The following is a 72,089-nucleotide window of genomic DNA, read 5'->3' as shown; positions in this document are numbered from 1 at the left end:
TCCTTTAAGCCAACCACATGAGCAGTTCCTCCTTTCTTTGTGGAGGTGTCAGGAGATGAGCTGTGAATTCTGCTGCTTCTCCTGTAGTGGGTGGTGAATTTGTGAACCGTAACAGATGATGAACAGATATTTGGCACGTCGTACTGGATACATATGTAAGAAATTTTGATTATATGCCTAAGACTTCATTTTTAGTTGCAATGGGTGTGAAAGTAACCACGAGTGAAGGTGACTAGAAATAGAAATATATTCACATCACATTAGTACTACAGGTAATTTCTTTATAAAAGAAATTCTCCATTATGACTCAGGATACAAAGTGAAAAATACAGAGATTTCTGAGGAAAGACAAATTTATCATAATCAAGTGGGGTGGGGTTTGTTGTAGTTTGGGGTGTGTGTGTGGGGGGGTTGTTGGGTTTTTATTCCCCCCAATTTGTGAGGAAAACACCTACCATTGTTTCCTTCTGTTCTTGTAGGCAGCTGAAAAATCTTTTCCTTTCTGGATAGTCAGGGAGCTATTGTTATGATTTTCCCCACGAAAATTAAAGTTACTAGTTTCTATAGAAAAAGAACATCAATTTTGCTAAAGAGCTTCCTTTGTAAGCATAATTTCTGAGCAGAATGTCCCTACTGGTTTTTAAGCATGATTAACGTCACTGCAAAATTGGAAGCCAATATGCAATAAACAAAAGATGAGGCAAAGCACAGTGACACCCTCACAGGTTAAATCGGACTTAACACAAAAGGAGTCATCAAGAAACAGGAAGGAGAAACTTCTCTCTTGTGCAGAGTAGCTTTATTTAGGTGTTACCAGCTTTGCTTATTAGCCTGTCAGAATCCAAATTGTCTTCAGTAAGGCAATAATAACAATTAGGATGACAAAGGGAGAGCAATATATGGATTCTGTCACTGGAATTTAGTGCAATTCCACACAAGGGGCATGAAAAGGAGTGACAAGGGATGGAGAAAAAATATGGAAAGCTATAAAGTAAGAGGTCACAGAATGCTAATTTCTTTGTAGGAAGATTGGGAAAAAAATTCTGGTTCCCTATGCTTCATTTGAAAATTAACATTTTAGTATAAAACTGTTTATGCTCCAGGTCTTAGCTGGCTGCTATGCACTGTTTGAAATCAAGCTGCTTCTATAATTAGTATGCTCTTATCTAGCTTATGTGGCAGTTTGGTGTCTAGTTTAGGTGTTTTGTTCAATTTATGAACTAAAACTTAGGGTAGAGAACCACAGGCAGGCCCATGCCAAAAACCACACTTCAGACCAAATTTAAATTTAAAGAAAAGTTTTCTGACTGTCTCGACTTAGCATTTTGAGCTACTTTCAGCCAAACCAGAACTATATGATCAAGCACTACAGTCTTTTATAATATATGGTGGGCTTCAGACTATGTATCCACACTAGAATTTTGCAGCTTGGTCATTTTTTGAAGCCAAGTTATGATTTTGCTTTCCATTCCAAATAGTATCACAGTCCAAAAGCGGTCCATTGACTCTTGCAGATGCCACAACCCATTCATGGTGAGTGAGGACATGGGAATCTGTGCCTGACATAGCAGCAGCATCTTTGCAGGTATCTGCCAGATATTACCTTAATGAAGTAAACTTTTTTCATCAAGCTGATAAGTACTGCACTTCTGAACTTTAAGGAGCAAGAGTGAATATTAAAAGTGAAAAACCCACAAGAGGATATAATTGATATCCTTATAGCTCAACTGATCCAAAACATATTTTTGCAAATACATATTCCAAGAACCACCCACACAGACACTGATCTGAGCAGACTAAGCAGCATTAAATGGTAATGCTTTTTCCTGTAGTATTTTTGATGGTTAGCAGAGTTGCCAATCTATTAAAGAACAGTTCTTTTATATCCACTTCAGAATTGCCAAATATTTCTATAAATTGATGAGTGGATGATATTTTTTCTCTAAGGAAACTTTGAAAATCTTTCTAGATAGCTGTTGGTGTAGTTTTCCCTTATTCCAGTCCTATTTGATAGCTATTTGCCTAAATGTTTGTTGGTTTTGGTCACAAGAGGAATACATATCTAAAGTACTCTGGGTGTGTTACCAAGATATGCAGGATCTGTTCTTTATTTGCATCTAAAAAACAATGCTGCTATTAGGAAGGAAACCAGTAATATAAATACCAAAAAATTTAGAAGTGCTTTACGGGCTGTATATATGTACTTCTCAGGCAGGCTAAGTTTGTAGACGATGTACCTGAGGCATAGATTTTAAGTGGCTTGACCTAGATGAAACACAAACCTGTGGTTGAGTCAATACTCTTTGAAATGATGACTGCTCTAACTATAATTGAGCTCGAGCTCTTCCAGCTAAGATGTGTTTAACATAATCTGGAGTGGTCTGTGTGGCAGACTTTTTATTGCTATAGAGCAGTATATCTGGTGTAGAATTCCATGAGGAATTTGAACAGCCTCTGGCATACTGATTTTTCAATAATATTTCTGTTAGGTTGAGAAGGTGGGCCCCATCTTGGCAGATGTAGAGAAAGAGGATGGACAAACTCTAGTGCGGGTTCTTTGTTTTGCTTTGTTGCTTTTCAATTAAAAAAATAATCAGACATGATTGCGTAGACATTTTCATGAAGATGAATGCATTGAATCGTTTGAAACTTCTCAAATTTCTAATTGTCTGGCAATAGTGGGAATGATAGTGGAATACGGCGGCACCATATCCTCCAACAAAACTCTTAATTTTCTTATTAAAGATAATTAGAATATCTCTCACCATTCACAAGGGTAAGCAAATAGAAAATTCATAATTTTATCTCAACAGCATGGTATTTTAGATTGGGAGTTTACAGTGACTGCAATGGATTAGGGTTACATTCTTAATGAAAGTCTGAGTGTACTTTGCACAGCCTGTTTCTTCTTGAATAATGGCTTGTTCCGTGAGTATTCAGGTCAACAGACTCATGTCAAGTTCAGTGGGCTGTGGCTGGAGCTGCAAATTTCTCTCCAGCTACATTTCCAAATAGCGATGAATTCAAAGTTGAGTATAAAATGTGCTGTTGATATTTTCCTGCTCTTTGTATTCTTTACCAGTCATAAAATGTATATTGTACTATTTACTGGGCTACATAGTACTTAAAAGAAGAAAACTTCTGGATCCGATACAACCTCAATCTTTCCTCCATTAGCCTTACTCAGTAAATTCACTCAAATGCACTCAATTTATGTTGTTTTATAACACCACCACCCGCCCACCCACCCCCACGCCCCCGGCTCAATTCCTTCAGCCTCTCCTCACAGGGCAACTGCTCCAGCCCCATCCATCGTGGTGGTCTCCACTGAGCTTGCTCCAGTTTATCAGCATCTTTCTTGCATGGGGGGGCCCACAACTGGGCACAGTGATGTGATGTCATATAACGACACTCAACGTTTGCTCACTCCTCCCTTTGATCATCTGCCAGAGCAATTTCAACCATTGTCCCATGTGTCCCAGTCCCAGCTACCACAGTGGCATTGACCAGAACCAGGATGCTATGGTCATACGTACAGATCCAAACACAATCTATTTTTATGATAGGTAAAAACTGATGACTCTGATTTTCCACAAGAAGCCTTGTGTTTGGAGTGGTACAGTGGTACAAATTCCATGAGTTCTTTGATGTGAATGGGGTCTGTCCAAACATTCCAGCAAAACCGTTTTCAGGGGGTTTACTATACTAGATATTAAAAAACTTTTGTCGATTCTGCTTATTTTGCAGAAGAGAATTTTTTCCTATGAACTTTCTCGTTAAAAGTGTTTTCCCTTAAAAATAAAGAGGTAGAAGAGGATTAAAATACTCACTTCAAGCAGACCTCTGATACTTTGTGACCTCTAACCATAATATACAGGAAAAATGTTAGTTTTAAGTAAAAATGCTTAGAATATTATCGTAAAAAAGTACACTAAGTCCGTCAGGTATTTTAAAACTACGGCAAAATAGCCGAGGTCGTAATAAAAATTAGTTGCTACCATATGTGAAATAATTCTATAACAATCTTAATATGTGTGTCTGTGCATTACCATTGTTTCAGTCTCACTGGATGGAAACATCTACTTTGGATTCTAATTACGGGTGTTTACACACGCATGCTGAAACAGAATAGGCCCCCTTTGGTGCTGTGAGACAGGGTGTCTTGACAGCTTCAAGATCAGCCTGGTATGCGAGCAAAATTATTGAAAATTCCTGTGGTCTAGAGGCCGTACAAGTAGTCCAAAGGCCATGCTGAAACTGGAATTACAGCAGAGGAAAATTTCAATGAAGATGCAATTTAAACGAAATTGAGTTGAGTTCTATCAGTAGTAAAAATAAAAGAGCTGAAAGGGTGGAGGGATCTTGAAGAATGAGTCATTAATTCTGAGCTGGATGTTGCATAATAAAGACTTAGTTTTACAAATAAACTAGAGCTGGTTGCTAAAGACAATATAGATTATAAGAGAAGTAGAGGTAATTATTCCTAATAATAGTCAGTGGTAATGTTAATCCCAGGTAATCAGTGAATGTATCAGTCTCCCCAGATCCTGGAACTGAATTCAGACCTATAGGGGTTTCTAAAAAAACCCAAACAAAACCCCATCCCCACTCCCAAACCCCTCAAAACAGGGAGGGGGGAAAAGTGGTTTCTTTTCATTTCACTGCTTTTTGAGACTTTGGAAGACAGTGTTACCTTTTTATCCGGGAGCATAGGGCCTTTCTCCCTTGTGAAATTCCCATCTAGTCTCCTAATTACATTTAGGTAAAATGAAAAAATATTTGAGATACATTAAAAAAAAATTAAATCAAGAATTAACAGCAACAACAGAGCACCAGTTTTCTGTTACTTTTCAAGCTACTATTGATTTAGGGTAAGCATTCTGCAAAATTTTATGACCTACATCTTTGAAAACAAGTGGGTTTTGGTGTCATATTGTAGTGAGGCTTGGAACTTCACAGAGTTGTAAGTACTGCTGTCCTTCTGTTGTCATCTCTTTGTGCTAGCTATTTTATGTCAAGGGGCTACATCTTTCTGGTTTGTGTTTTAAATTGGTAGTATTCTGAAGATAATTTCATTATTTGTTGGGATTACATCACAGATATTATGTTGGTAAACATTTTTTCTTGTTTTGGTAAACTATTTTTTCTCATTTAGGGAGCAATAAGCAAAATTCTGCATAAAGGAAAAAGCAAAGGCAGAGGCAAAACTACAAATATATTTTTTAATGGTAGATATATATTCCATATTTTGTATGGCATGTGAGGCAAACCATTTAGGAAAAAACTCTCCTTGGGCAGTCTTTGGATACGTTTTGAGTATTGAAGTATTCATTTATTGTCTACATTTTTATTGGCACACCCGTTTTATTGTTCATATTCAATAGTAATAAACTGTTTTCAATTCAATAGTAATATTTGCATATGCTATACAGTAATATGCTTACTCATTTTCAATAACATTTCTATAGTTTTATGGCCTATGTTAAGTAAATTAAAATCTCTCACACTTCTGTGTAATGAATACGAGGATATACTGTGTGTTGTTGGGATTTAATTAAGACGTCAGGCTTCCTGAAAATGAAACATCCCAGACAATGAAATAGTTCCCAAGAGAATAATCTCATATTTTATCCTTTGTATGAAAAAAAAGCCCAAATACCCAAGCAGCAGCAAAAAGTTGAAAATCATAACGAAAAAAAGTTTACTAGATTTGAAAATGATTCAACATTGGCAGCTTTGGCAGGATTTTCAGCGGGACAATGAAAAGCTTCCCATGCGACCATAAAATAATCCCGGGAAACTCTTTTCAATTTCAGAAGTCTCTGCTATCCCAGCACATACTTTGTAGCTCCCTTCAAGGCTTCGCTGGGCACCCTCGGATGAAATCATTGCAAAGACTCTGCTGCAGGCTGGCCTCAGAAAGGCTTTTCTAAGGCGACGTGCCAGATGCGAAGGACAGCGTAAAAGCACAGTTCCTTCCCCCCGTTACTGTGATGGCAGGCCAATCAGTCACTCAAACGTCCCCACGACGAGCCCTGCGTGCCAGGCAGAGCTTTTCAAACCTACGGTCTAATTGCTCTCTACTTAAGTCTTCCACTGAAAATGAACCCGTGTCTCTGGATGCCATTTACAGCCCAGTGCAGCGGACACAAGGCTTGTATTAGTGGTTCAAAGCCTTTGGAAAATATATCACAAAATACATAGGAAGTTGTTATTTTCTAGAGTTACTACATATTCTTGCATTATCCTCTTGTTCCATGGACTTTTCCAAGTAAAAAAAAGTCAGTTTTGTAGCTGAGTAGAAAGTCTTTAATTTGGAAGGTCTGAAAGTTACTCTTGTATTTCTTAAAGGAAAAAAAAATTATTCAGACACACCAAAAAAATCTCTGAGGATGAGCTGTATTGATTCAAAATAGCTTTAAGTGTGTGAAGCTCAGAATCGTCCCCAGCCCCATTTTTACTGTATGTATATACATTAGATAGTAGTAACTTTGTAAAATTTTATATACCTGCAAAGCCAGATTACTTTCTTCCATTGCTTTACTAAATAAGGTCTGTGGTGCAAAGCCTGGAGGAGGATCGGTTTTCTGTGGTTACCTTTTTGTGAACCTTGGGGAGCCTGCAACTCTGCTAAGAGATCCCCATTGACAGAAACTCTTTACGGAGGATAAAGCTTGCCTTCATTTGCTGGTGAATAAGCAGAAATGACAGTATAGGTCAGACCCTGCCGAATTTTGATATGTAACAGCTTGGCATTTTAGTCAGATGCAGTTAAATTTTAAGTTTGCAGATAAAATGCAGTTGCTGCTGAGTAATGTAAGAGCAAAAGAAGAGTCCTAAACATCCTAAGTTTCCCTCATTTCACCCCCTCTCCTTCCCCACCCCCTCCAATTAATCTTTCTTTCTTTGCTCGAAGGACTCCGTGCTGGAGTCAAGAGAGTTTGCCCGCTTACCCAGGAGCCCAGCATTACGCATAGTTTTTCAGGCTCTCTGGGTGGGGCTTTAAACTTCTGTTATTTAAATTATGTAGGGGGAAAAAAATCTCTGATTAATCAGACATGACCTGTTTTATTGCTCTGTACAGCTGTAAAGGAATTGTACCAGAAAGCTAAAATAATTGAAAAGACCTGCTTTTTACTAATTCAGTGCAATAAAACAAATTTCACAGGCAAGGGTAGAGTGGGAGTATCTCTAAAACTGACAGATGACAAACTGATGGGTCAGATCCTATGTTCGTTATTGGGCAAAACCTGCCAATAAAATCAAAATTGGTTTTCTCGGAGTAGTTGATGTTCAGGATGCTACCTGGTATTTTAACCATTGTAAATCTGCACTGCATGCACGTTTCATATTTTTTTAATAAATACTGCCCAAAACTAACATGTTTGTATTTAGGATTTGGATTGAAGTCAAATTTGGAATATGTCAGAATATAAGTTTTTACATTGGCCCATCGTTTATTTTTACAGTTCCCAAGGTACAGTTCAGATTTTTCAGAGGCTGGAGAGGGAGAAAAAAGAAAATCACTATTAAGGATGATTAATAGCAAATGTTTATAATGTTAGAACAGTTACAGAGTTAGAATATTGCCACTTGTAAAAACATTTTAAAGTGGAAAACATTTTACATCATTAGAAAAATATGTTAAATACAGCTTTGAAGTGTCTTGCTTTAAAATAATTTCAGTAGAAGTCACCAATATGACTGATGGGGTTTAGAAAGAAAGGATTCAAGTTCACCAATGCCTGAAAGATCTTTGAAATGGACGTTACACACTGATTCTCAAAGAACATGACACTGATGCTTATCATTTAACTTATGATGTAATGAATAATATTGAAACACGTTATAATTATATAGATAGCTAGGATTCCACAAAAACTAGTAAGCAAAAATGTATATTTATAAATGCTAATTTCTCCAAGAGAAGTTAGAGCAGGGATCTTTTGGATTTAGTTTAAGGGTCTCGAGTTTATCGTATGCTTCAAATCAAAACAAAATCAGGAGCCAAGTTCAAGTAGCCACGTGGTGCTTTTTTTTTGTCTTGAGTATAAATCGTGTTTGTGAAATTAAGTTGTTAGGTGGAAAAGACACTGTGGCTGCAGGAAAATCCTTGTAGCCTTCAATACAACAAATAATTTCTAAGAGAAAATACTTTTGCAATGTTGTCAAATACCATCCAAATGTAAAGATTTTGTTATACAAAGTATATTACTCTTTATCTGCAATCTTATGCTTGTGGTTTAAAAGGAGCATGGCAAAGTAAGAAAAAGGATAATATCACTGAGAGTTTGAAATCTGTGAAATAAGATGAAATAAAAATAAAACGTTAGGCTTAAATATTTCAACGGTATATTCTTATAGAATCATTTAGGCTGGACGAGAGCCTTAAGATCCTTGAGTCCAGCTGGTGGTTGGTTAATCGGGTAGCACCTCACACAGACTAAGCTGCCTGAAATAGCCATTGAGGTACTATTAGTAGTACCTGCAGCTTTAGTGGCTGTGAAAGAGAAGGCCACCTCTGTTTTTTTCACTGAATAGGGAGGAATTAATACAGGAAATTAACAGAAATGGGAAAGGCTTTTAGAACCAGGGGTTTTTTTGGTTTGGGGTTTTTTTACCCCCTGCCCAATATCTGCCTTCAGGCACTAGCTAATATTTCAAATGTAAAAAAAACCCAAACACCCACAGTTCATTGCGACATTTGTCTGGAAGTTGACTAAGTTTGTTAAAGCGTGGGAGAAAAAATAGACTTGCTGTGGGGGTTATTTTTCCTCATCAGTCCCTTGCCAAGATTAAACTGCACGGCCGAGTTTAAATGGTGCCGAGTTTGCTGCCTGGTTTCTGGTCAGCACGCTGCAGCAGTATAGCGTGGTGCAAATAGCTGCTGCGTAGAGACGGAGCTGTGTCCCGCGAAGTGTCGTGGACCGGGCGGCATCCGGCTGGATCAGTCAAGGTGGCATTTTAAGTAAAGCGAAAGGTCGTGCAGGCTGCAATGGGGAAGGCTTTCAGCAGAGCATGGCTGCTGGAGGGAGGGATGAAGTAATCCTTTAAAGCAAACAGAGTTGGTTAAATAATGCCGCGAAACTTCCAGTTCTCAACAATGGTCAGAGATCAAGCTGTGTTTGTATATACGGGGTTGAAGGTTAACCAGTAACTAAAGTCTTCCCTGATTGCCACAGGTTTACTTTTTCTCTGTCACTGATGTTTGCCAAGTGGGATTTTGTGAGATTAGAAAGAATACAGCTGGGCAAAGGGGTATATTATAGGGCTTACCCAAACAGAGTTGGAGGGGAGGACCGCACTGATACGATGCACATGGTGAGTTCAGACCACTCTGAGCGGCCTGATGGATCGTGTGACAAGCAAGGGCTGGATGCGGAAAACTTTAAGGGGAATTCTGTAGTTGAAAGACCACGCTTCCCTCTCATTTCATATTTCAAAGAAGTTGCAGCAGTACATAAGAGGACTGCAACTGAAAGAAGATACAAAGGGATTATTTTTTTTTTCTCTTTTCCCCAGTGCATTCTCTGTGCTGTTTGACAGCCTTTTTCAGAAAGCTGGTTTTGCTCTTTGCAGGCCTTAGTATTTACACCACTTGCTGAAAAGATCCCGATGGTCAAAAAGCAGTGTGAATAACTTCTCTCAGGAAACAGTAGTAATGACAATAGTAATAAGCAGCACATGATATGTAATTCCAATGGTTTTGTCTAGTAATTTTCAAAGAACTGATAGTGGAGTGAAAGATTATTTCCTTTATGGAAATTCTTTCCTTTGGCACTTTGTTCTTTCTTTCAGCCAAGCAGAAGTGGCTAATTTATCTCCAGTCTTTATGCTTCTGCTATTTCTGCAAGCTCTGATGAAAGCTTAACAAATGCTTATTGATCAGATATGTGATCTTGTTGCCATCTCATTTGGCTGTTGAACTTCTTTGCTTGTTGTTGTTTACAAGAAGAATTATTTATATTAGTCTAAATATTGCTGAGGTAGAAATTATTTCGGATACTAATAAATGGTCAGGCGGCAAAACCAAAAAAGACTACTGCGATATATAAGTCTGTTTCCTATTCCAGCATGTCTGTGCATCCAGCACCCAGTACGAGGTGACGCCAGCTGACCATTGTGCTGCAGGGATTCTCTTGTACTACAGTTGATAAGTAACAGTGAGGATTCCTGCAAAGGGGTGAACATTGGTAGTCATTTCTTGCTCAGAAGCTTCATGCTCAGCAGACACCGAAAGTAAAAACGATCTCTCGTGTCTAGCAGCAGGAATTACTACAGGTTGCCTCAGTGTGCTTAGCACGTGGCAGGATAGGCTTTAAGACAGGCTTCTGCTAAGGGGGATTACTTTGCACGGATAATACTTTTCTCAAGAATATTCCACACACATACTGACTCTCCTATTTTCACAATACAAAGTTTTGCCTTGATCTATTATATATGTTACTGGAAAATTATATATTTACTTTTTAAAGCATATCTTATAACCCTGAATAAATTAAGTCGTCTAAGCATGTCTGCATTGTAAATGTGTTAAAGGCTGAGAAATAAAACAGAAGGCAACAACAGAAGTTCGAAATCTAAACTGAATTCCTGAAGAATGATTATTTCTTTCAAATGTTGTATAACATTTCTAAGAATCATACTTGTCCATCTATAAACTTGCTGAATAGTACTTTACTTTGGAGTCTGAGACTAACACTTGATGTAAGTACGAGTAGCATGCAATATCTCTCAAAAGTGGCTTTAATTAAAATTCTTTTCATGGCTGGTTGATTCCTAGAATTATGAGAATCTGCTAAACAGACAGGCATTATGAATTTGATTCCTCAACCCAAACTAAACTCCCCTTACTTTTGCACCTCTTAGCTTCTGCAGATATAAAAGCTTGAATGGGACTATTTGGATAGTACAGCAAAGGATCATAACAGAGCCAGGATCTGGTACAGGGGGCTTCAGTTCTGCACTGGTAACTGAAGCGTATAACAATATCACATACTGAGTTTCATGCAAATGCTGCAAGAGTAATTTCTCCATTATAGGCTCCATTTCTGCACCACAGCTTCTAAGATGAGAATTTTTACCTTTGCATTTTACCTGAATCTGACTCTCAAGAATTTTGATGCTTTTCCTTAAATTAAAAATATTTTATTTACTCTTAAACATTTGCATTTCTGTTCACAATTAATGTAATGTAGAAAGATGTGCAATCAGCTGCTTAAATCTCTCTTTTCCCTTGTGCTTCTGTAGAAATGGAGTGAATCAGGACCTTGCAAGACTGGTATGAAAATTTCTGTCAGTTTTGGGTTTTGTATACTGCTTCCAAAGGGCAAAAGACTTGGGCACATATATCTTCTGTTTCACATGGTAAAGTCCTTAAAAAGCTGGAACTATAAGTTTTCACTTCATTCCACTTGATTACAAACCAGGAAAAAATTCAAGAGCTTCAGAACTATAAGGTCAAAGTCCACGTATTGTAACGTTTTATTTACTGACCCTCGCACAATAGAAAGAGATAAGTGATTAAGGCTTTTTTAAATTAATGGGATTAAAATGCTAATTAAATCTTTCACCCTAACAGTCTAATATATAGTCAGCAAAACAAAAGACCTATGAAAGCATTTAGTAAGTAAATATTTGTGCATGAAGGACTAAACAAAGGTAATATTAAGGCTTAGTTACAATTAGCTGTTGCTTACTGATGAAAGGTAGTAGGCTGGATTCAAAAACAGCTTTCAGAACACTCCAAAATTAGTCAGCATTGTTGAGAAGTAAATAGCTTTTCTTTAGATACTCTTGTCTTAGCAGCAAAGGAGTATTAAGGTTTCAGTGCTAACATAGTTGGGCATCTTCTCTTATTCATTAGGTAAACTTTTCTAAGGAACAGTTAAATGGTTGAGATCTTGCGACCATTAAGAAGGCTGTCACGCTTTTCTGTAGTGCATGTTTTTAAATACTTGAGCAAATGTAGCTGCAATTCTGTTGAGTGACATCTTCATAGAGCTGCCATCAAGTTAATCAGTTTATCACTCCATGTTTGTGTACTGTTGAATAAATTCTTGACTATGGGATTTTTTTATGAGCTGCTCTCCCATAGGATCTCTTCCATGGGAATAAGTCAACTCAGATCATTAATATGGGCCAAAGCTTCCAGATAAGTATTGGCTAAATACTGAGCACATTGACTAAATTACCGAAATAAAAATATACTGTCTGTGTCAGCAGATTTCACTATTAAGTTATGTTATTGTAATAATGACTTCAGTATTAGAATTATATACATGAAATTTTTGATTTTATGATTTTAGTGTTAACACTCATGGAGAAAAAAGGTCATACTTAAGCTACTGATTAACAGCACTTTGTTCAAGTTGCTTCTTTGGGTGGTCAGGGAAGTTCTGTGTAAACATAGAGTTTACCCCTAGGCTCTTACAATGGTCCCTTTATATTTTATAAAACTACTCAAGAAGACTTAAGTCTCCTCATTGTAATCTAATTTACAAAATGATCCTGTAATCCCTTAGAATGTGAACCATTTCTTTTAATGTGAACCATCTTATGAGGTAATAGAAACCTGACTGCGCTACATAAAGAGAAAGGTGGCTGGTTTCACGGTTGGTTGGGTTTTTTTAATCCTGAAGCAAGTTTAAAATGGAGTTTACAGACTCTGGCTGATTAGTAAATGGTAATAAGCACATCAGAAAAGAATTCATAGATTGTTTTGAGGGACAGTGTGTAAAATCACTGATAGGTGCTAGAAAATATTCACATAAATAATCCCATTGCTGTTAATAAAATATTTGTAGGAGTAAGGCTGCTCACTTAATGCTTTGCAGAAGTAGGTCCATGTGCCCAAGCTAGTACGGATTTCACTGACGGAACAGGCAAAGCAGGGCATCACACAAGGATCAGAGTGTGTGCAAGAGCTGCAGCAGTCCAGTGGCACAGAAAACTCTTGAATCTCTCTCCCCCGCTTTCTCATTTCTCTTGAAAATTTGGTCTGCACCAATTCAGCTACTTTCAAGTTAATCTGTTTTCATTTTTTTAATGTGTAGCAGAGAGGTGGGTCAAAATTTTGCCTATTCTTTCCCGATCTGTGGTTAGTAAAACAGTGGGTCCAGTTTTATGGAATGAGGCTCAATGCTCGAGAAACCCACAGGGCAGGTTTTGTTGATCCCACTCGCTTTCCCTGCGTGGTATAAAATGGAGTCTCACCCTTGTGAATTAACAGTGTGTTGCAATACATCTGTCCGTACAGCCCCTCAGTTGATTTTGTGCAGATGTAATTAGCAGCAGGAGCATTGTGCCGTTTACTCTGTGGAAAAATGCTGTGTGTTTGAGGTAACAAGCTGCGCTTGCATCAGGAGTGGTTCCTAGCTTTTAGATTGAAAAAGAAAACCACCTGTAGAAGAGTAAGCCTAAGTCTGAGAAACGATTTCAAATTCCTGTGTTGCTTTTGTATTTTGTGTAAAGATGTAAGTGCCCGGCGGTGTTCATGAAACGCGCTTTACAGACAGCAAAAGGCAGCTGAAGCTTTTGAGACCTCTCGGTTCACTTGGAGGTTTACTGTACCTGTAGATAGTCCCAAGGCACGTTTAAATCCCCTGTAGAGCAACCTGGTTGACAAGGTACTGTTTAACATTTTTCTAATGTGCATTTGAGGCAGTGAGGGGTTTGGGGGTTTTTTTTTATTCCCCTTGGAAATGTTAGCAAATGAGTTAACATTGGGATACCCACTTAAGGTACCCTGCTGACATAGGAGGTGGATGTTAACCTCCCATAAAACACTTAAGTTCACCTTTGGAGAAATCATGTTGCAGGAGTTGAGATTGGTTTAGGTTTATCACAGTACTGACTTCACATGAAATATCCATCTGAATCTTCTAATCCAACGGCTAGCATTCTCTCCTCTTTAGCAGCAGTTAAGTTTTATGTAGCGAAAGGTCACCCTTGAAACCTTTCTGAGATCTCAGTACGAGCAGCCAGGTTGTTTTTGGTGGCCCACTGTTCATTAATGGAGATAGTATCATTCATCACCAGTGGAGGATAACACTCCCAGTTAAAGCAGAAAGAACAAATGCTTTTGAAAGATGTTTAGCCAAGGCTGAAGTATACAAGATGCTTGTCAATAAAAAGGAGTTTATTCTGCTCAAATAAAGAGTAGTTTCCATGAAGTTTCAAGTCAAAGTAGTTAACTGACAGTAAATCTTTGATCAGCTCCTAGAGTGTATGAGCGTTTATGATAAAATTCTCTACTTGGATGCGTATGCTTTAGGAAAGAATTTGACCCGAGTTTTATCCTGATGTAGCTGTTCATTTTTTGGCAGTGATATAAGGGCAACTTATTTCATTTACCTTCTCAAAGATAAGGAAATCTCCCATAAAGGCACTTTGTTTTCTTTGCCTGGCTTTGATATGTTTGATTTGTTATTGGTGGTGTACTTTTGTGATCTATTTCCTAATGCTGCTTACGTGTATTTTTGTTTTTCACTGCTAGCTCAGAACAGACTGACCCTAATAAGATTAGTCGGAAAATGTAATTCAGTAGAACAATATGTTGATATTTTGAAGGTTATCTCTCTTATCAGTCTCTCTGATTTCAACAGGATTGTCCTATGTTTGAAAATTCTGCCATACTGTTGAATTACAACTTCCTAGAAAAACCCCCTCCACCAGGTATGCAGCTGGTGCTAAGCAGCAGCCTGTGTTGGTGGGACATGGTCTTGATTTCCTAAACATGAGAGACTTCATTCTCTGCATTTTCTTGGTCGGAAGACACTAGAGATTAATGAAAGTAGTGTGATCTCTGTGACTCTGAATGTAGGTAATTAGTCCTTTGTGTAATTTCAGGCAGTCTGCAGAGTACATTAAAAAGAACAGCACAAAGTGGATGGGTCCCCTGGATGCTAGTGGAGCCTTACTCAGTTTTACATTAAAATCTGATGGGGGCCTTGATAGACATACTTCTTCTGCTTGCCACTACTTTTCTGCCTTGTAAATTTTCTTCTTCTTCAAAATGTACAAGATATGTCAAATATATATAAATATATAATAAACTGGGAAGAAGTTAAAACCCTAATACAAAATAAAATTCAGGCGTCAAGGTATAGCTATCCATTACAGTACTGACAACTCTTCCACAAGACCTTGTTAATCAATCAGCTCCTTATGCTTCAAAATACAGAAATAAGGATTTTGTGAGAACATGGTTTTATAAAATGCATAAATGGCACTGTGATAAATTATTTTCTCTGCATTATTATTCCTATTCTTTTGTAGTTATATGCTTTTGTAATCCATTTGTGCACTTTGCCTTTGTTTAACCAAGACATACAATGAAAAGTTAGGTTATAGAAATTATAGAAATAATCCACTCAAGTAGTGACTCTGGCAGTCTAATTAGCCGCACTGTCATCACGTACCATTGTGTGTTTTAGTCTTTACAATTATTTTTGCTTATTTGTGTTAATAAGGTAATGATACCTCAGCAACCTCTACTGGAGCTGTGATGAAAAATAATGAGACATTCAGTGCTAATTTCTGGCTAGTAGTTATGGAGAGGGACATTTTCTTAGGAGGGAAATAAAGTTTCCTAATTTATGATCGTCATGTTGGAATGTTTAAAAACAAATAAACAGCCTTGTTGAAATATAAAATCAATTTGAAGACACAAAATAATAATTTTATTTCTGTGAAAAACATGTTTTGGTAGGTTATGCAGCAGATGCAAAAGCCGGGGATCAGTTTCAATAAATAAATAAAAATAAGCTTTTGCTACAAAGTGAATGTAATACTTTTTAAATAATTCCTGTCTTTCATGCTTATATCTTAGGTAGTGAGCAAAATATATATCAGTGAGGTAAAGGAAAGCAGGATATGGCAACACCTGACACTTAGGAGTTAAGCACAACTTTGTGCAATTAAATTGCTTTAGATGTGTTACAACAGAAGGAAGATCTTAATGTATTTCTTTTACAAAAGATCTTAATGCTGCTTTCATCTCTGTATCATTCGCACTGCTTTCTGGACAGATGTTAAATGTTGTGTCTGTGATGTGTATTTTCCTCTTTCTCTCGTCTTGTCCCTGAGCTGAAAATTGACCGGATAGTGCAGTGTTTGGTTTTGGTAGAATTTATTTTTAAAAGCAATAAATCAATTTTAAAAATGAGTAAGTTAGAGAAGGTCAGGACAAGAAAGATGTTATGCATTTGGAGAGAGAGATGGAAATGCTTGTGATGACTCATAGTTCCTGATGGAGGTCATTCCTCAATTTGGGACTGGCCTCCAAAAAACATTCATTTGCAGCACAAACAAACTGTACCTTTGCATTAGAAGGTGTAATGGTAGAAACTTCCTGAGTATTTGCAGTCAATCAGCATCTTCTCCCATTCTGTAAGTGGTCTTTCATATTATCTTTGTCACAGGTCACCGAGTGTTTTGAAGGTAAAGACCTTCACTTGATTTCAAGGAGGAAGCCAATGTAGGGCGAACGCCCGCAGCCAGTGCTGCTTAGCATGGGCTCTAACACTTCAATGTGATGAAACCCATCCAAGACAAAAGCTGGTTTGTTGCCAGGTATCTGAAGTGTCGGCAGAATGGTTCTCTTGCTAAATCTAATTGTATAGACATTAACAGCATCAAGAAAAAAAAAATATTCAAATGACTCTCTTGCTTCCAGTACTGGTGTCTGCAGATGGACTAAAGTCGTTGCTTTCTCCTCTTCTTTCTGCAGATTAATTTGGAGTATTTGTCTCAGCCCAGTGGTTAGCAATAAGAGAAACAAATATGTCCTGACAACATAACGACAGACACAAAATCTTTTGCTAAACTTTCCTGTACACCTCAAAGACATGTAAGGATTATGTGGTGTACTGATCCCATAACCACCTGCAAGTGTTTTAGTCGGGCAATCTAAGTGCTAAGTTACATTTTGGTTTTACATTCCTTACAATATTTGCAATACATTTTTTAAATAATAATAATAAACTTGTTTTCATCCTTTAAAACCAAATGTCTCCCTTCAGGAAGTTTGTTTGCTATTTTCAATACTCATCATTATATTTGGTTCTCTTTCCAGAGTACACACAACATGTCTGCAGAATGTTCCCTAACCAAGTGGAAATAGATTATTTTAACACATGAGGCCTTGCTCACTAAAAATGACAGCTCATATCCCATGTAAAATAAACATAGACAGGCAAATTCTCCACCCCAGCTAGGTGAGCACAGCAGTATGATGGAAGCCGGGACAGAACCTTCCTTGTCTCCCTCGGACCTACAATGACAAAGCTGCTACCAGCTCCCCCATACATCCCCTTCCCCAACTGCTGCTGCTTTCTTCTTCTTTTTTTTTTTTTTTAATTTTTTTTTATTTAAAAATTTTTTTTTTTTTTTTTTAAATCTTGTCTGCTAACAGGAACTGTAGACAATTCATTCCATTACTCACTGCTTGGTAAGGAAAATCCTAGTGAGACACATATGGATTGCTTTTTTGTACTTTGCACCATGAATCCCATGAAAGGCGAAGAATGTTGTAGTTGTATCACTGCAGTGGTTTAATTTCTGTATATGAGTCTGTGTGTATGAGGAAAAGAGCATGCCTTTGAGTATGCATACTCAGTAAAGGCATGTGTTAGACTGGCTCTGTGGAATTCAGACTCCTTTGTCACCGTGAACAAAGTCACGTTTAACGTTGAAATAGAAGTGTGTTTATACATCGATATCAGCTTTTCTAAGGCATATAGTGTTATTGCTTAATGATAGTTATAGAGTTTATCCATAAAACAAGTCAGGGTACAATTCAAAGCAATGTCTTAATCTTGTTCTTTCTCTGTGATTTTACTGGAAAGCTGACAGAGTCATGAACCTGAGCGTACATGGCTGGCTCTAGCTGCGTGGCAGGGATTGCGTCTGGTTTCTCACTCTTATGAGATGGTTGAATTCTTGGGAAGGTATTGTGAATACCTGAGCAGGCTGGGTTCTTTGTACCAAAGTTTTTACAAGCTTTGGAAGGAAACTAAATTGGCTTATTCCTTGGCTGCCTTTGTAGTGTAGTTCACAGCTTCAAGACTAAAGCTGAGGAATGGCTTTCAGCAAACACTACTTTGGGAGGGGTTTGTGGTGCGAAGAAGATAATCAGACAAGCATTCTTCGAGGCATTTCACTTTCAGTACACATAGGGAAGTGATTAGTGTCATAGTCAAGGAAGAGAAACTACAGGAATGGATTTGAAGGGCCTGCATAAATTATCTGGTGAAATATTATGAGCAGAAAGTCAATCTTGTGTTTTCTTACTGTAATATTAGGAGAATATCAACATACTAATGATTTCTAAATCTCCCTGTATATTGTCTGTAAATGCCTATTCCCACTTCTTTCTGTTCTGTGCGTCCTATCATGAAAGCCGCTTTTAATGCAGTGGAAGAGTAATAACTAGTGTAACAGCATTAGCCATTAAGAAAAATGAGAATGTAATCTGCTAATACACATACGCTACATACAATAGCGCATACGCTATTCAGAGCCCTAGTAAGATCAGGTTCCACAATGAAATGTATTGCTAATAAACAATTAGATGAGGAGGGAAATGCAATATGATTGTGGGTATGTGATGATGGTTCTTTTGATACTTCTATATCAGCAAGTGATTTAAGTATGTGTGCATCTATGACAAATTCAGGTGCTTGAAAATGTTTGCTGAGGGGACCATTGGTATTTAGACCACTGAAAAAGGATTTACATAGGTGTGCAAACAAGAGCGTGTATTTTTTCCAAACCTATTTGTGACACATTCCTTTGATCCAGTTAAAACAATATGCAGCTTTACTCATGGTGTGGCTGTTTGCCATGTCTTTGTAGTTTTCTGAAAAGGAACAGGCAAACAGGATTTATAATGCCCAAAATATTCAGATTCTGAAAATGTTAACCAGCTCCTATTTGCAAACAAATCTACCACGTACTCCACAGCTGAATATAGCTGACAGCTCAGCAATTGGGATATGACAGGACTGAAATGGCATACAAAGAACAGAAAGGGGTCATATTAAGCCTAAGAACTATGTTTTGCTTGGTTGGTTGCTGATATCTTACTGATCGACATTTGTTGCATTATTTGAATCAGATAGTGGAAAATATTTCCTACGGGAAATAATTCAGGTACATTTGTTTCATATCCAGGGTCAGAAGGAAACTCAAACATGCTTTCCACACTGTAAGTTTAGCGATAGTTGTCTCACAATTTGAGTTTGACAGGGACAGCTGATGTATTCAAAGAACAGGAACTGAAGCAAGAGCATAAACTAGGCAGGGGACGAGAGGAAAACATGAACGTGCCCATAAGGGAGTCGGTGCTGCAGAAGGATACTGGACGATGAAGGATGTCAAGGCAGGGGCCATTGTGTGGAGGCGGAGTTAGTACTAGAGTCAGAAAATTTGAATTTCCCAAAATAATGCTTTTAAACAGAGCTAATTTTTGTCTAGTGCAGGGGAAAGGAATGGAAGTACATCCTCTTGTATGTTTGTAGACTTTGAATATTGAACCATGAAAATTTATTTTTAAACACAAAATCTCCACATTCACAGCATTCCAAAACTTCGTGTTCACATCAACACTGAATTTGCAGTGAATTTCCAATGTTACCCAGTTATGGTGTTACAAAAACACAGGAATGAGTTCTACCAAGTAAGGCTGTACTGTGGGTCAGTGTAGCAGAAAGGACTGAACAACTGCTTTCCATCAAAGATTAAACTGCCTATCGATATGGTTCAGTAATAGCAATGCAAAGGACAGTTACTGCTCATTTGCCAGGGCTGCGTTTGTTCACGCAACATTACTTTTTGTAATGGAGCACTAAAGAAATGTAAAACATCAAGGGAGGTAGGGGGGAGCATGATCTCTTTTCAAGCCCTTCTCCCCGGGGACCGAAAGAAATCAGCACCCGTTCTCTTATTGATTGCAAAGAATTTAGCGTCTCTGATGTGGTGCTGATCAGGTACATCCTATTTCTATTTCCTTCTTGGAGAAGTGCCTGTAATCCTGCAGATTCCATGCAAAATGGTAAAGGACAATAACGAAACTTAAGAAAACCGGCTTGTTTTACCCTTCACAACAAGACCCCATGTTGTATTGCAGTTCTGAAGATTCGGGGAAGGATTTTGCAGCTGGTACTTCAGGGGAGGAGAATTAAGGCAGCATTTCGCACTATCAGTCATAATGGCACATTTTCTCAGAATTATGGGATTCAGGTTTGTTTCTTCTACATGTTTTCAAATAATAAACATACTTTGTCTCATTTAAAGAAAAAAAGAAATTTGACTAAGTAAAAAGGAGTTCAGCTATATGCACCACAGGGTCTCATTTCAGTTACGGACGGAAAGGGATTAGAGTAGTGTCATCCCATAACATCTGAGCTGAAGGGAAGGTGTCTGTGTTATGGGAATTGAATTTCACAATTCCCGTGAGTTTTGGTATTTTGTTTCTGTTTTGTCTTCAAACTGAGGTGTGCTTTTGTGTTGTATTTCTTCCTTTTTGACTGACATCTGAATACTTAAAATGCTTTTATGCCATTTCCACTGTAAGATTCTTGACATGTACTTATGTATGTACGAATTTAAACAAAAGAATGCATATTTTTAACCCATAGTAAGTGTACTTTCTTAAGACACCTTTTTTCTGTTGGTTCAGTACTCTATCAAGAAGTCTTTTGGGTTTTTTTTTGTTTTAGTAATAACATGAAAAAATACCGAATTATATTTGAGGTTTTAAACATTTCTTTTCACATAGTTTCATCGTGATCAGTATTGGTATTGTCATAGAGCCAACAGCTCTCAAAACTAAACACAAAATTCATTCACGTATGTACAAAGGAGGAGACAGCAATCATAAACAACAAACTCTTCTTGCTAAAATTATTAGCTGTGATACTATTTGTTTGGTTACCCTTTTGTCCATTGTTAGCTCCTTAATTTTCTTTCCTGCATTGCAAGTTGAGTTTAGCTTTTTCTAACATTTTTAAATATCATTCATAAGTAAAAATATACTGTAAGGTGGATAAAGACTTTCAAGACTTATTTGATCATTTCTCTCTCCAGATTGTTTTTCCCCACCTTTTATGCGGTACGTGAATGTGATTCTACAGTGATTAAACACTCACATTTGTATTAGCTCACAAAAATATTAAATACATCCATGCTCGCTCTGTTCTTCTCTCTCTCTGGAAGTGAAATCAAGAGGCTGCAGTGAATCAGGTTTAGATGGTAACAGTTCTCGAATACCTGTGTGAACTTCATCAGTCCACAGGACTGAGTGTTTACACGTTGAGTGTGAAACCTGAAGTGCTCTGGATTGGTTCTCTGTAGCCTTTCCTGAAACTGAGTTGAAGTAAAGTTGGAGATCTCACTGTATCATGAATAGAAGCTATGGGGGCATCACCATGGCTTTATGCTTCAGATTTATTCTGTCTCTGTGTCCAAGGAGAACTTTAGGCACTGTAAGGCAACTGCAGACACAGCTTTCAGGTATGTCAGCAATTCCCATGATAGAGAAATGTATTCTACGTTGACTCACACGAAGTTAAATAGCTTCCATCTGCTAAGCTTTTCTGCATTGTTTTATCGTTCAATGGTTTGGGCTGTGTGCACGGGTGTAAGTGGAAACATGGGTGTCCAGAGTTGGGTCTTTGACCCCTGTGAATGGTATGCCATCAGTAGGGTTTGAGGGCTGACATCTTTAATTATTTTGGTTGCCAAAAGAGTTGTTCCAGACAATGATGAAATAAGCTTGTACTGAAAACATCTACAGAGCCCCTTTTGCCCATCCAGTTCTCTCTATAGCTGTTCGCTTCTCTTTACTAATTGAGTGCAATCTACATCGGGGGAAATCTTATCTCACACAATGGGAAGAATATATAAAGAGAAAAGTAATACAACACAAAAATATACTGAACTTCAGCTAAGAGTGTTGGGATCTGATTCTTTAAATAAAAAATCTTTCAGGTCTGAAGAGGAAAATACAGTGTTTGTATTATGCTTTCATGTTCTTGAGGAAAAGAAGCCAGGTCTTTGCTTATTAATCAGGCTGAACTGAGGAAGACTGTGCAGTGTTTGCACAGAAGTTACTAAGGGCAAGCAGTTAACTTGGTTACACTGGCAGCTGGCTGTACCTTGTGTACATATGAGCCACTCCAAAAATTTATCAAGAAATCTTCCAATTAATTCATAGAAGTTAAATATTAATGCAAGAGTAAACAGTCTGTTGACTGGCTGTGTGGCTCATTAGGAGCATAGCAGCAGTGGTGAAATACTGATAGTTTGAAGAAATGTATGCTAAACCCAGCTCTCTCTTCACAAAACAGCTGTTTTTCTGAAAGGGATCATAGTAAATTCCACAGTAATTTGCAAAGGGAAAGTCCAGGCAAGATTCATGTTGTTCTCTGATCAGCCCAGGCATTTTTAGCTTTGCAATGTGTTCTGTAGCATGGAGTGTGGTTGTGTTCATTCAGTAGTTATATGATGCACCATCTGTTTCTAAATCAGTAGTGTTGCTGCTGTTTCTCCACAGAATCACAGCATAGCTGAGGCTGGAAGGCACCTCTGGACATCGCCTAATCCCTAACCCCTCTGCTCAAGGCTGGGTCAAATAAAGCGGGTTTTTCAGGGTCATGTGCCTAAGCAGGTTTTGAGTATCTCCATGGATGGAGACTCCACAGTCTCTCTGGGTGACCTGTTCCAGTGTTTGACTACTCTCGGAGTAAAAAAAAAAAATTAAAAAAAAAAAAAAATTCCTTATGTTTAAGTGGAATTTCCTGTATTTCAATTTGTACCTATTGAATCTTGTCACTGGGCACCACTGAATCTTGTCCTTTCATTGACACTTGCTCTTTACTCACCACCATCATCAGGACTCCTGGCTGAAAGAACAGACAGGAGGAAAATTTCCATTCGTACCTGGCCAAACTGCTGGTGGCAGGACACTGACTGGGAGCTGGGGTAGAGACGTGCTGTAGAAGAAGGGGCAGGGGAGGTAGGTGATGTGCAGCAGACACAGCTTTTTGCAGGGTGTAGGCCATAGGGGCAAGATATGGCCCTTTGGATCCAGTGCTGTGCACCAGAAGGAGCAAATGCCTACAAGAAAGGACGTGCCATCACAAGGGGGGCAAGGCTTTTTTTGAAGAAGCAGCCAAAGACCATTTGTGCTTGATGGAAGCAGGGATCTTTCTAGGTGTCATCTTAGGTGACAAGACAGTGACTCTTCTTTTAAGTTTCCCTGAACTCTATGTAGGTTGATCTAGGTTCAGAAACATAACTGTGCATTGCAGTTGCCGTAAGTGCATTTCCAAAGGTTCTGTCTATTTAGATACAACAGGCAGAGGGAACATTTTAATGTTGGGGAAAATCAGAGAATTTTAGCACATAATTTTTCTCCGTTTATGTGTTTAGGGTTTTCTTTCTTTAGTTTCCAATTTTATTGCTTTAGGGACCAAGATGAGGCAATATCTATAAATGAGCCTGTATATAAAATTCTCTCTCTTCCAAATTGTGACAAAGAACCTGACAATTTAGATGAAAATGAAATCCTACTGAGTCATTTCAGATCTTTAAATCAGTATGTGTTCTTCAATATATTCTTCTTTTTTTTTTTTTTTTTTTTTTATTACAGCTTTTACTAATGCCACTTCAAGGAAGTTGATAACTTGATTTTATTTGGATTTGTTATTTGTTGTCTGATATGACTTTATCTAGATGCTTATATTCCATCACTTTACACTTCTCTGATTCTCCATTGTCTGGCTTTAGTGTAACTCAGGAAGGACAACAAGCACATGTCGGCAGGACTTCAGATCTTCATTTGATATTTTCACTAGGGGTTTACACCTTATTAAATTACCAGAGTAGAGTACCACATATTTATTGAGTCATTTCATTTTCAGGGATATGTCCTCTTTGATAGCATATTTTATGTAAAGCTTCTTTATGGATCTGTATTATAGTAACTGATCAGACACTTGAATTAATAGGAATTGGAATTAGAAAGTGGTGAAATTAAGAAATTGGCTTCATCAGTTGTTGATCAGTGAGGCAATTTTCTAGCCTTGTTGAAGTTATACTATCTTCTGAATAACCAGCTCCAAAACTGTCTTTACCAAACTGTGGATTGTTTTCATGTGTTGAAGATCTCTGGGAGTTTCCAAATCCCTTCATGGATCGAAAGATGAGTTGAATTTTTTTTTAAAACTGCCTCTCATCTTCCTTAAAATAGATGACCTAAAAGACAGCAAAAGTCTCCCAGGCTCTGGAACTAATTTTTTTTAGAGCAAAACTTATTCAGACTGAGGCATTTATTTTAATAAAGCAAGTTTTGGCCTCCTGAGCAAGAAATACATGCTCTAAAGGTCTGAGAAGAAATCTCTCCCCCACACCCATGCCCTTGCAAGAAGGGCCCTGCAGAGTGGCCTTGCTTCCTGGCCTCTCAGCTTCACAAATCTTTTTAAATCAGATATGGTCAATGCAGCCTCCTTGGGCTCCTGAATCGCTCCCCACCTCAGCAAAAGCCACGGCTTTCCGGGAAGCTGTCTTGCCCTGCCACTGGCATGTGCCGAAACAACGTAAGCAAAAGCCTTCATTTTGGCTTGGGTCAGGCTGTTGTAGCAGAGCATCGTGTGCAGTAAACTGAGAACAAACAGGTGAGGCAGGTCTGCTGTCCATCGAAACGTTCTCGTGTTCGTTATGTCATGTCGTGTCGTGCTTTCTTGTTCTTCCCCGTGATCTACCTGGGCAAGCTCTGCCTTTGACTGCGCTTAGCTCCAGTAGTGCAAGAGCAGGGCTTCAGAGATGTGGGAGCTGCTGGCCGTTTGCTTGGCTAAAGAGGTTAGCTATGGTTTGAGAGGTCATCCTACAGAACTCGGTAGTCTGTTACACTGAATTTTGGGAAAGGTGATGTCCGGGGGGAATTTATTTTGTCAGGGCAAACCTGATAGTAAAGCTCAGAGATTAAAAACTTGCACAGCTTAAGAAATAGTTCTCAAGTCTTTTGTACTGAACCCATAATGGCGATTATAGATTTAATTCCAGTAATTTGTATTACATACATTTTTCCTGCAAGGAAATGCAGGAAATTGCGTGTATTGTTTTAAAAATTGCTTTCTTAAATACTGTAGTTGTCTTTCCTGGTGACCAAAGGAGATAGATTTAATCCGCATCCAGACATCAGTATGCTTTGCTGTAACAAATCAACAGGGCTAAATAAAGCACCATATTATGAAGTTGTACTGGTCATTTCATATATAGTCTAATGAAAATATTCTCCTGGATTTTTTTTAAAAATTACTTTTACTTTAAGTTCATTAAAAATACTTACCTTGACTTGAAAATAAAACTTAAAATCAACTTTTAAGTATGAATGTTGTATGTTCACCTTATATTTAATATTTGCAAAGATTTAGTCCCAAGGGAAGAAATAGTGCTGACATCATTTTAATTTACCTGAGCAGCTCATGCTGGGACAGGAAAAATTCTCTTTCCCCATATCTTGTTAATGTGTATTGCTAGATAAGCCAGAGGTGTGTTTTTAAAAAGCCTTTTTCTTTGTAATGTGCCAAAATGGCTTTTGTAATGTTCCATGATGGCTATTGTTTGCTTGTTGTTACTGATTCTGAAATTTCAGTTTAAAAAGTGACAATCGCGTTTTCCATTTTGCACATCAGTAACAAGGATCCTGGAGGTCGGTTGTGCCTTTAATAATATCCATGCAATTCTACTGCCATCATGTTCTGCGCTTGGCATCATCTGTGTGGATTCACTGCCTCCTAAAGATGCCTCAGACTGCAGTTAATCTTGAATTTGGTCAATGGTTTTGCTGGCGAGGTTTTAGATCTGATCAGACCCTTATCTGGGGTGCTCTCGGATTATTAACAACCACAGAAAGGTAAGGTTGGGCTGAATATATGGTTTAGGTGCCCCGAAGTTACATGCTCTCTGGTCTCTGTAGTGGAAATCCTGAATCCTGCACAGGGCAGGGACTCAAAGCTGAATCCAAACAAGATGCTGGCTAATTAGGGAGTGTAATACAGGTAGGGGAAAAAAAAACAACAAACCCAAACAAAAAACCACAACCCACAAACAAAAAACCCAACACCCCCCCCCCCCCCCCCCCCAAAAAAAAACCCCACAAACAAAAAACAACAAAGGTTTGGGGGCAACAGTATATCTGAAAACCCCAACTCACATAGAGTTTAGATTGTGCGGTACAGTGTGTCTAATTTAGACATACTTTTATCAAGGTAAATATGTTGCTGTAGAAGTTGATGTGGCTGTAAATAACTCCTTGCAATGCATGAGCTAACTTGTTTAAAGGTAGATTAAGGATCTCTGAACTGCATCACAATTTGCAGAACAGACATTTCGGGCCTCAGCAGACGTCATCTTCATAAAAGAAGCCTTTCTGCCAGAGGAAAGCAGCACTCATGCTTGTTTGTTTTGAAGCAGAGCTGGAGGAGAAGGCAGGGTCTTGAAATGGCTTATTAGTTAGGACTGTCTCCTTGGAGGTTTGAATTCTGTTTGATGTGAATGCGTGAATGCCCATGACTCCCACATGAACCAGGGTGGTAGAACATTGTGCTGTCCCTTGGTTACTCTCGCTGGCCCATTTGATGGTGGATTCCTTTTTCTAGAATGGCTTAGCATCGATCGTATTGGAGCGTGAACCGTGTGTAAGGGGTTGGTGGCTAGGGTGCTCTTCCTGGGAAGCTTAGGCTTTGGAACATCTGTAGGCTTAGGAAGCTATTGAATCCAGCCCTCTCACTTGCTGAGTCCTGCAAGCATTAAGGTGTTGTGTGAAAGGTGGAGATTCCCACCCATCCTTTTAAAAGACAGTGAGCAAGTCTGCATTTTCTGAGGATCCTCATCTTGTCAGTGTGTTCTTGGTATTATTCAGTAGTGATTAATGTTTTGGATGCCTTAGGGGACCTACGCATTCCTTTGCCAAATTTCTAGATCCTATCTTGGGAGGGATGTGAGAAATAGGTGCTGAGCTATTTAGGCTGGGGCAACTCCAAGCATGTACAAAGCAAACACGTAGGAAACTTTCAGGTCAAGCGGGGAGGAGAGTGGTAAGTTTAAGCACCCTCTGGATTAAGAAAATGTTACTAAGAAGTATTTTGGATTTCATTTTGAACATCCAGGCCTCAAATCTGAGTCAGTCCTGTTTTAGAAACTTGTGTCCTTTGCTGAATGTGGCTAACGGTCACCGATACACACAGGAAGCAAAAATGTTAGCAAGTATGAAGATACCCTTTTTTATTCCTAATTTGAGATGTACTTACATTTTGGCTAATTTACTGCAGATGATGTCTACATGTGAGTAGTTATTGCTTTTTGATGGACTCTTTAATTTCCTGATACTTGATTTATAGACTCCCTTTTCTACTTAATAGTGCTGCCTTCTACTCAGAAACAAAACATTCTGGACATGCAAACTTCAGCTGGCTCAGATATTAGCTGAAAAATACTGAGGAGTTTAAGAGTATAAGCCGTCAGGTGTTCTTAAAAAGCTAAAACATTTGGCATTCTCACATCCATGTTAGTAAATTAATCAGAAGATGCACAGTATCTGTTCTTGCTTGACTCTTCTTAGTGTTTTCATAACGATTGCTTTGCAATGAGAGGTTTTACACAACTTTACATATCACAGAAAAAGCAATATTAATATTTTAGGATAGGTAAGGGGAAGATTTCTGCACCAGAAGATGACTTCTTTTTTAGATCAGCGCTTACACGCTGGATACTGGCAGTGTGATTTTTAAATTTAATCTGGCTGTCTACTTCAGAAGGTATTTCCATGAATTCACACCCATTCACACGATCTCACTGCGTGAAAGCTCTCACCTTTGAAAAGCAAAGTTCAAAGTTGAGTACGCTTTCCTGACTGGAACTATTTGCAGCTCAGTTTCCCTCAGTTGGGAGATATAATATCACATTCTTGTCTGGTTCCCACTGTTCTAAAGGTATCTAAAGAGCTTTGTTTTTAGACGGGTTTTTTTCTCTTGTCACCTTAACAATCCTGTCTTTGGTCAGTGGAAATCAGGTGCTATTTATTCATTTTTTGCAACACCCACTTCGTGGGAATCTGTGTACCAGTAGCTCTGCCCATGGCTTTAGAAAAATAAATCTATTCTGCTTTCGGACGCCAAATACGACTAGCTCAGGTCAGACATAAAGGAAGCAGGAAGAGAACAACAGTGAACAAGGAAAGATTAGTATGAAAACAATTTTATGTTTATGAATCATAGAGCCTTTGGTGAAATTAATTAAACAGTGTGTCCTGAACACATTCAGAGAAAAAGTTGGAAGACAAAATATCTCTATAAAGGTGAAATAAGTTCATCATATTATTTGAAGTGTTTTCAAGAATGTTTGTTCTATACACAAGGAAAATGGGAAAAATTGAAAGTAAGTTGGGGTTTGCGGGCAGACATAACATATTTTATTTTACTGTTACACTAGAGGAAACCAGTAACACTTTTAAGCACATAAGCCTGTCATCAGGTGATAGAGAGGGAAACTCTTGGGCCTCATGGATAGGAAGAATGGACTGATACCAAAAACTTTTTCCGCTTTTCCCACTATACCAGAGGTAGTAAAAAGTTTTTGCTACAACCTCTTGCTTGTACCCTGAGAGCATGATCGCGACAGCAATGTTCTAGCAAACGTGAAAAGACTTTCCATCGTTTTCAGTCACAGCTATATTTTTCCTTCCATGCTGAGAATTTTGAAAAAAGCAGGTATTATCCAACAGAAATACACCCCTGAATAGGCTGAAATGTAGCCTCAACTTCATAATTTAAAGGAAAAAATTCTAAAATAAATGCATGCAATTGTGTACAACTGTGTATAATTTTGACAATATTTATACATTTTTCTACAAAAAGAATGCAATTATGCTTTCTGAGTGTAGTCATGTAGGCTATTGCTATGGTAGAATTTAACTTTTTTCTCTTCTTGTAATGTTCTGACTGTTTTCCTGTTTTCTACAGTTTTCTAGTGGTTGCACTGTAAAATAAACCTGAGATTTTCTCGATATCTAATCTTTTTTCCTTTTCTTTTTTCTTTTTTTTCTGGGTGGTTTGTTGGTGTCCCGTCCGTCCGTTCCCCCCCCCCGCCCCCCCCCCGGCCCCAGTATATGAGTCTCCTTTAAGCTAGAACTATACTTTTCTAAAATTTATCTCTGTGTGTTGTTGCCAATTTTTAATGAGTACATTAAGGCTTACTATTAAAGTGAAGAACAAACAAAATCATATTCTAAAACATCCTGTTCTGGCCTGTGCTGGTTTGCATATAACTTTTAGGCAGGATTCTTTCTGCTCAGTCTTTACATTAGTTGCTCTAGCTAATGGGGGGTGTTGTTCGTTTTCATTCAGTAAAAGAACGACATAGAACGACAGTCCCCTATTTCAACATTTTCAGTGGAGAGAAAAATCAGTATTTGAACAAGGATGGCATGAATGATTCTTACAGAGGCTTACATTTCATTGCTGTGTGATGGGCAGGGAAGAGGGGAAGAAGATGGGAGTTAGATGGTGGGACAAAACCCAAGAAAAACATGTAGCTGAGTGGCAGAAGAGCATGCTACACCAAATTGTCTAGTGCTGTAACAAACTGGGATGATGATTTCTACTCCATATCAAGCACTGACATGCGGCAGATATTATTAAATGGTTTTGATAAAACTGTTTCAATAATACACTATAAAATAGTATTTGTACTTTGTCAGAGTTTGATTGTTAGTTGAAGAAAATTCATTTTAACTGTTCCTCTAGCAGAAAAGAGCATTAAAATAAACCCCAGCATATTACAGTAGGTTAGAAACTTTCCGGTGCCATTAAAGCTAAATGCTAATTTCTTAAACCCTAAACACTTTATTTGAAACACTTGGATTTGGCGAATTTCTATCCAAGGCATAGTCCTAAAGGAATGCTTCCTGGACTTTTTCTTGATTTTTTCCTGAAGTCAGTGACACTGAACGTCTTGGGATACCTATTTTCTGGGGCAGATACATCTGGTAAGTGTCTCCCAGGGCCAGAGACTGCCGGAGCCTCTTGCAGCTGTTAGTGAAATGGATGTTCTGCTTGTCTTAGTGCAGAAGTTGATAAGGGATGAGTAATAGAGCATTTCATTAAACTGCATCAGTGGATGAACACTGGTCAATTAGTTAAGATGAGATTAAAGCCCACATTTTTTGGACTTGGACTTCACTTGCAGTTTATTGATTGTTTTGCAGACATGAGAAAAACTTATCTATTTTCTTCTAACTGTGGAAGTAGCTCTAAGGAAAGCTATCTCTTTAGAAACTTTGCCTCCGTGAGAAGAACATGGTTTTCATTGAGCAGTTGAAAATCAAGTGTCAGAATTCCCTGCAGACTTGGATGCACTCTGGGTCTTGACTGTGCGTAATTTTCTTGAATATTTTGGTTTTGTGCCAGCTGAGCATGAAAGGGGCCTCTATCTATAGGAGAATAACATCCATGAAGGTTTTATTGTTGCATTTGACAAAATGCAAATCGCACAAACTTGAATACCTGAATTAATTTTAATTTGCAAAACCCTCACTAGATGGTTGTTACAAAATACTGCCAGGCTTCTTGCCACTGGAAGAATTTTTCCCAATTTTTTACTTATAGACTTTTGTATTGCAGAGCAGTGTAGAAGCAGCAAATTTATTTTTCTTTTGATTTTACGTTTAGATGTTTTCAGTTTTGGGGCTATGTTTGAACCTGGACTATCGTATAAACATTTCAAATTTTGACATTAACACTCGAATCCAAACTTTCTTAAAGTTTTTGGATGGTGGTGGAGAGTGTTGTATTCTAAACCAGTCGCATCTGTAAGTTACTACAAGGAAATTAAAATTGTGAGGAATTATTTTCAGGAAGTTTTTTTGTAGCAATTACTTGCTTCTCTTCCCCCCACCCCCAACCAGTCTGTAAGATCAAAATCTATTCCGTTTATATTGTTTTCAGAAACTCATGTGATGCGTTTGGGGGAACCTGGGGGTCAGGGTGGGCTTCACAGCGTACCGATCATAGGACAAAGATACATGAAATATTTTTTCCTTTTGAAGGCAGTATGTTTGAAAGCTGGATCATCCAATGTCAGCAAGTGGGACAAAACTAGGACAAGTGATGGCATCAAAGCCTTCCATCTGTAGCACAACCTTAAAAATAAATAAACCTGGAAGAGTGCCAGCCTGCCTGTACTTACTTGCAGGAGACTGTTTGCAGCCCCCTTGTTCCCATTCCTTGTGCTGACAACTTCCAGCTGTGTGGAATATTTAGGATGGGATAATACGAGCCTACTGCTAAACTGAGCGCTCTGCAGTGAGCCCAGTGCTATCGGTTACATCTTTAAGGAGACCTGAGTAAAGACAGGGGTAAAATACAGTTTTCTAAAAATTTCAGTCATGTTTAGAAAGTTAAGAGGGTTTTCAAGTTTCGAAAGCTGTTTGGTAAAAAGCCTCTAAATCGTCTGCTCAGCACCTTCCTGTGCTTTCTCCTAAAGATGTTCTATAGCTATTTGTCTTATCAGCTAACTTATCAGCGCTTAAGAGTTTCTCTTTAAAGATCTATCAGTTATTTCTTGTACTAGAAATGGCCCTTGAAGTTTTAGGCTGCTCCTCTAGAAATCTGTATTTGCAGCCAAAGCCTTTTCAGAAGCCTAAGCATGTCTCGAGGTTCTAATGTAAACTCTGAGATAGATACTAGGTTCCCCTCTGAATTCCTTTAAAAGCTTTAAATTCCCTTTATTTCCTTTCATCCTTCCAAGAAAGGCATTATATTGATTCAGGGTTTTTTTGTTGTTTTTTTTGAGATAGAATGCAATTGACCTGGTAGTTTATTATTGTTGCACCTGAGTGCAAGAATAAATTTTAGAGATTATGTTTGATTGCCAACCTTAGTCTCAAATAGCCCATTAGATTTCAAAAATGATTCTCGTGGGCATACATGTGTACTCTTATATATATTTATTTCTCCGTTTAGTTTGCATTTGCATACGCCTGTTCATATATCTCTATACTTATATAGAGAGATATATTCCCATGTCTGTGTGTACAGCTAGATGTATAAAAAAGGTTTTAGAATTTGTATTAAGTTTCAAATTGGCACAGAAGTGTACAATTTCAGTGAGACAGCAATCTCAAAAAGTGTTTTACTTTTGAGCAATCCAAACATTTCATTTTCATTGGACATAATATTTTTGTGTCTTAAATTTCAAATTGAAAAATCATTTCAAACATACAAATGGGGATTTTTTTTGTTTTGAAACTGTCAAAACGGATCACTTCAGCAACTTTAGGAACTTTGTTCCTGAAGAAGACATTAATTAAAACTGTCTTTTTCCTCCTTTAATTTCAACCAGCTGATGTTTTCTAGCAAAATAAATGAATTAAAAAAAATAAATCATGAACGGGTATGCTTTTCAGAGAGAATTCTGCAGTGTTTTGTTAACTAATGGGCAACATAGTATATAAAAATGCTGGGCCCAGGCTCAGCAACGTGTTAGGGACACCTTTTGTGAGTGGCCGTCTGATGTTTACTCTTTCTGTAAGAGTAAGAGCATAACATAACTAGGTCTCTCAAATATATACAATTTTTACTCTAAGTAGTTTTCAGAGACTATTTTTTTTTGCATTTCAATCAGCACATGCAAAAATTTTGCAGTTAGTTATTTTTTGTTGGCGATGTTTCCGTTTTTATTTATTGAAGTCCCTTTAATCGAACCACTTTACTGCTTTCCATTTTATGCCCAAGCAGCTCTTCCAGCAAGTCCTGTACTTTTTCCTGTTAGGAGGAAAAATTGATGAGTTTAGTGTCTTTAATGCAACCCTGTTTATTTACAAAGACTGTCCAAAGGCTGTTTTCTCTAGGCAATGGAAGAATCACGAATGAAAAAAAGAAAAAAGGTGATTTCATTGTTCCCAGCATCAAGACCCTTTGAGCCTCCAAGCCTATTCCAAGTATTCCACAGCTCCAAAATATACTCTCCAGACTTCTCTTAAGAAAATATACAGCAATTTCTCTGAAAAATGAGTTGGAATATTTCTGGGTTTGTGTTAGTCCTGTGACTTTTTGGAACAGATGCTTGGGTAAGTTATGTCAGGCAGCAAAGTAGGATCTTGAGGCCAACGCCAAGCTTGATCTCCTCTTCCCTGCAAAGCAGACAGTGACATTGTCCCAGCAGGAGAGTGTGAGGATAGTGACCTCCCCAAGCTGGATTTGCTGTGGAAGGGCAGGGCAATGCGGTGATTTGGAGGGAGCAGGCGTGTTAGCTTAGAGCCATGTGGGAGGACTGAACGCTGCTGAATGCTTCCTGCCTTTAGCAGTCTGTTTTCGGCTGTTTCCAGCCAGCTCATCATGCTAATTTAAGATGAATTTTTCCATAGATTGTTCCTTCATCACATTAGGATTTTTATTGGGTTTTGTTGTTGTTTTTTTTTTTTTTTTTTTTAAAGTTTCAGAAAAAATAGGTCATTCATTTCTAAGAAAAAGGTTGGTGAAGAACAGGTGGTTTTGCCAGTGCTCTTTTTTCATCTGTTTTTTTGAACAGCTGTGTATCCTCTGTGGTTTGCAGATATATACTGAAATTTGGCAGTGAAGTGCCTTTCTCATGAAATTCACCCTGTTTTAGTCAAGTTGCAAACTAGAGGAAAAAAAGTGCCATTTTCATAAATTCAGCAACACTTTACATCTTTTATTTGTTTGTTTTGCTGATGGTATTACTAATTTTCAGAAGAATTTGTCTTACTAAACAAACAAAAAAACTTTTCCACAGAAAAATATTGATAATTTGATAACAACTTCATTCTAAACTACAACATACCAGCTGAAATAGGGGCATAAAATTAATTTAGAAATATCAAAATATTTCTTTTTACCCAGTTCAGCTCTGTGTTCACCAGAAATACAGTGATGGTGCGTGAAAAGATAAGTACCATGATGAACCACCAAAGTGCAAAAGGACAGAAGATGTGGTGCATCGTGGTAAACAAAATTTGTTTCAAGAAATACTCTTCTGTGGAAAACTTTTATTTTGATTTCTACCAGAAACCTCTCTGTAAGAGAGAGATTTTCTCTGTTCAGTTCAGCAGAGTCTTTTACAAGGAAGGATGACTATCATTTGTCAAAACTGAGCTTGAAATGGATATTGAAAAAATTAATTCTGTAACAGTTTTTAAGTCACCTTGAAAATAGTAAGAGTAATGTTGTTGTTAATAATGAAGAATGTGATGTATTGCTCCAAGAATGGAATTCAGAGAGAATGAAACTCAGAGGTCTGAGAGTTGCTCAAAAAAAGTCAAAGAAAAAATGAAAATCCATCTAAAATTAATTCCTACATTTTTTAGGCCTCCTTGCTATTTCCCAACCTTTTAATGGAGCAGATGAACCAAGAACCAGCCTTGCTAAGAAATTTCAGACATCAGTTTCAACTTAAAATGCCTCCGTTGTTTCCTACTTTCATCAAGTTTCTTAGAGAAAAGAACTTCTCTCAGCCAGATCTCCCCTGTGTTGTGATCTACAAGAAATAATCAATAGCAGTGTGCGATAATCTGCAGTGTGATATACTGACAAATACAAACTTGACTAAGCACAATATGGATCTCTTGTTTCTATAAATATTTTACGCTTTCTCAAAGGACTTAAATTTATGAAGGCCTTAGAGACATATGTCTGCAAATATAACACTTTGTTTTACACAGTTCCAATTACATTTGAAAATGCAGAAATTTCTCTGGCATATGAGCTCTCAAATGCTTTGTGAAGTACATTGTCCATGAATTCATGGTTTGGTTTTTTTTTTTTTTTTTGTAGGGGTTTTTCTTCTCAGTTTTGCTTTTAAGTCCTTAGAAGAAGCTACAGCTAATCTAATGTTAATCAGTAGCAGAAATGGTTTTCATAGAGTTGCCACTAAGGTATTTATGTCATTGTAAATATTAGGGAGAAGGTCTGTGCAGGATTGAGAGCGCAGCTTGGCTAAGAGGTAGTCAGTCTGAATGAAGAAATATAAGCAGGTTTTACTATCTTTTTTTTTTTTTTTTTCCTCCTAAATAAGGCTCCAAGTTTAGGCTCAATTTTATATCAATGCCATGTAGACACAGTGTTCTAAAAGGGCCATTAGCCTGATTCGGTGTGACAATTCTCATGTTACTTCTTCACCATAGTAAATCCTTTAACCACTGAAATACTTTATACGTAGTGTAAAAACAAACGAAGAAAGTAATCTTTTGGATTTCTTTTTTCAAATTTATTTCAGTAGGAGCTGTAGCCCTATAACTACATGATCACTTTGATCCATGCTCATGCTGAAAGGGTTTGCCCTGTCCTCTCCTTCCACAGCCATTTCTCAATTTCTCCCATTTTTCACCATTACTCTGTGTGCAGCTTTGCATTGAGCTAAGTCACTGGAGCACAAGCTTTTTTGGGGGGTGCCGGGGATGGGGACAAGCTGTAAAACAATGCTTTTTTATATAATGGCTGTAAGCAACGTGCTGGATATATGCAGCTTTGATACTTCATTTGGGAACTACTTCATGATGTAGTATGCAAAAAGTTAATTCCACTTTATTCAGATAAAAATATAGGCAGGATGAAGCCTAGGTAAAAGAATAAATGATGAGAATGAGAAATGAAACTGTGTTAAATATGTATTTAGAATGGCAAGTGAAATCCTACCATAGTGGTAGTAAATGCTAGTGTCAGGACCTGTTACACTTGTTATCTTTGTCACTGTCTTGGAAAGAGGATTTAGCCACTCAGTAAATTAACAGCCCCAAAATTGCTATGAGTCTGAAGCTCAGTCATGACAATGACTTAAAAAAAGATGTCAAGGTAGAAAGGAAAGCTGGGAAAGAATTAGCAATGCAAGGCTATTCTTTTATAAAACAAACAAACAAAACTTGAGAATGAAGAAACTATCCTGAAACATTTTGTTCTCTACAGGAAAATGATTCTGGGGAAAACACAATACTAAGAGACATCAGGTTATGTGAGTGTACGCCAAATGGACATGAATTTGTGAAACAGTCTGGATATTAAAAGACTTCATGCAGTTTTGGGCTGCTTATTAAAAGTCATCTCGTGGCAAAAGCAAAGATCACTAAGATGAGCCAGTACTGGGATTCTGGACACCACCCTACAATAAAGATACTGCCGCACTGGAAGGGGTTTAGCTAGCATTATTAGGGCTCTAAGCATTGATTTCTGAAGTTTAAAAAGCTAAATGTATGCAATTTAGCATGACTTTAAATTAGTAAAAAATTTAGGGCTTAAACACGTGGAGAAGATCTTTCTATCATTTGTTGTAGCTCCATTGACTTAGTTTAGTTGCAATTTTCTGGGCCAAGTCAAATTATTTAGCTGGAAATGTGGACAAAAGCAATGAGGTAGAGTAAAACACAGAGTAAATGTACGTTGAAGATACACATACACACACATGAGATCCTTACAGTGTGATAAAATTGGCTGTGGAATGGTCTACTTAGGGAAAAGTATAAATCATATTGTTTGGAGCTTTTAAAGTGATTCTGAGCAAAGCCCAGCATAGCGTGCTGAAGTGGAGTGATTACTGGCTGGAAAACGGGCTGTATTCCATAGTCTTTCCAAATGCTGTTATTCTTTACAAGAAGCCACATAGGAGAAGGATTAGGTTTAAGTATTTATGTATGAAATAAGCCATAGAGATTCAAAATTACTTTAAAATCAAAACCAGATTTATGCATCTGTTGTTGCATTGTCTTCATTGAAGACAGCACCTTTGTAGACTATTTGTGCCCATAATTGAAGTTTTGATACCCAGATGTTGGTCTGTAAGCTTGGTAAGACCTCTGACAGCAAATTAAGGAATCAGCTTTTCGACTCTATAGAAAGATCAGATTTGAAGTCTTTTTCTTTAAAGAGATTAAAATAATGTACTAGCTCAACACATCTACAAATCATCCTGATCGAAACAAAGGACCAACAAACATTGAAGATACATTTCTAAATTTGAGTCCTGTTCAGCTAAATTCTGAATTTCCCTCACACCTATTGCTCTTTTTTCAGCTTATCATCTAAATAGCTTCTATCCAATGGCATCAGTAGTTATGCCCAAGAGTTATTTGGAGTTTCAGAAATATGTAAGCTCAGATTTTGAGGTTTCTTTAGATACAGGAAAAGAGATACAGTCGCTGCAACAAAATGTTCTGCACACCACACGTGGTAGCCAAAACTAAACTAGCAGGATGAAAACACGCCTCTTGGCAGAGATACAAGGTAACATGCATAAGCAAAAGCTATGCCCACAGCCACCATAAAAACTTAATCTTCATTTTGAGACCCGTGTGTTTCAATTCATTCAATATAGAAGCTAAAAGGCAAACATAGTTAACAACATATCCAGCGTCACTGGATAGTAAGGAAAGATGGGGGAAAATGCACAGAAATGTTCTTGTGGCTCTGTTGTGTTGGTCATATTTGGCTTTGAGAAAGAAGCTTTGCTTTCTTGATTTGCAGAGGATTTCTAGACTGCTAAATTGCACAATGCTGCCCTAATGCTAAGCTTTAAACTGGCAACACTGATAGAGGTCACTCAGTCGCTGTGTTTTGGTAGTGTTAGTGTTACTCTGTGTTGAATCAGTCAGCATATGTTGTCCTTGGGTATAAAATAGAGTCTTCTTTAGTCAGATATTTGGATGCAGCAGATACTATCTTTGAAATTTAATTTTCCACTTTTCCGCTCCAGCAATAGTCATAAACAGATGTCAAGGCTTGAAAAACGATTTCTGATGATACCATGGCTTCTCACATTTCATCATACCATACTTAAAAAGAAAAGGGAGAGGAGACAGGCTGCTGATAACCACTCGAAAACAAACTAAGATGTATGGTCAGATGGAGAATTACAATGAAATATGTTGATATTAATGCCTGTTTTTCACTACAGGATAAGCAAGAGGTTTCTCAAGAGTATTCTGTTTCTACGCCCATGAAATGTACGTACGATGGGACAAGTTAAGGGCTTGTATTGAGAATAGTGCTGCGCAGTGAAGACAAAATGTAGAGGGCCAGAACAAACTTATCAATTTACTCAGTTCCCCATAGACATTAAATCAAGCGTCTCTTGCTTCAGGAAAGTAGAATTTACTTGCAGATCTACAATAAGGCTGCACATAGGGCAAGTACCTGTTAATTTCCAATTATCTCCTGCAATTGTACACAAGTTTTCCTAGTAGCCCGGAAGAGGAAGTTAGTGAGAGGATGGACAGCGTTTTTATGTTTATGTGGTATTAGAAGGTGTCCAAACACAGCTTGTGTCTCTGGGAGATTGTTCCCCTCCACCCCAAGAAGTACTTGCCGGCTTCAGGAGAAGCGTATAAAAACATATGGCAGAGAGCAGAGCTATGCACATAGTTTTATTTTAAAGATGAAAGCATTTCAGTGTTGTGTTGTTTCATCAAATTGCCAGGAACTTGTTCTAAAGTTCACTGCATTTTATTTTGTGTGCCTGTGATCACGTGGCAGTGCTTAAACCACATCCCACGGGTTTGTCGTGTGCAATCTTACCTCTTGATGGCTGTCCTGACAGAGAGTGATACCTTAAAAGCAGTGACATCTAGATAGCCAGTCACTTGCTGGAGGCAACCCAGTTGTTATAACATGAAAGTGTAACTTTGGTAGCTTGTTCTCTTGCTTCCCAGCATGATGAACTTAGAGCCAAAGCCTCAGGCCTTGCAGAAAGCTGTAAAAAGGCCCTTGAGCATTTCTTCAGGAGGAACTCTGATGTCCCTGGAGGGAGCCAGCCAGGTCTCCTATTTTCAGCAGAAGAAAGCAATTTGCTCTCCTTCAACTTACTGTTTTTATTGTGATTCAGATTAAAGCAACAGTTGTTTTCCAGGGACCTAGATGTGCGTTTTGCCTGGCTCGTTGAACGAGGTGTTCAGCAAGCTCTGGTCCCTTCCACCCCAAACCGTTCTATGATTTGTGTGTTTGTCCTCTGTAAATGATCTAGCTAGGTCACAGGATGAATTCTTTCTGGAGGTCAGATTTCCCTGTCTTCTGTGAGCAAGTGTAGGACTTCCTGAGATGTCTGCCTGCAAGTGAGGCGGGCAGTGGCATTTTCAAGGTTACGGCTCAATGCCCAAGTCAGAAAAGGGGACCAGTACTCCAAACAGCATAATGATTCCGGTTCTTGATCATTTAATTTCTTCTAGCAACACGTATTTGAAAGCTCACATGTGCCTGTTGTTGCTCATGCTTAACTGAAAATAAGCTACAAAAGCTCCCAAACAATTCTGAGCACTGGCCCACCTGCCCAAATCCCATTATCGACTGGTACATCAAGCTACAAAATAACGCTGCAATTGCTGAAGGAGCCCGTGCTATTTTTCCATAAAAATCATCTCATTTCTTTTAGCTTACACAGCTGTCTTTTGCTGTCTTGACATAACTGCTTCTCGATTAAAATTCTTGGCACAGAACAGCCTTGACTTATGTGTACATCATCATTTTGATTATTTCTGTTCCTCAGGGGAACTGAAAGCATGTAATCTCTGACTTGTAAAGCAGTCTTGTTACAGGTATCTTATTTTGTAGGGTTTAAAATAGGGATGTATTTGGTACGTTCCTCTGATTTAAAAGAATATTCTGGTAAAATACGCTTTCTAACAAGGTGGTTGTGAGCTGGTTGTAGCCACAGACCTAACCAAACACATGTCCATTGATTGCACGGTAACTTGGCGGCTTCTCCCCACGCCCAGTTCGGTTTGTTTTTCCTTTTCAAGGCAGTCTTGTCTTGATGAAGTCAGATGAAGTCCGTCCCGAGTCACTGCTTAATGTACCTTGATTCTAGACTGGAAGTCACTGATTTCTTTCGAAATGTGCCTCTTGCCCACAACAAAGAGTTTCAACCTTTCTTTGCTCTGCCAGCTGAACACTGGTAGCGAGCGGCGGGTTAGCATACCAGCCAGCCAAGCTGCTCTATTAGGGTGCTTAATTTCAGGAGCTTAACTTTAAACACCAAGCTCTAAGACAGCTCTCATTAGTGTTACACAGCTAACTCGTAAAGTCTCTCAGGTTCAAAAGACTGTGAATCGATAAACACTTTCCTTTTATTTAAACCGGAGCTTTAGAGTTATCTATGAATCAAATTATCACCTCACTGAAACCAAAATTATGTGTGTTAAAATATTAGTGTTTTTTTTACATGGCTGTGTTAGTCTACTTAAAAGTTGGTTAAATGGTATGCAGTAACTTTCATAAAATATGTGGAGGAAGTTACCTTATGTATCAAATTTATTTAGGCAAAGTCATAAAAGAGAACATTGAACAGAAAAAAAAAATAGCATGGAACTATATGTAAATTGAAGTTCGTCCAAAAATGTTGTTTTGTTGAAACAGAAGTGTTTCATAGAAAGATCTTGACTTAGGGAGTGATTAATAAACCCAAACAAAAATAACAGCAACATATTTAAACATTCTGGTTTTTTCTGCTCTAAATCAGGTCTTGGTAAGGGCTAAAATAGAATTTAATGTTTATGTGTCATCAAAATAAAAAAGTTTGCACAACACTAAAAATTTTTTCCAGTTTAATTTCAAGAGAAGCGTAGAGAATTTCTTACTTTCTGTTGCAGAACAGGAAAATATTCAGAACTCTGAAATTTATAAAGGAACAGAAATCTGATTCTTGCATAACTGTAACAGTTATATACCTGTATACTTTCTCATTATATTGTTTTGTAGTAAATTAATTCAGTCTTCTTTATAGGTGACTTTATATTTCTGTGCTGTAAAAATCATGGCTGGTGTTTTCTAGTTAAAATGCTTCAGTATTGTAAACTCAGTTATACATAAAAATCTTACCTTGCGTTTTCTGCAATGAAACCAACAGTTCTTGTATGAGAAAGTTAACTCCAGTTTTTGCTTATGAAACTAATAGGCTAGATGTTATAGGCATTGTGAAATAAATCATTTTGTAGAGCCACTTAATTTACAAGTTCTGTCAGTCATTAGAATAGAGAATTCCAGCATTTAGTTATTACACGCAAATGTTCATAGTGAGAAAATATTCAGTATTATCATTGAATTAAAATAAAATGTAAAGTATCTGCTGGTGTGCTTATGGCAAACAGTCAGACAGACACATGTGTATCCAATATCAGTACCTACAAAGGCAGGAGTCTGGAGGAGAAGTTGGAACATCTACTGCTAGGAAATGATCTCAGGGTGATTTTCCTTATCAAATTATCAATAAGCTGGCCTCTTGATGGCATTTTCTATGGAAATATTGTGATTAATATTTTTGAAACATTTTTATTAAAATTCTACACAACAAAACTTGTTACATAGAAATAATAGAAACTGGATTATGCCTGGTACAAATTCATTATTGTAATTAATTAGCTAAATTCAGTTTTGTATGCAGCCAGGCTCTTTTGAGTTCCTAGTTACCTTGCGTATATGTAATCTGTTTGCCGTTGTAAGCATACCCTGTTTCTTTAACCAGTCGTATTTCTTTTGTCTCTTCTGAAGCATCCATATTTGGAGTTATTAGTATCTCTGGGGGAAAAAAAAAAGTGAGGGGAAGAAAGATGACATGAAGTCCATGAGCAAACAGAAAATACAAAAGAAATAATATTCAGGACCACATCTTGATAAAGCGTTGAAATTTTCCAGTGTACTTTGTTCTGGTCTGTGCATGTGCAAATTGATTTTTTTTTTTTTTTTGTACATGTAACAAATATATGGTTGCAGCCATATATTTTAAGCGTACCTAGATATTAAAAAACATGATTCATGAAACACAATCTACATTGCCTACACTGTCAATGTAATCTATACAGTTATTACCATCGAGATTTTAACAAGAAAGTCTGGTTTCTTATAAAGTTAAACCTACATTTCTTGAAATTCCCCTCCTTCTACATTACCATTGAGTCTTCTGTAGAAAACACGTGCAAAATCATTCCCCTGATCAACTTTGCATTTAACTGCATTTGGTGTTACAGTGGTTTAAACAGTTGGAAAATACTGTAAATGTTTCAGATCCCTTACCTGCAGAACATTCATTTTTTGGAAAAACTAAAGCTCAGAATGATAATTTTGTAAAATATTTATTTTGCAAAACATAGTCAAACAGATAACATTAATGGCTATATCATATAATTAGCTAAATTCTTTCTGTGGTTCTGTAAACTTCAGCCAGGCTTTTCTCACTTGCTTTTTCTGCCTTGGACAGAGACCTTCCGTTGTGTAAAGCTCCACTATTGTTTTATTGAATGGCGGAACATGGAAAGAACAAGCAGCGGGCATCTTTAACCTCACTTCACCCCACACTGGTTTTAAAATACAGCTGATGTTCTTCAGTAGAAAAATGAATGATACTATCAAACAGCCTGGAAAGTGAAATAAGTGACTGCATCTACCAGTTATTCAAAGTAATCCATTACATTTTACAGTAATGTACTATAAATCAAGGTATTTCGTGGCCAGTTTCATTTATATCACCTTGACGGCCAAAGAGAGACAAATATTTCACGTATTTCTTTATATCCTGCTGGAAACACTGAAAAGGTCCTGCCTCAGTGTGAATCATGGTCAAGTCTTATAGGTATTTTCTGTTATCTCTTGGAGCCTCATCTTACTGCTGTTGAGGTCAGTAAGAGTTTAGTGATTGAAAACATGTTTGCAGTGATAACATCCCTCTACTCACTTAATAATCAATTCAAACAGCTAATAGCTCTAAAGGAGGGTTATAAGGAACCCTCTTATGTCTGTCTCGCTTCCTCAGTTGTTAAACATTTTACTTAAAGAAGTGCTAGCTTCTCAGCATTCTTATTAATTGATATTCTTGATCTCAAGGTGGGCTATAAATAGTACCCTTCTGCTGTCTGTGATATGCAGTACTTCAGTTCTCTCTTTGCATGTCTGCTCTTCTTAAAAACCACATTTTTCCCCGTATCTTTTATATGCAATACATGAACGACTGGATTCATTGATTCCAGTATATGGTGGCATTTGGAATTTACTGAGCAGATTTAAGTTTCAAGCAAGAATCTTCAGCTGTTAAACTGAAAGCCTGCAGCGATTTTTGTATTAGGAGGTACTACAGCGGACACAAAGGCAACTGCGGTCCGATGCAGACGTGTCTGGGTCAGCTCACTTTGGATGGCACGAGGCAGAACCAGGTCAGCGGGGCATCAGGGAACTCCAAGAAGCAGAGAAAATGCTTTGTGACTGAAACCGAGTAAATAGCCTGTGATGCGCTGTACTGCTGTGAATGATCTACAGGGATCAAAGTTTGCTAGTTTAAGACTAACTTGAGTACCTTTTTGTGACACTGAAGTAATTTGCGCGGGTGCAGTAAATGTCACTTACCTTCCTCTAATACGTGTATCTAGCTTGCCAGTTTTCAAAGAGCAGTTCTCCATTTTGACAGGTATTTGCTGCTTTTGCTTTCCATTCTAAAAGGAGCAAACCTCCTTCTGCCTTCTTACTAATGCAGTGGCTCAAAATCCAGTGAAGTTTGAAGTCAGAACTTAACTCGGCTTTCTTTAAACACATGTAAAGATTTCTCGTTATTGTTTTACCCCAACTGCCAGGGATGTGATTGTTAGAACAGAAACAAAAGAACATACATTTTCAGATTGTATTTCCATACTTTCAGCTTTGTGGCTTCTTTCTGACAAGCGAACAAACCCCATCACATACCGAGTAAATGTTACAGGAAAAAAATGACTCCTGAAACATATTAGCTGCCTACAATGACAGCCCAGGTCTCAGTTCAAAGAAAGTTGTCCTGAGCATCACAGACACCTTGGAATATGTCCTTCCCACATTCCTCTGAAACCACGGGCAGGACATCCTGCACCATAAGAACAAGAGCCTGTGGGTTGTTAGGAGCCAGGAAAGAGCAGCACTGGAATACAGGAGAGAAGTTATACTTGAGCAAGAAAATATCAGACCTTTCTGCTGGAGTCCAAACTACCAAAATGATTCCTGAAATGATTCAAAAGACTCGTTTGTGTTTTCTACATCATTTGAAACATATTTAAAATGGTATTATATGACTGTAGGATAATACATGCTGTTTATTTCAGAAGAGAACCATCTCAGCTATATTTTTATCTTGATTGGGCTTGAGCTTTTATTGTGAGGTCTCAGAACAAACCAAACCTATAGGAATAAAACCTAAAAGCAAATTAATATGTCCTTGGCAGTTAAATATACATATATATGCTATGCTATTTACTAGGTTTCAGTCACAAAGTGCAAACTGATAATTAATGCTGTTAATTTCTCTCTCAAATACTTAACTGGAAGATGTTTTGGGGGCATGGCACTGCTAGCGCTCAGAGATCTTTTCGAATACCAAATTGTATTTCTCTAGACAGTGTGTACTCTGTTCTCTCTTACTTGTTTAAGAAGAGGGCAGATCAGAGGCTATGGAAATGTCCATGGATATGCATCCAAATCCAGTCCTGCTATGTTTGGTGAATAGCAGCTGTTTATGGGTGCTATTTACTTTGAATATAGAGTCAAGACAGGCCCCACCGTTAAACTACATCTGTTGCAGGTGTTCTTCTCCAGGTACATGAGCTTTGCCACCTAAGAAATACTCACATTTTCTTTTAACTAAGTTTGTTTTCTATTCATTATTTACTTTACTTGCTGTATTCATCCTAAATTTGTTATATATTTAATGCTCATTCAGGAAAAAACATTTTTGCTTCCTCCATAGAAAGGCTAAGAAATCAAAATGGTAGTAGTAACTCAAAGAGATGGACAGCAAACAAGTGGTAGTTTTTATCATGTGGGTCCTTGATAAAGTGAACTAAGTATTTCTGATAGTTTTCTTAGTGAGTTTTGCTTGAAATCTTCCTTGTGATTTTTTTTCCAAAGTTGCAAACCAATTTTGTTCCAAAGTTGCTTTATTCAAACCCATGCTACAGGACAGTGTCTACTGTCCTTAATGCCAAAAAACTGTTTGATGGTATCAGAGACAGAAACCCTCTGAGAGAATGCAATATTCCACTTCATCAAAAAGAAAACAAAATGCTTTGATTCTAGCAGAGTCTGTTCCTTTTCTTATAAGGACTGAAGATATTTTGGCAGCTATGCTGCATTTCTTGTGATTTGTGGTATTGTTTATTATGAAAACAAATTGCCCACTATTGGAGGATATTGAGCCAAATTTGCTGATGTCAGTGAAGATACCCTGCAGCTGAAAGGAGGTGGTTGTAATCCGTGCAGGAACTTAAGAGGCTTAGAAAACTGCTGCAGAGAAACTTCCCAACTTTGCAACTTTGGAACATTTTTAATTGGGAACCCCTGGCAGTATAAAGTGAAAGTAGGGTCCAGCTTTTGGGTTGGGTGTCATTTTTAAATGGAAGGGGTAGGGCTGCACCAGTGTCTGTCAGCAGCAGTCTCCAAGAGCAGAGGGTAGGAGTCAATCTTCTAATGAACAGTGGCTCACCTGTGGTGGATCAGCACATACTTAAACTGACCTCAGCCCAGTACCTGCCGCTTCTCTCAGCAACAGCATCACCATGAATGCTAGGGATGTCATTTCTCCAGTGCAGGGAAAACTCTGCTCCATCTGAGCCTTTGCTCTGGGGAAGGTAGATGAGTGCTAAGAGGAGACAGGGCTTTTGTAATGCATCCCCTGCCTTTGAGACACAATCGACTCCATGCTAAATCCTGACGAGAAACACAAATTTACAGCTTCTTTCCATAACAGTGTAGAAAAGCGGATTTCCTAAGCACTGCTGATTATTGCTGCCCAGCAGGGGAAATGCTGAGCCATAAAAAGTTGCATCAGAACTTTCCCAAGCCCTGAAAAGATCAGAAAAGGCACGGCCAGGGGAAAATATGAGAAAGTTTTATTAGCCCATTCTATATTGTGCAGTACTTTTGTAGGAGCTTCAGGGAAGGGACTGTTTCCCAGCTGTTTGCTGGGTGAAGTTCTGTTGTTCCGCATGCTAGGTAATGGGATGAGGAGAAAATAGCTCATTTGCATTGATGGTAAAACATCACGGACCCCTTATTTGTGAGAAATATGATGTCTCAAATTTGTCTATTAACTAGTACTTGTAATAGCCACGTGTCACTACTGCACATTGAACTGCATTACCACCTCTGTGATCCAGCATCGTAATCATATTGTGTAAAGAGAACATTTTCATAGTGAACATAGCCTTGCTTCATATCTAGTTATATGAGGTTGTGACAGTGTATTTTCACAGCAATTAGTTCAGTCAGTTCCATTAAATATGACATGTTGCAAGCCTTTCAGCTTCACTCGTTTCGAGTCTGAGAACCTTTCACAGATCGACAGTGGGATAAGGAGACAGCGCTGCCCTCTTTCACCTTGGAATATGGAAATGTGGAAATAATACAGACTGTTTGTACTTTACGTCTTATTAAGATTTGTATCTCTCATGTATATACCCTAAACATTCTATATGTGTAATTTGTGAATGTAATATGCTTTATTCCCAAACCATCTGACTTGCTGGCCCAGTATGAAGCCCATGCAGGGCTCCGCTGGATTGCTGCTTGCTGGATTCGTGTAAACTCTAGTCAAAACCTCTCTTTTTTTCTTTCTTTTTCTTTGTTTTTTTTTTTTAATTAGAAATGAGCTGAAAGCAATAAAATAGTTTTAATTTCACAAATGGACTCTCCTTGGGAGATTGGATTAGATCTCAGTTTCCCTCTCCCTTTAAGGGCAAAAATATTTTAGCTGAAAATTGCATAATTATCGTTCTTTTACCTAAGGCAAGTTCTGCCAGTGAACCACCATCAAAGGTATGCATTTAAGCAGGAAACCAGCATTTCTGGCTGGAAAGAAAAGCAGCATTATCTCTACTTTGTTTACTTTAACTGGACCAGCAACGATTTAGCACGAACACGGGAGTTTTGCCTGCACATAGCTAAGGGGAGAGAGTGCCTAGGAGAGGGAAAGAGATGAAGTCCATATGTTAGATATGGGTGTATATGCGTTCATGCCTTGCTTAGAAGGTTTAGTATACATCACTGAGCAAAGCTGTGAGATGTTATCTCATTGCCAATACATCAGCCTGTTTTGCTTGGATGAAAATTGACCACCCTTCAGAATGCCAAGTCATTTATCAAAATAAAAGATCCAAAACTATCTGTGAGAGGCAGAGCACTGGGTAGGTTGAAAGCATATTCTGGAATGCATTTAACAGCTCTGAGCTTCATGTTAAGAGAGGTAGAATCCAGCTGCTATTAGCACTTTCCTCTATAGTCCCATAGGAAAATTTGTTCTGCGAAACTCAACTGACCGCTATAACTATAGAAGGAGAAGAAAGAAAGTGATAGTAAGTGGGCTGTGAAACCTTATCTTAAATTGGTCTAGTAATATTTGGGAGAGGTACTCATGTTACTGCTTTTACAACTACTGTGAACGGGTTAAAGCTTTTTGTTACTGAAACCACATGGAAAATTAATTCTTTGTCAAAGAAATTGATACTTCACTCGGCATGCTGTTACAGCTTAAATAATTTTAAAGTGAAAACTGAGAGGGTTTGAAAAATCGTCTTGCTCTAAAAATATAGGATGCAGACGATTTCATGAAGGACACTTTCACAGAAGTAAAATATGTAAAAGGTATTGTGAAAAAGTATTTTCTCGATATTCCCACGTTATCTACTTTTGTGCTGTTAGCATACTATTAAATGCAGTGGTGTTTTTATGTGTAATATAGGCGTCATCCAGATCCCAGGGAAACTGATGGAAAGAATCTCACTGACTTCAAAGACCTTGGAATCAAGCCCTTACATAAATTGGTAATTAAACTTGATTAGTAAGTAAGGTTGGCCAATGGAAAAAGTTTACCAGATTTATAGCTTACTTGAATAATAGGTAGTGGAATTAGTGAAGGTCTTGCAACTTTATTGCTGGAGTTCTGTCTGACCACAACACAGCATGAGCTATGGGCCTGTATTCCTTTTCCTCATATTAATTCCCTGGTTCATAGAAGTAAGGCAAACATTTCTTTCTAACATGAATTTTTATTGTTTACATAAGACAGGCTTCCTTTTCATTAAAACTTTTGTTATGTTTCCTTTGAAAAACAATGATATAAATTAAGGGAAAGGGAGTATAACTTGCATTAATGGGATGAAATGAAAAAAGGAAGAATTATGCAGAATATCAGGGGAAACATCCTGACAGCAAGGTCTGTTAGAGTACTGAATTGTCTCTTGCAGGAAGGGGAGGAAGCCGCGTCACTTGAGACAGTTTCGAACGAGATTGGATGAACCACAGAAAAATCCAGTGTATAAATGAGACGGGGAAATGGGCTGGATCACTTAGTAGACCTACTGTGTCTCTGATGTCTAGAAGAATGTTAACAGTTGTACAATTTTAGGAAAGCCTATGTATGTCTAGGCTCGACTGTGGTACTGATTATACTAAACAGTTTACATTAGGCAGTTTTCAGTAACCCACATGTAAAGCTAACTAGGAAAATCCTCAAGGAAAAAGAAGTCAAAATAAGATGAAGACTAAAGCCCTGTAACTCTGAAAATGGCCTCAATGTGCCTATACCTTCTGCTTCTTACCTGTTTGTCTCACTGTGGTATAATCATTTGACTGTCCAAGTGGTGGGTAGGATTCTGACCTAGAGGTGTGAAAAACAGAGGTTGAGCGAGGTCAGTATTTGGCTGAGGGTGCTCACTGTATTAACCTATTTCTCTGGTTATCAATGCTTTGGTAGCTTAAACATATTGTATTTGCACTGATCTGGCACTAAAAGAAATCCAGTATATTTTTAGGGATAACTCTATTTTCGCAACTAGATTTTTGGTTCCACTGATTTAGTTAGTTGACGTCTGCAGCTGCCTGTCTTATTTTATTTGGTTAACAGACTTTGCTGTGTGTATTTAACCTCATTAAATGGAGGGTCTATGCAATAAATCCTATTAAATATGGGGTAGATAAGAACATTACGTACCCCCAAAAGCTCTCCTAATATGCCATGAAAATATTATTTTCATTAACATGAAAAATGCTGCTGCAGAATGTATTTTGGAAGGAAAAAAAAAAAATCTTTTCCTCACAGCTTACTTAAAATTATTAAGGTGTTCTTTGAAGACCATCACAGTATGGCTTAGAATTAATCAACTGACTGTTCCTAAACACCATTTGCCAGGAATAATCAAGCAGGCATATGTTCAACACTCAGGAAACATTTTAGAGGATTAAAAATCACAGCGAGGAGAGGAATATGAAATCCTAAACCTTGCCCTGCACTCAGACAAGCAGACAGCCACATCATGAGCAGCTGAATCAGACTTCAGGAACTGCTTGCACAAACTATGAAGATGTCTGGCAAGATAAAATGTACCCTCAGCTGGAAGAAAATGATTCAGTGGTCACATGATGTCCCATGGCTGTAGCTTTAAAACAGACTTTCAGAAACATATTCGACATGTGTTGATGATCACGCAGATGAAAGCATGCATTGTACAGATGGGGATTCCAGTGTCTTGCGCAGAGCCTTCAGGACTTATGAAAGAGGGCATTTACAGTGTACTTTTAGGACAACCGTGGAGGAAAAAAAAAGTGCCTTTACCAGTCAGTACAGTAGTTATGAGAGCCTTGTTTTCTTGAACATACTGAAGTATTCACATGTACACATATGGTATTGGAGATTAATTCATCTGTCCCTTGATGCATTCCTCATCACTGAAATAGAAAAACAAAACAGAAGAAAATGGAAAAGACTGCTGTGGAAAGAAAAGCCCCATTTTATTCAGTCTTAAGCATGACAAAGAAAAAAAATGGTCAGGGTCAGGCTTTGAATTATTTTTTTGCATGCCCTGTGGGCTTGAACGCCCCTAAGTTGTTTTACCAAGCTTTATGACTCGGTAAAACAACCCTAGATATTTACTCGGTATATCACAAAGGGATTTTAAAAAGCACGTGTAAGACAGAAAAAACCCACACGCTTTTTTTCTGCAAATTTATTTAATTTTTTTTAAAAAGGGGGCAAGGATGTGTGTTTCAGTCTTTTTAAATAGTCTCAGTTATAGATGTGTTATTTTCTCTGAATTTGTATATCCGAGGTACATTTCTTAGGGGAGGCCTTTTAAACCTCAAAGCAGACAAACAATTTTCTTAAGATTGACTGTAGCTTCAGATTGACATTCCTTAATGAGCCTAAGCCTCAAATCCTGCCTTGCTGAAAACAGTCTAGGTTCACCAAGGTTTCTAATCTTTCAGTTCAACTTTGAGATGTATAACAAACCCTCAGACCAGGCAAGAAGTCAAAATAAGCAAAGGTCTTTCTGGATTTTTTTCAATGTGTTCTCTGGAAACACATAAATCTCAGTGTAGGTTTTATCAGGCATATTTTCCCTTGGATCTAACCTAACCTTCTGATTTTTCTCATAAAGCTCCATATTTGTGTAAAAGCATGGACATTTATTTATTCATTAAGCTCATAAAAACTTAGTACAATCTGGGCAGATCTGTATTAAAGACGTGAACATATAAATAGGATGGAATAGACCATTTTGTATTAGGGACCTATTTGTAACTGTGAATTTAAAGAACCAGTCACGTTTTAGTAAATTATAAAATGTTTTAGCCATGTGTATATTTCGTAAGCACACAGGTATGGTTTTCAGTTGTGTTAAACCTGCTCTTTGGTGATCTAAGTGGGGTATACTGAAGGTGTGAACTGTATCTATAGAATTTAATGTTACAGTTAAGGCTCCCTTCATTTGCAAATATTTTCAGTTTCCAGGATGAATTTGTCAGTTGATTTATGTACATTTCTCAAAAGTAAAACTAGTTAAATACTTTTAAAATTAATAGTATAATTTGAGGCAGGACCAACTGTCAACTGAGATAGGTGGAATTACATCAGAAATTAAATTGGCCTAATGTTAAAATTATTAATATTGGCCCAGATACCAAAAATTTAACTCAGTTCTCATTCAGTCATAATTCCCATTGACCTTTGTCAGGTTTCTGCTTGCAGAAGTGAATAAAAAATGAGAGTTTGGCTCCCTAAGCTGCATGTTATTAAAATAAAATTGTTGACCTTTCTGGTAGATGATCACAGTGGCAAAGTCAGGTTTCTTGCCAGGTTGGCTGGCTATAAGATTAAACTTTGAGGATTTATAATTATAGTAAAAATTAGTTTTGCCATAGCATCCAAGCAAGGAAGTAAAACAGTTTAAGACAAATATTTTCAGTAGGTGCAGTCATTCCTGTAGAGATCAGATTTCCTTTGCGCTCTCTTTTCTATGCCCCGTAGGTATTAAATTCCACCTGGATGTTTGGCAGGACTAGTGATGTTCAGCGTCCCAAACAGTCAGCCACCAGAGGTAGACACTTTGCTCTAACATACATATCTCGATCTCTGCTTCTTGGGCAATGCCATCACAAATTACAATGGACCATTTAATTGTGTAATTTCATTGATCAGATTTACCACTGCCGTCTTTGTTGCTAATACCTGTAATTACGTTTGGACTTAATGAAAAGGCCACAGCAAAATGTCTGAGGAGCCCTATAACCTGGTCTTCCACATTCCTGGCCTTTTGTTTGTTCCAGGATTTGTAACACAGTAGTTGATAATGATAGGTGGTAGATGAGATAAGTGGTTTTACTGTAATGTCAGGAAATTAGTTTACTTGTACTCATGGCCAAATGTGTATTTCATCCAGCCATTTTACAGGTATTTGCTAAGGAATAATAAACAAGGAGAGAAATTCGACAGCTCTATTTCCAGAAAAATTTCACTTCTCTTTGCTTAGGTCCGACTTTAGCAAGTTGCTTGGTAATATGTGAGCCAGGTTAACAACTGTCAGAAATCAAAAACTGAGACAAATAGGCAGTTAGTTCAATTTGGCAGTATTGTTTTATCTGTGCTATGATTTCCTCATAAATAACACTTCTACAATTTTAGTTGTACTTTAAATATTAATGGTTGTATTAACATGGCTCTAGTGATATTTTTTTTTCATGTAGTTTACAACATTTCTAAGATACATTACAGGGTTGAAGCATACCTTTCACATCTATGATAAAGATCACAGTTGTGATAAGCAGGAGGTTGACAGAGCAGAGTCCTTTCAGTCAGAGGCCATTTTTCATTCGACTTCAGTGATATCCCTCCAAATGGCAATCTACTATAATCTTGGGACATAATATGTAACATAACCTTCCAGGAGCTGACCAAATTCCCATTGATTTTTCAATTCTGGATGTTGCCAAAATTTTGCATGAAGCAGAAATACCCTAGCTTTAGTTTCATCAAAGACATCGCAAAATGTTCACGGTGAACACACCTTTTGTGTGTTATTGAGGAGAAACAAAGTGTTATGGCTTTGGAGAAAGAAATTTCTAGGAAGTCACTAAAACAGGTTACAAATGAGACGGAAGACTAATACTTAAAAAGACAAAGGACTTGTGAAGGGTAATTTCACAGCCAGTGTTTCCCATTTGGAAGAAGCACTTAAACGTATCAACAAGACTTGTGGCAACATCTGCTGAGCACATTTTGATGCTATCATTTATAGCCACTCATTTTTACAGGGCATAACCATTTCTGAAACATATCTGTGTCTACAGTGCTGTAAACAGCTGAGAAATCTATCAGTTTCTTGACACCGAAATTACGTAGACTTGTTCTCTTCCTTCTTTCTGCTGCTCTTTCCACCCTTCCCTGGTCTTTGCTTATTAGTTTTCAGCAGGGTTAAGAAGCTGAATTGATTCAAAGAAGGGTTCAACCAGCTTTAGATATTTGTCTGTATGGGCCTTGTAGCAGAACGGATGGGACGAAGATTGAGTGGAACCTCTTTCTTTGAGCAAAAAAAAATTGTTATTAAAGTCACTAACTGCATTTTGTGGATCCTAAGATATGGTGGTGATTGAAATATTCTGGGTCTCTTACACTGATATCTAGATGCAATGTTAAGGTCAGCGTGGGCTGGTAGGGCAAAAGTATTGGACCTGCTTCTGAATTCCGTCTGTGCCATTTTACTCTGGACCTATGCATCCAATTATCTGAACTGTACACAATCACTAACTAGATTACAATATGCAAATGATGTATTTATATGTAAACCACACAACAGGGCACGTTCTGAGATTGTGGGAGACACATGCAGAAAGCTAGGTGGTGTCATCGAAGTGCTGAACATTGAAGCATCTGTATGAGATAATTGAGGGAGAGGTTAAAACTGAATTGCTCCAAGAAAATCAGCAGAACTCAAAATGCCAAGGATATTTACATTTCAAACAGTATATCTTTGGTTTAATATGTAATATGCTTGGGAGAGAGAGATATTCTAATATGTAGTGATATTGTCAGTTGTTCTCCTGCTCATTTTCACAGAGGACTTTCTGAAATCCAACAAGGTAGAGTAACAAGCATACCACAGTTTCATGAAGAAACATTTTGAGAACAACAATTCTTCCGCATGGAAATGTTACAATCAGACATCCAAATAAACATTTTCAGACTTTTTTTTTATTATTATTATTCTAAGGTATTTGGAAGGATTAGTAATAGACTCTAGTCCTTGTTTGCAAGCTAAAAAAGCTGTATCAAAAAACAAGCTAATAAAGAAGGCAATTTGATGTGTTTATAACAAAGTCAGGAATATGAGGAAGAGACGGTGAGAGAGAATTCTAATATTGCTAGAAATTAGTATGCCTTATATCTCTTAGTATGATTCTCCAATGAAAATAGCATGTTACTTGTTTGCGATTACTTCAGGCAAGTAATAAGTTTATTTTATTTTTTTATTATTTTATTATTTTTAAGCTGTTTACTGTTGTTAAAATATTTTTTTGGCTGATAAATCTGTTATACAAAAATATGTATATTACTTTATGGGAGTGATATAGAATAGTTTGGGTTGGAAGGGACCTTAAAGACCATCTAGTTCCAACCCCCCCTGCTATTAGCAGGGACACCCTCCACTAGACCAGGTTGCCCAAAGCCCCATCCAACCTGGCCTTGAACACTTCCAGGGAGGGGGCATCCACAGCTTCTCTGGGCAACCTGTTCCAGTGCCTCACCGCCCTCATAGGGAAGAATTTCTTCCTTATATCTCATCTAAAACTATCCTCTTTTAGTTTAAAGCCATAGTGCACTCTGTCTTACCTAAACTAAGTCAACTGACAGATGTCTTCAAAATTTATTGCAAAATGTCTGCCACCTGAGGTCATATTGTTAACTTTCTTTTTTGTGCTGGGCTCCTCAGTATAAGCTGGGACCTGCCCTTTTCAGTATATGACTCAGACTGTTCATTTAATACATTTAATTGAATGCTAAATGCTTTGTAGAGACAACTTGTACTTCAGTACATCTTATGCTTCTTGCAGTGCTGGAAGTCAGAGGATTTGAATTTTAAACATAGCTCTTTCTGCTAATGATTTCATGGTGTTATGCACTGATTTCTTGACAATCTCTTTTTCCTTCACTTTCTTATTTTATTTAGGCATAGGTAGAGAACGGACACTATATATATATTATTTTATTGGTTAATAGCTAGCATTATTTTAATCTATAAAATCTATACTTAAATATACCAGAACAGAGTTTTAGACCAGTCTTTAAAATGTGTTTGCACAACATTTTGTCACATATTTGTACCCATGCAAAACGTCATACATCCATGTGAAATTATGTTTTCCTTCCAGTCTTCTGAAAGAGTCTAGCAAAATTTGCCTATTTAGGTAAGCTTAGTTTTTCTCTAAAGAAGGTAACTTATGTTTAGAAAACTAATCAACAGAAATCCAGTGCAAATTCCAAGAGAGGATGCATTGTATTTAAAGAATAGCCTGCATGCTAGGCACATCTTTACTTTTTTAAAGCTTTGAATTGTTTTTTATTGTATAGCTATGTCCTCAGAGAGCTAAGATTTACAGCCCTCATTAAGGTTATTTATAAGACTAAATGACAAGCATACTAAAGGATCTGCAGCTGATCCAGTCAGCAACATACAGATAATTCAGATTTGTCCAACCTGGTCTTGTCAAGTCAAGCAAAACAAAAATCAATCAGTGAACAGAAGGAGTGGGAGTACTTGAGCTGAAAAAGAGTCTTTTTCCTGCTAGGGGACTGGGGCTGGGCAGGCTGTCCCCATTTTGTATTTCAGAGAAAATACTGCAGGAAGTGATTTTTTTTTTTTTTTTTTTTTTTTTAAGTGTTGAAAAAGCACTGACATTCTCTGAGAAATCCCCTTCTTGCTTTCATCTGTGCTGTCTTGAGAAGTGGCATGACAGTAGTGCTCGGGAATAGCTGTCTCAAAGACAGCCCAAGTCGGAGAATTGCTATTTGCCAGAGAATCACATTTCCATCTCACAGCCACTAATAATAACCTACAAAAGCATTCACTCTCAGTTTTAGATGACCTCTTGTGCTTGCTGCTGCCACTGAAATTAACAGCCAGTCGACACAACTGGTATTTTCCCTTCAACTGAGAACAGCTATGTGTGTGAGGCATGTGTGCCGTGGCTGAGGAGAAGAAAGCCGAGTCCCTGAGCAGGGGACCTGATCACCTCAGCTGTGGATTCCTCGCCACCTTTACTTCTCATTTGGCTGCACACGCATCGCCAAATAATGCAATTTCAAGATTTGGGTTGAGCTGGGGGTGGAGGTGACGGAAACTTAGTTCTGCTAGCTGGCGCACCAACATTGAGCTGTGTACTTCACCGAGCAGGGCCTGCTTGTGAACAGCCTTCCTTGAAACTTGCAGAGAATACCCCAACTTCATGTCCGATAACAGCTACTGAAAGGAGCTGATGGAGAACCAACAGCCATAGACTTTCTGCCTCGCATGTATTCTAGCTGATAGCTCTAACATGTGATGCGTGTCAATGTACCTAGTGCCATGACCTAGTCAGAGGCATGTGAGCCTGTTTCTGAACAGTTCATTGAGCAAGGAACTGGATTTTGCTTTATTAGCCTTGTTTTCATGCTTGCCTGGAGTGATACACAATGAGGTGGTTTCGGTTGAGTTGTTTTGAGCTTTTTTTAGTAACAAAACCTAGTTTGTTCTAAGTAAAAGCAGAAGCCAAATCTGCCAGTTAGTGGACAGAAGTAATGCACTACAATTTACATCTTGGGTCACAAAGACTAAAAAAAGCAAATTCCTTATATCATGTTTACTTCCTGGCACAGCAAAGAGAAGTAGAAAAGACTAGAACACGTTCATAAGCAGATGCTTGGCTCCCTTTGCCGGTGGCTCATTAGAATGCTGTGTAACCAGACTCTATACAGGTGGACAGTTAAAAGTCAATAGTTTTAATGAGTGCTTTTTTAGATCTATGTACCTAAGGGTCTCTAGGAGCTTGACCTTGGGCCAGAAACCAGTCTAATGTTTTAAGTCATTGTGGGCCTGCTAAGATGCTTGTCTTGCTAGTGACTAATTTATGAATCATTGTCTCCTCAGTCAGTCTTACTATTGCAAGTTTCCACAGTGTGAAGCTGCAAATAAGAGGAGGAGGAACTAGGACAGAGAAAAAGCCAGGGAAGAAAAATAAAATGGGAAAGATTTATTAGGATACAATATGGGCTGAAAGAAGAAAGAAACAAACTAACCAGAATTCTTTACAGTCTAATGTGAAGTTCAGCAAGGTATACTGCAAGAAACTGTTGGGATTCCGTGTACTTATTGTGTATATCTAGTTTGGTTGGGTTTGGTGATGGTCTTACTAAAATATCTGGGAGAACTAGAAAAAGTCCAATAGGAAGTAATATAAATCTTTGGACTGATAGACCTAAGGGGAGGAATTTTGAAAGGGGAATGAGTGAAGAGCACCATGAGAGAGCTTATGCAAAACATTTTAAAATAGCCACCAGTAAAATCATATCTGATTGTAACATGTGATGAAAGGACATGGAGGTTTAGAAGTTTCACATTTGAAACTGGTCTAAAAATACTTCACAAAGCCTTCATGTGCTCAAAAAATTAGACATCAGGTAAGTAACAAAAATACAAACAATTTAATCCAGCCGTTGCCTTCTTAGACCTTCCTTCTTAGGGTAAACATTTTATAGATGGTATTATAATCCCATCCATTGTGGGAGAACAGTATGTCATGTTAACACATTTAGTCATTTAGTTAGACATATCCTGGGGTTCCATTTAAAAAACCCAAACCCTTGCAACCAGAAAAGATACTTTCTTTCTGTATAAACTGAAGAAATTCATAGCAGAGCCCAGAAACAGCTACGCAATAAATTTGTGACCATCCACCTTCATCGTAGTAACACCCATAATGACAACTTCTTCTGGTGAGACAGGAAACCATGTAATCTCAAGCAGCCTCTTGCAGCTCTAGGGATACTTTTTTTCCACTGAAATGACACTAAAGACCAGGTGGGTGTCTTAAATTCACTTTAGAATATAATGGCTTATAAAACCAAAACTGTCACTGGTTCTTTGCAGCAGGTTTTGTAGTATTTAACATACAGATCTGCACTTTACCACTGTCGAGTGAAGGCATGCTTGAAAAATTGGACCAGTTTTTGTCTGAAGAACCTATTGCCACCTTTCCTTTTGTTTTTGTCAGAATATAGCTTGTTTAACACTGCCAGTTTATGAGCATACACTAGAAACGCAACAGAACAAGCTGGAAGCATTTTGGATGAAAGGCTTTTGTTGATTATATGTATAGAAGTGCCAACAGATCTTCAAATGGATAGCAACCAACACTGAACCTCAAAAAATTCAGACTGTTCAGTTCAGATAAGTATCCAAAAATTAGTCTGCTTAACAAAAACTTGTCCAAACCTCTTTGGTCTGGATTTCAGACTGGAAATGTTGCATGATCAGACTTTCTTATGAGTTTTCCAGTGCTCATTTCCTTTTGCCAACAAAGAGATATCATGAGAACAACTTCTTACAGTGTGGTGTGTCTGCAATTAGGCTTCTGCTCTTGGCTGAAAAAAAACCCCCTAAGAGTTAACTGAGCCTGTTTTGAACTTGTGCAGGGAATGGATTTGATGCAAAGTCCATCCCTAATAATTACATAGGAGAGATAAACCATATACTCTTATGCAATGAAGTCTGCATAGTATTAATTCCGTTGCAAGATTTTAAAGCCACTTCCTTTCTTCTTGTGACACTAAATTCCGTAGTTTCATTTTAAAACCGAACTTGGACTGCAGTTGAGTTCACTTGTAAGTGAACTTCAGAATAAGTCTACCAGTAGAAAAATTGCTAATGCAACAGAATTTTTTCTACTCTTCCCTTTTTAATGCCTTTTAGTGTAGAATCATATTTTGATCTATATTCCACACAATCCTTTTTATGAAAACCAAACAGACAACTTTTGTTTTCAACAGTTTTACTGTAAATGAAGCTACGAAAGCTGGCTAATGTTAGGAAAATGTATCTGAAAAAGATATAAAATGGAATGTAGTTAAAAATGTTAAATGTACAGGGGCCAGATAAGTCCTAAAGAAGGCATAAAAGCCTGCAGAATAAGAACAATTAAAAATAAAGCTGAGAATACTGCATCACTGGTGTAGGAGAAACAGTACCTCAGATCCTGAAGTCAGTGACACTGATTCCTGTTTTGTCTGCTGAGAGTTAGGATGAAGAACTAGAGCATTAAATTTTACAAAGTCCTAAAGTAAGTCCTAAAGAAGGTAGGTTGGTTAGAATATGCAGTTGAATGTATTTTACATGTTTCTAATGTTTAGGCATTTTGAAAACATAATACAAGAAACTACAGCCCCAATTAACCATGAAATTTAAGTATGTGACTCCTGTGACTCCTTTTTATTGGACCCAAACATTTCAAGTGACAGAAACTCAATGGACAAATTGTAATCCATGTTGTTGCCATCAGGTATCCATATGAGTGGCTGTAGTGACTCACACAGTTGCTATCATTTTCGTGCAGGCCAGTGGTACTTTTGTGGGCCCTTGGAAGTTCAGTACCATCTGCAATTAAACTTTTTTTCTTCTACTGACTAAAAATCAAATCACTAAGGGTAACAATCTATAAAGGTACAAAAATTTAGCTTCAAAAATAGAAAAACTAGCCATTACTAAATAAAGAACTTCTGGCAGAGATAGTGCTAAATCAGAGTTTAAAAGTTGGGGTTTTTTTTACATTCAAATGTCAGATAACTTATTTGTGAAAAAGAGGAACAGAATGCTGGAAAGGAGACTGTGCTTTACCCATCAGCAGCCTTTCCCATACAAACTTGCATACCTTGTTCTGTTTGGCTTTCAAGGTGAATGAAAAAGGCTTCCACACATTCTTTGTGTAATACTCTTTCAGTCAAAAAAAGGGGTCTTCAGAAGTGCAAGGACAGATTTTCCAAAAGTCTTGAGGTGACAGGTTCCATTTGCAGCATAAACTGTGACATAAAAATAGCTTTAAACACCTTCATACTCAGTTCCTTTGAAAATTGGAAGTCAGCTCCTACATATTTTCTGTGGTTTTCAGAATTTTGCCTACAGAAATAAGTAGTTAGTTTCATTTGTTCAACTCCAGTTCTCCATTTTCTTTGTTGCTTCATTTTAATTCTGTGTATTGCTATGAATGCACATCAGTTTTATTTGTACTCAGCATAGGTTCGCCAGCTGTTTTGTTTCCCATAGCTTTCTGTAAAAGGGAAACATCAGGCATATTTTATAGTTTACATTTTTTGTTGCCACTAGTCTGAATAATATCTGATAGACACATGCTGTGGAATTTGTCAGAAAAGGAATTCATCTTTTATTTCAACTGATTTCTGATGAAATTGTCCACTGAAGTAACCACAATGTCAGAGGTTAGGGAAACAACTCTTAAAAAAAAGAAAAATCTGGAGACCGCCAGACATTGAGAAATGTAGTTATTTCTCCAACTTCTCTCTCATCATGTACTTTCTTTCTGTTTCTATTATACTCAAGTCTGAGGTTTTTCTCTGAATTGTTACTTATAGTAACCTGAGCTGCTTCTGCCTTAAAAGCAGAAAATCATCCTGAATAGGACCATAGTTCATTAAAAAAACTAATGATCCTAAATATTCTAAGTGCTCAGGATGTTCTACTCAGTGGAGCAAGGATCTTCCCTGAGTAGTTACTTGCTGTAATGAATAAAATCACTGCATTTGTATCAATAGAATACCAAACCATGATTTTCTTCTTCACTCCTCCACTGTTCCTGAATGGATGCCATATACACAGACAGGAGGGAGGACAAGAATTACCCAGTGTGCTTTCTCCAAAAATGAAACCGTTTTAAACTAGTCTTAATAAACATTCTCTGCTTTGCTCTTACGCTCACCTTTTTTTTTTTATATTCTTGGCAAAATGCATACAGGCTTAAATCTTAGGTAGCAATGAAAGGAAGGCTTTTTTCAGGCACGAGTGTTGTGATTGTGGACTGATTTCTGAGACTCCTCGAAGACAAGAAGCCCGGCTGCACCTAGGGTAGGCATGAGGCTACAACAGTATCATATTAGTGAACTGGGTGCTGGTAAGACAGGGATAATTTAGAGCTCCAAGGGTAAGTTAGTCTAAGGACCTTTCTAGGTCCGGGGCGGGGGCAGCAGGCAAAAGAACACAAGAATCCAAGAAAAGTGCAAAGGATGGTTTAAGATGTGTTCACCCATATGCACCCTGCGTATAAAGATACTGTATGGAATTCAAGGTATTAGGGCAGATTCCACAGAGAGTGAAGTTGATGTAAAGGCTCTCTGCTGCCTTCCCTGACTGATGTCCGAATTAAATATTGACTGACCGCCCCGTAGGTATGAGTTTTCAGTATCTACTTTTGAATCTGCTCTTATGTTCCTTCTATGTTGTGTTGCAATAAGTAAGAGTTCATTTTAACCCTAGTTTCCCAAAAATAATCATTCTTGACAGGAACTTACACAAGGTAGTCTAGCCAGTATGTAAAGCACGGCACACTGGCAAATATGCCTTCCTACAGCATTTTTCAATGCCTATGGCAATCTAAAACCCAAGGAAAACTTCAAACGTTATTTCAGAAAAGAACATTGATGCACACTCAAAAATTACATCAGGCAGCAATAGTAATTTAAAGCACACTTTCCCTTCTGGGAAAGTGCATCAAGGAGCAAGGGTACCATTCTCTTGTGTCATTTCCTTCAATAACAAAGGAAGGGCTGACCCTAGATATTTGGATTATGTTTGTCAAAACTATAAAAAAGTATATTAATCAGTTCTGAATCTTGATAGAGCCCTTCTGCCATGTAATTGTTCCTTAAATAAACTCTGAATAAGGGAAAAGTGGTTGGAAACTTAAGTACAGAATGTGGTCAGGTTAAAATGCAGCTGATCAGACTAAAAATCATTGGCAGATACAGAAATAAATACATATAAACTTTCTGGCTCTTTTACTAGAGATATAATCTCACTGTCATGTGACTAAAGAGAGTGTAAATAGTCTGCCAGTCCCTGATAAGAACCTCTTCTAGAGGTGAAGTGAGGGAAAGAAGAGGCAGGGATCTGAAGAGCTAATGACATTTTCATCATTGTCCCTCCCAGTTCTGATGATTACATGATTAATATCAGTAGCATGACTCTCATTTTTAAATAGATTGTTATAATACATGCATCACCTTTGTTTGCATATGCATTCCTCCCCTACAAAAAAAAACACAACACAACAAAAAACAAACAAAACCAAACAAAACCAAACAAAAAACCCAACCCAAAACCTGGTATGCAGTATAATTACATGACCACTTTTCTGCAGGAGAAAGGCAAAGCTCAGTGCAGCGCCAACTTCACCAAACTTGGGGAAGTTTAGAAACGGTAAGAACCAGAGTGACATAGCACAATTCCATCATACTGAAATATTGTCTCTTGGCCGCTAAATACAATTAAAATTAAAACTATAAATTACTCCTATTACGTGTACAGAGTCCAGTTTGGTCAAACATATACACCTGAGGAATTGTAATGGACTTACATGGATCATTTATGTGCGTTATGATGACACATGGAAATAACAGTGGCAAAACCAGATCCATTAAATGTAAGTAAATCTTACCTTAACACCAAGAGATGTTGATTCAACTATACACAATTCCCTATCTAAAAATCATGCTCCTTTCTCCCATACTGTACTGCTTTGTCTCCATAAAGGAAAATCTACCAGGCTTGACATGTCTGTCACTCTCTACATATATGACAGCTATGTAGTGATGTGGATAATTTCATGAAGGTCTTCTAGATACCATTAGAACATTAGGACTACTGCCACCTCCGCATGTTTCCAGTGAGATTTAAATTTTTTTTTATTATGATACTGAAATAGGGGGAAAGGAAATAAATTATGCAGTTGTCTATAGTATGAGTGTATTGGATTCTAATACCCAGGAATCCTTTCCAGGTCCCAAAACCCCAATTCTTTGTTGTCAAAGAAAAGATCATTTATTATTATTCTGAATTCACTCTGGCATGTTCAAGGAGGAATATTTTTTTTACGTAATTCTTTATTTTAGGTCAGCAGAAAGACCTACGTCCGTTTGAGACAGAGGGAAGAATGTTGCCTGTATTTGTGGATGATGATTCAGATACCAGCAGTTTTAGCAAACTTCTTCCTCCCATTCATGTAGAAATTAAGAATACTGGAATTAGAAGAGAGGAGGCTTCCAGGGAACTATAGTTTTCTAATTATTCATGCTAGCTTGCAAGAGGATGGATAGTTTCCCAATGAAAACCACAGGAGCATTGAAGGAAAAAAAATCTTCTTTGCCTCAAAAGACTATCTTGATTAATTTCTTTCTGTTAAGAATTTAAATTATAGCATTTTTACATTTCTTGTCAGATTCTGTGACGTGGGAAAAAAAGTACAACTTAGAAGCTATTCTGTAACATACAGGAGTAATGAAACTATGGCAGGATGTCTGAGACAGGCATGTGACTAAACCTGGAGTTCCTGAATCCACTTTCAGTATTACTAGTTATGAGTTATAAATAAAAGCTTCTGACACACCTCACAGACAAGCAGTTCTGGGGATAAAAGCTTAACTGTGACAGTACAAACATTCAGTAGTTCCTGAAATGCTGCTTTAAATTTAGAAATCAAGGTTTCTCACACAAGATCTAGTGAAGTCAGATAAAATTTGTAGGACATAGGCAGGATGAAATGTCCAGCATTTGCACTGAGATACTTCCAGAGGGACTCTACAGGGTGGGTATACAGAAAGCTGATGGATTAACTCATTTAATTTCCGTGAAATCTATTGCAGTATAAACCATTTGGAATAACATTACCTGGAGAAGACCTATAATGCTTATTTATGATCTAGCCTGAATCCAGGGTTACTATGGCTACGTGCCATTTCAGGATCATGACTGAAGCATTGTTTGCAGCCTTGTATGAAATGGGACCAGCCAGTATCTAATGCAGCATTGCTATTGTGTGAGCACTGAAGAAGACTGCCCATAGAATCATAGAATATCCTGAGTTAGAATGGATGCTTAAGGATCATCAAGTCCAACTCCTGGCTGCGCACAGGACCAGCCGAATCAGGGCATATGACTGAGAGCGTTGTCCAGACACTTCTTGAACTCAGTCAAGCTCGGTGCTGTGACCACTTCCCTGGGGAGCCTGTTCCAGTGCCCGACCACCCTCTCGGTGAAGAACCCTTTCCTGATATCCAACCTAAACCTTCCGTCTTGCAGCTTCATACTGTTCCCTCAGGTTCTGTCACTGGTCACCAGAGGGAGGAGATCAGGGCCTGCCCCTTCGCTCCCCCTTGTGAGGAAGCTGTAGGCCATGATGAGGTCTCCCCTCAGTCTCCTCTTCTCTAGGCTGTACAAACCAAGGGACTTCAGCCTGTCCTCATAAGTCTTCCCCTCTAGACCCTTCACCATCTTTGTTGCCCTCCTTCGGATGCTTTCTAGTAGTTTTATGTCCTTTTTGTACTGTGGCGCCCAAAACTGCACACAGTACTCGAGGTGAGGCTGCACCAGCGCAGCGTAGAGTGGGACAATCACTGCCCTAAACTCGCTAGCAATGCCGTGCTTGATGCACCCCAGGATACAGTTGGCCTTCCTGGCAGCCTGGGCACATTGCTGACTCATTCAATTTGCTGTTGACCAAGACCCCCAAGTCCCTTTCAGCATGGCTGGTCTCCAGTGTCTCATCACCCAGTCTGTATGTATAGCCGGGTTGCCCTTTCTCAGGCGCAGACTCTGGCATTTGCCCTTGTTAAACCTCATGTGGTTGGTGATTGCCCAGTTCTCCAATCTGTCCAGATCTCTCTGCAAGGGCTCTCCACCCTCGACGGAATCAACAGCTCCTCCCAATTTGGTGTCATCCGCAAACTTGATCACAACACCGTCTAGTCCTACATCCAAGTCGTTTATGAAAACATTAAAAAGAGCTGGCCCTAAAATGGAGCCCTGGGGAACCCCACTAGTGACTGGTCACCAGCCTGATGTAACCCCATTTACCATAACTCTTTGGCCCCGACACGTCAGCCAGTTGCTCACCCATCGCACTGTATTTTTGTCAAACTGTGTGCTGGACTTTGTCCAGAAGGATACTGTGAGAGACAGTATCGAAAGCTTTACTGAAATCTAAAAAAATGACATCAGCTGGCTTCCCTTGGTCAACTAGATGGGTAATCTTGTCATAAAAGGAAACTTTGTTAAACAGACCCTTCCTCTCACAAACACATGTTGGCTGTGACCAATGACTGCGTTGTCCTTCAGGTGTTTTTCGATAACTTCCAGCATAATTTTCTCCATAATTTTACCAGGCACTGCCCAGGGCTGAAGAGGTATGAGGAAAGCCCAGATGTTGGGCTCCAAGCTCAGCTGACCGGGGCTGACATTGACCTGCGTTCTAAGAAGGATTCTTGGTATTTACAAAGCTTTCGCAGGGGCTGGTAGTATCGGAATGTCTTCCAACACTGCTACTGTCACCTTCTGTAAGCATTGAAATTGTTCTGCTTGTTAAAAAAATAAAAGAAAAAAAACCCCAAAAACCGTTCAAATGAAATTCATTGCTGTTGGTGGCTGGAACTGAAAGTAAGGTTGAACTTTCAACACCAGTTCTGTTTTCTGGCTGGGAACCATTTTTATTCCCACTGGGAACAGTTTCAGTGGAGAAAAAAAAATGAAAAGGCTAGATAGGCAAAACAGAAGGTTTATCTAGGGCCCTGTTCCGCTGGATGTGTTTGATGGGCAATACTTTACAGATGATGGCAGGAGCTCAGTTTTCTTGGCATTTTCATTTCTTGTAGGAAGGACCATACTAACAACTTAGTAAGACACAATTTTACAGGCATGGAAGGTAGGCAGAGGATATAAAACGTTAAATCAGTCTGAAAAATGCATTTATCTTTCCTCAAAGACAAAAAGCCAAAAGCTTATGATTTGGTGCTGGTGTTTTCTTTTTCTTTTTGTGAGTGCCAAGTGGCAAACGGGATTTAAAAAACTGACTCAGGTTGTTTGCACAGGTGCAAATTCTCCACTGTCCTTTAACTTTTCAAAATTTCAAAAATGCAGGAGCTCAATGCAAAGAGAAGTACAGGAAAAAATTCTGTGTCTAGTGTCCCACAACAGTTACAAACAAAAGAGGAACTTCTGCAACCACTGAATTTTTTTTTCATATGCATAAATTAAAATTGAAATCTGGGCAGCATTTCACTTCAGCATTTACGTCACCTCAGCCTGTGGTTCTGTTTCTTTTTCCATTCTTTGTTTTCATCTAATCTAATTTAGTACTCCCTTTGATACAGAATTATGAAGTGTAATAGAATGAGGGTACCATGTCAGTTTGGACTTGTGGGTACTGCATAAATATTAATGATAATTAATAGGACTTTGGTTTTATCTTTAATGTCCAAACACCATGAAGGAAGGTGTGGCCATGATTTCCCTTTTTTCTGTAGTGTTACTGATTTCATTTTGCATTTTGACCAAGGTATCAGGATCCTATTGTGATATTTTACAAATGCATGATGTAAAAATACATCAACAAAAAGCAGCCTCTGTTGAACACAATTTTTTTTTTACACATTATCTGGTTTATGTTTATTAACGATGATAGTCCTTATATGAAGTAGTTCCCACCAAGTGGAATTTTAATGTTTTACTTATGTTCCTTGATATTGGAATCAGAGATAGAAATAGTAATTCTTTTTCTCAGTTTTGTGGGGGTTTTTTGGGTTTTTTTAATTTGATATCGGTGTTTGTTCTAATTGAAGAAATAGAAGGAAAACATTTGGAATATTCTATTAGTGGCGACAGAGCTCTTGCACTGTTTTGGGGAAGGACAGCTGGTCGTCTCCAGACCCTGCAAATACAGGTGCCCAGCAGCCTGCTGTGCGGGCTGCCAGCAAGCTGGATGAAGTAGCCAACAAGAACCCAAGTTTTAAAACCTGCCAGGCTCATGTTGGAGCCTGCCTAGGGTCTGTCAGACCATCTTTGAAATTAAACCACGTCTGTGAAGAGTTCTAAATCGGCCAAATCATCAAATTCCAGTGAAACACTATTTGATAAGAATTTTTCCAACCTGCTCTAATTAAAAGGAAACTAAATCACCACAGCCATTGTTGTGCTGGTTCAAGTTTCCAACTGTAGTTGTTTCCAGTGTTCCAGGTTGAAATGATATCTAGATACATATGTGGGTCCATAACATTTTACTGAATCCTGGAAGTCGCTCTTTCCAGACAGGAGAGAGAGAGAAAAGAAAAAAAGAAAAAAAAAGCTGATGTCCATGACCACACTGTTTATAGTGTTATCACCTCATGATTCTTCTCTGAGGAAGGTTAAGTTTTTTGGTTTGGGTTTTTTTTTTGGGGGGTGGGGTGGGTGTAAAAGAAGTATTTCTCTCTACAGAGTTTATTTCTAAGAGATGAAGAGTTTTAAAAAGTTCATGCAAACTGTACTGTTCAGACTGTCTAAAAAAGATTGTTTTTAAATATGCCTTAAACTTAATATTCCCTGGAAGATTAACTGCCTTATAAATGACATTTTGACAGATTATTTTAGCTATGAGGGGTTATGTATATGTGCTGAATTTTAAAGTCTGCCTGTTAACTCTCAAAGTGAATTGAACTGAGTAATTTATTTTGCTGATATTCAGTATGTTATGTCATTTCTGAAATATAGAGATGATCATCTGGGGAATATAAAAGATACTGTAGAACCAGCAGTACTTAGAGCTCCACACACAGCCACACCCTTTGGACTAGGATATCAAAGGAAACTCCCAAAATACAAAGACAGATTTTAAAAAGTGCATGCTGAGCTCTTTAGAAAATCTGCTTTTACATGTGAAAAGACTGATGGGTGCCAGGCAGTTTGTAAATCACCTTTATTAGATACCTAATGGAGGGTTTTTGAGAAGCTTGTTCACTGTAATACTGATGCTATGATGACAGGATCCAAACCAGAAATGTCGTCTTGATTAACTGACTATATTTCCTAGACAGTAACTGAGCTATTTATTTATGTATTTACTTTCTTGGCTCTTGCATTACAGCTCTGGCCAGGTGAAGGATCCCCACGTAAGGGATGGTCCATATGCTGTGTGTCTTTCTGCACGGAGAGCAGGGTCTGTGTTAATACCTACGGCTTCAGCTGCTCCACATCTCTTCACGCTGTGAATCCTTTTACTTGTGTTGAATCTTGCAAAGGTGCGAGAGCCTGATCGTTGCAGGTATGACAACACAAACTATCTGGCATAAGCCTGGAGAAGCCCGCTCCTGCTCCAGATCTAGAATAATTAGGTAGGAAGAGGAAGCTCAGCAAAAGGAGGATGGTCATTGAAGTGACATCGGTTTCCACAGGTGGTGACTTGCAGTCTTTCAGGCTTGAGGAAGAGGATCCCCTTGAGTGGGCTCAGAGACTTTGTTTTCTGCTAGGGAACTGTGCGTGAGAACTCACATGTAAGGGTTTTACAAACTTTTGTTATGCATGCTTCAGTGGCATGTTATTTAGAGGAAAACTGAACTTGTTCTTTTTTGTTTATTTATTTTATTTTGGCTTCTCTCTGCTTGACTTCTGCACATGTGGCACAGTCAAGAAGTTCTTTTGAGAGCCCCTTGCCTCACAAAATATCCTGGAGATTGTCCTGTGCCTGACGTAATAACAGCCAGCTGACTGACAGCAGCTACCAGTTCCAGATTATGCATCTGTCTGCTTAGCAATGGCTAAGGAGCGCACAGCTGGTGTGTATGAGGAGGACTGGCTTGTGTCCTAATTATTCTGTGAGAGAAAGAACCAGCCATTGGGATTCGCCCAAGCCTCATTTTATCCGTGATGAGCTGTAATACTAACCATTTTTGAGTGAGTCACTACCAAAACCAGCTGGGAAATAGGCATTTCAGAGGTGAAGCTGGACAGGCTGCATAGTCTGTGGTATTCTGGGGAGTAATTTGTAAATGTTACTATATGGAGCCGCATGCATGTATTTTGCCAATATCGGTGGTCATCGTAAGCTAGTTAAAAGTTTCTTGTCCATTCCTGAACATGATGGACCATCCGTTCTGTGTCTGAACAAAACCAGTGCCAGAGCGTTAGTGGGTGTCACGAGACTCTGTAGCTTCAGTCCATCTTCCTGACTGCATTAAAGTATTGGTCTAGTTTATGGCTAACATGGGAGCTGTGAAAACATCTGATGGATATCTCGCAGCCAAAGTACTTACAATGGGAAAGTTCAGTCCTATGATTAGGTGGCCCAGCCAAAAACAATGATGGGAGATAGATAACACTGCTGACGCCCAACTGAGTCTTCACTAACAGACCCTTTGAGACCCAAAATATCTTGGATCAAGATTCTGTCATGATAACAACTTGAGCGAAGTAAGAAACTTCTGAAAACTCTCCACGTCGTACAGGGCTGTTGTTTTGTGCAAGCTGAAGACTGATGGTGAACCATTGCTTGCCAATGTGATACAAATATCCACTGAATAAATGTGACTATTTAGCATGCTGGTTTTGCTGGTGAGTAATATTTTTGAAGGCTCAGGAAATATGTAACCCAAATAAAAAGAAGTCATAGCACTGTGGAAGGTCTGATGGAGATGATCTATTTCCAACACAGTCTGGTTTTGTACAAAACCCGGATCCAGAGGGAACCCATCTGGATTTTGTTCTTACATAGCAACAGTCATGTGAGCTGACTGTTTTTCACGCAGTACTTTGTATTACAAAAATAATGCTTTGCCATTTGCCGTATACTGAGGGCACTGAGGGTCCTGACTGCCAGGTAAGCTGCATTTGGTTAGCATCATTATGATCTTTAAAGGCTTCATTCAGTGTCAGTTTTGCATACCTTTACCAGCATTTGATACCCAGAATTGCAGGCATCTGGGAATGCTTTCCTAGAAAAGAACACTAGAGCGCAGGTTTCATTTCTTTAAGTAACTAATACATGACAACATTGACTAAACAAGCCCATGAGCCAACATGAAAAGGAGGTTACAAGCTGGTCCTTAGCCTGTGTCATGTTGGTAGAGAGCCCTGCCTCAGCCTAGAGATTAATTTTTCAGATTAGGAAGAAAGGAATAGTTAGCAATCATCCAAGGTGCACTGGTTGTCTCCCTCCTGTATTTCAGGATTAGTTTGGCCAGGCTCAGAAACATTTGCTTTTTTCCAGAGAAAATATTAGGTGGTCTCAGTAAGAATTCTGAAGTAAGTACCGTCTGAAGTTTTGTTAAGCCCACTGCTTCAATGAGACATTAGAAGGAAAATATTTTGTTTTGTTGATTTGTTCTGGCTTTTCCTTGCTTGGATCCTTTACAGGGCTCTGCAGAGGAGTGTGTAGGATGGGCAGTGCGCCAGGTTTGCAGCCTGTACTATCCTTCAGTCCCAGAAAGTTCCGTTAGAAAAGGTATAAATGTATTCTCTGCTGAACGCCTAGCAAATGACGAAGGAAGGAGGGAGGCCAGGAAGTGAGACTTTTGTGTATGTGGAGATTTCATCCACGGCTGGACTCTCACTTGACATCTTTTAGGACAAGGCATGAACTGTGGCGCTTCTGATGGCATCAGCCTGTAGCAGAGCTGGGAAATGGGCATTATGCAGGCATTTTTGCAGCTTTTTCTTCCCCTGGAAAGGGACTGTGTGTCATGACACTTTGTAAGACCTGTTGATGAAGTTTCCTTTTTTACTGAGCCCCTTCTAAAGGGAGCTTTCAATTTTCTTACTTGGTTTTATAGATTTTAAAAATGTGTTGGGTATGCTTATGATATTAAAATAGCTGCTGTTTATGGGGATAGAATCAAGGAAGAATCTCACTACAGTAGTTGCTGCCAGTGTAGATAGGAGATAATGTTTGAATTCCCTGTTGTGAAACTGCCTTTATGCTCTTGCCATGTGGCTTAGACCCACTCTTGGACATGACCTATTACTTCTCGTTCAAATACATGTAAAAAACCAGCAGACATCTTAAGCACTGAAAGAGATTCTCATCATTCTATAAATCACTCACTTTATGTACATGTCTATAAGCAGCTTTGTTTTGTTTATTTTGTGGATTAAACCTGTCTTAATCTGGCGTCCATTTTGGCTTTGAGGAGGCATCTGTGGAGTCTACTGAAGGCACAGACAAGAAATGAAAAGGCAGGTTTTGTAGTCATTCCAACATTACAGGAAGAGAACACTTAAAACTAGCCACATGTGGTACTTGTGCACAGAAACTCAGACTCTGTGTTCTTGGCAGCGTAGAAATGAGCAGGAAGAGGAATTGAGCTGAAAAGATGACAACTAAGATCATAATTACGAAATGCAAGTTCTATGGACAAACTTTTGCTAGAAAAACTGTCATGCAGTCAGTCACATATTGTGAGACAAACCCATGTATAAGAAAGAAAAGTCTTTTTATTGTCCCTAAATCACATGTAAAGCTGAGGAATAATGAATTTGAATAACTGGCCCCAGATCACACCAAATGAATTTGAGTGCTAGCTTAGTTTTTTTCTGAAAGCCTTAGAAACAAGACCGCCCTTCCACTCAAATAGAATTTAATAGAAATATCGTAATAGCCAAAATAGCCAACTCTTAAAAGACAAATATACTATTTCAAATTTCAGTAAATTTCAATTGCTCTTTAAGATTTGCAACTAATCTGCCAAAAGTCTCCAGCTGCTACAAAACCTTTCTTCACAGAAACGTCAGTGTGGCTTTTTTAAGCCCCAGACTCAGGCTAAATTTCTTGGGAACTTTAGATAAGTGCTTCATCTTTCAACCTTCATATTCCTCCTCCTTACTAGTGCCACTAATAGTGACTGCTAGTTTGTACTGCACAGTGAAACGCAGTAATTTCTTTGTTATTGTCAACTAGGTAAGATAATGAGAAGTCCTTATTTCCTATTATCTGTCATGGAAATGGACAAACACAACTGTAATGCATAACTGAAAATGTTCTTGGATATACAACTCTGGAATTATATTTTTCCATAGATGTGAAAATCCCAGTGCAGCACTTATGTCTCCTGTATGGCCAAGCTCAGAGTTATCATTGCTCCAGAATCACTGCTGACAGGCAGAATAAAGGATTGCAGACAGCCTCAAAAGTCTATCTTTCAAGCTTTCCTGCTACTGGTTTTATTTTGTTAGCAATCCAGTTCTAAATTGCAGTTTTATCTTTCATTTCTCCATGTGTTCAAACTGGACTGAACTACTGGAAACTGTAACTTCTTGGTTGAAGTGTTCCAGTGAGGTAGTATGGGCCACAGTAAAATTCATTTTTCACAGATAAAAGAGTGGACTCTGAACTGACTGCAGCTGCTCAGGAGTGACACCTTGATGCCGTGACAGACACCAAAACATCAGCTCAGTGCTTAGTAGCAGTTTAGCAAGCAAGCAAAAGGTTAAGGTCCTTTAGGAATGAAAAAAAAAACCAACCAAACAACCCCACAAGCAAAAAAACCAAAACCAAACCAAAAAAAAGCCCAAACCTGAAAATACCATTATGCACAGTTCATTCACAACCTGAATGATGTGTGCAGTTATAGTCTCCCTATCTGAAAAAGATTGCATTAGAACTCAAGAAGGCACATGGGAAGAGAAGCAGGGATGACCAGAGGTATGGAGAAGCTTGCATAGGAAGAGTGATTGAGAAGGCTCCTCTGGCCTCAGG

At 38.2% G+C, this 72,089-nt stretch overlaps 1 long non-coding RNA gene across 2 annotated transcripts; it reads right to left on the bottom strand.

Moving 5' to 3' along the window:
* Positions 1–35,031: 35,031 nt before the first annotated feature.
* Positions 35,032–59,587, bottom strand: LOC142601088 (uncharacterized). Of its 2 annotated transcripts, XR_012834689.1 has the most exons (4): positions 59,238–59,587; positions 49,618–49,730; positions 48,605–48,663; positions 35,032–36,901 (listed from the first exon to the last, which is right to left on the bottom strand). It is a non-coding gene; the product is annotated as an uncharacterized LOC142601088 (long non-coding RNA). The 2 variants fall into 2 exon arrangements; XR_012834688.1 differs by lacking the exon at positions 35,032–36,901 and having other exon boundaries at positions 46,607–48,663.
* Positions 59,588–72,089: the final 12,502 nt, after the last annotated feature.

Source organism: Balearica regulorum, chromosome 3 (genome assembly GCF_011004875.1).
Source record: "Balearica regulorum gibbericeps isolate bBalReg1 chromosome 3, bBalReg1.pri, whole genome shotgun sequence".
In the NCBI taxonomy this organism is placed as follows: domain Eukaryota; kingdom Metazoa; phylum Chordata; class Aves; order Gruiformes; family Gruidae; genus Balearica; species Balearica regulorum.
The sequence above is the reverse complement of the archived record's forward strand: the minus strand, read 5'-3'. Positions and strand labels throughout refer to the sequence as shown.